Raw genomic sequence first — 60,948 nt, 5'->3', positions numbered from 1 at the left:
CTAGCTACATAGAAACTTTGAGACTAGACTGAGATACATGAGACCCTATTTCAAATAAAATGATATGAAGCCAATTCATTGGTTGCATATTATGATTCTTTAATTAAAGCAAAATACTTGAATGTTTGAGGAATGAGGCATTATTACCACTTGATAGCAGTATTACCAAAATTCTACTTTGAGGATGAGTGTAATACTTGTAAGTAAATGTAACAAAATCCTTAATGGAGTAAGCTCAAATTCTTTTTAAAATTCTTTTTGGGGAAGGAGGGTTACAAGACAGTGTATCTGGGTATCCTCTGTCCTGGAACTCATCTGTAGACTATGCTGGCGTATAACTCAGAGATGTGCCTGCCTCTGCCTCCTGAGCACTGGGATCAAAGGTGTGCGCCACCACTGCCTGACCAAAATTTATCTTTTTGTTTCACTTTTTTGGAAGGGGTAGGGGTGGTTGAGGCAGAATTTCTCTGTGAAGCACTGGCTGTCCTGTAACTCCCTCCGTTAGACCAGGTTGGCCTGGAACTCACAGAGATTGCCTGCCACTGCCTCCTAAGTGCTGAGATTATTAGAGGCCTGCACCACCACCACCACCTTGCTTCACAGTTTGAAGGCACAATTAGACATACTTTTTCATCTTGCAGGTTGCATTTTCATACCAAATGAAATGATGCTATTGATCAGTGGCAGGAACAGGGCTCCTGAAGCAGCTCTACTGAGATGTCCCTTTTTTAAGTTTCTGAAGAGGCTGTCTAGAAGACAGAATCTGTTGTTAGCAGTTAAAGGGAGTTGAAGAATATTATCAATAAAGACTTTAGACTCATTGTACTGTTAGAATTTGTTTCCAGGCATTATGTAGTCTAGGCTGGCCTTTACCTTCATATCACATGTGCTAGGTGGGATGACAGACACATCCCACCACACCTATTAATAGATTCTATTGTAGGATACTAAATTTTACTTTTATTCTTGATGGTTACTGAATTAAAATCTAACTCATTAGAAAAAAAATTACTTAGCTACATTAGGAAAAGCAAATGAAAACAGTGAACATTCATTAAAAATAAAAATTCAAGTAGTCATTTATTTTATACTTCAATTTAAAGGATATTTTATAAGGAATAAATATAATGTCTTTTGATCTTTTTCTTTAAGGATCACTAAACCTATAAGAGCGTGTTTTTGAAATTGAGGAAATATATAACAACCCATTATTTAATACTGAATTGAATCAGAAGAGTACTTGCCTATAAGAAATGTTATTTTCCTGAATTTAGTTGTCACCCTTAAGATCAGAACTAGTCCAAGAAAAACCAAAGGCAGTTTTAAAAAATGACCTTTAACTAAAAATACAAAAATACAGTTTTATCTTTTAAAACACGATCTTCATATTCATCAAGTATTAAATTTCCAAATGTGAAACAGTCTCGTGTTACGTCCCTTTTATTTGACAGTGATATTGATGATGCTGACATCCTCATAAGGCTTATCTGTTTTTGGATTGACTTTAACATTGGAAATCCTCTGCACAACCTCCATTCCTTTAGTCACTCGTCCAAACACAGTGTGCTTATTATCAAGCCAGGGCTGTATTGGAAAAACAAAACCAGAAAAATTTGGTAAATTTAACAAATTTATTAAATCAAATTTATGATAATTAAGCAAAATTTAAATTTTACTTAATTTTATTATATATTTAAAATGAAGTTTAATGCTTTCTTAATAATGAGTATTCAGCTTTTAAAAGTTATCCTTAGTTTACATGGAAGTAATAAAAATTCAAAGGATGAGGAAATTGGCCAAGAAAGGTGAAACAATTTGCTTTAGGGTACATAAAATTAGTGGTGGCAGAACAGAGACTGAAACTCTAGTATCCTTAACATAGAAATTGTATTTCCTACTAGACAAAAATAGTGTTTTCTAAACTCATTATTATATTGTTTAAATTTTCATGTCTAAATAATTTTCTATTTTCTAACTGGAAAGATTTAATAGTACAGAGAACAGAATAATGCAGATTCCCTACTATATTCATATTCTCAGATTATTAACCATGAACTTATCATTTATAGATAAAATACTCACCGTCGGTACTACTGTTATAAAAAACTGGGATCCATTAGTATTTGATCCAGCATTGGCCATGCTTAGTGTGTACGGTCTGTCATGTCGTAATGTTGAGTGAAATTCATCTTCAAACTCTCCTCCCCATATGCTTTCTCCTCCCATACCAGTACCTGTTGGATCTCCTGTCTGAATCATGAAGCCCTGTTAACAGAAAATATAAAATTAATACCTTGACTTTTTTATATGTAATCTGTGTGTGTGTGTGTGTGTGCAGTTTTGTATCTCTCTGTTAAGAGTGCTTTGTATTCAGTAAAACTGTCAACTTCCTCGAATTATATCATGGTTACATTAACCCCATACTAAGTTTGGATGTTAGATTTCATTGCTGAGTCACTTATTCAATGACTGAAATAAAAATGCAAATGTCTTATATTGCATTATTTTTCTTGATAGTCCACAGAATGTTTTAGGATTTACATAGTGTCTTGTGTCTTATATAATCGTCATCTGTTCCTCTTTCCTTAAGCTCACTGGCTTTCCTAGAATGCTGCACAAAATTAATTAATTAATTACTTACTTAATTAATTAATTAATTCTGGGACCAAGCTCACTCCTCTTCAGAGTCTTAGAGATGCATCTCATTACAGCTCTTGTAATTCCCAGACCTCTGCCTTATCTAGCCACCAGACTAATATACATCCCTTGGTGCATTCTTTTACCCTTTCTTTAGCTGCTGACAAAGTACTGGAGTATTGTTTCTAAAAAGGGAGTCATGCCTTTTCCTTGACTAAACATTCATGACCACCCAGTGCTGTCTTACCTTGTAGTAAAGTGTATGTGTTCAAGAGGATTTGAGAGACTTAAACTCTTGTTATACAGGAGCATACTTTTCTTTAAATCACACCAAATTTGTATAACTTACCTTAATGATACGGTGAAATGTGTGCCCATTGTAATAACCATTTCTGCTGTGAACACAAAAGTTTTCCACTGTCTTGGGACACCTATTGTATAAAAAATATAAAATTATTCAGAGTATTTTAAGATAATGTTTGAATAGCCATTTTCTAATGTTCTCAAGTTCTAAACATGCCAGAAGGGCAGTCTTTGTCATAATGTGATCTCATTGAGAAATGACAGTGGGAAGGGCAGGTAAGCAGTAGTGTTCTTCTTTCATTACATGCTTACTAATTAGTATTTGAAGATAGTGGTACTTTAGAGCTATTTAGCAGTTTAAAAACCCAAAGACAGCAGCACCTTAAATTACATACATAAAGTTGGGGGGGGGGTGGTGGCACATGCTTTTAATTCCAATACTCAGAAGGCAGAAACAGGTGGATCTTAGTGAGTTTGAGGCCAGCCTGGTCTACAAAGTGACCAGTAGAGCCAGGACTATTCATTCTCTCTCTCTCTCTCTCTCTCTCTCTCTCTCTCTCTCTCTCTCTCTCTCTCTCTCTCTCTCACACACACACACACACACACACACACACACACACACACGATACATGCACGCATGCATGGTTATGTTTATTTTGGGGGAAAGTAATTTTCTTCTAAAAACAGTATTATAGTTCAGTGATTTCTAGACTTATTCAAAGAAATAGCATCTTCTGAATTTATTCAACTTTAAGTGACAATCAATAAGAATATGAAATTTTTAGCTAGGCAGTAGTGATGCACGCCTTTAATCACAGCACTCAGGAGGCAGAGGCAGGTGGATCTCTGTGAGCTTGAGATCAATCTGGCCTACAAAGCTAGTTCCCGGACAGCCAGGGCTACACAAATAAAGAAGCACTGCTTCGAAAAACAATACAAAAAAAGGAGTATGATTTTTTTTAGTTGTTTCTAATCTCATAAAATTATTTTTCAAAATACCTCTGAGAGCTGAGAATAGAAGCAGGAATCAGGAGAATCTTGGCCTCAAGTACTCATGCAGCAGATTCAAAGAGGCACATGCACCAAGTGGTTGAAAAAGGACTGTGTAAGAATCTGTAACTGTCTAGTTCTTTGCTTGGTAGCAAGTTGTTATATCCAAAATAAATACTTTTGAATGAAAACATTATAAAATATATCTCTTTTAGATCAAGGTATTAACAATCTATTTTATAAGTATTTTAAGTATTCAGGATATTTTTCAACTGTAAAAAGAATTTAAAGTCCTTATGATTTTCATTAGAATTCACTTTTAAAATTGTAATAGGTGACTAACAAATTCCAGAAGACAAAAATTACTACCTTTACCTAAAGGATTTGCTTTGGGAGGAGAGTTGTCTATACAAAAGCCCCTAGGACCTATTTGGATGTGCAATCACTGGTAACATTTGTGCATCTTTACAGTTTACCTCCAGCTTACTTTTTGTATGGTACTGGAGACTGAACAAGAAGTTTATGCGTGTTAGGGTACTGTCCTATCACTGGCAGCACTTTCATAGTCAGTGTATTTTGTTCTCATAATAGGACTACATTAAAATCGATAGAAGAACTTATATCAGAAAACTAAGGAGTAGATGTTTTATCCAAACTTACTCAAAATCAAAGTAACAATTTTAAGTTGCAGTCCAAATACACACATTGACATTGGCATTTGTGTACGTACTCAAGAGGAAAAAGTTTGATGTGAATGTCTCCCATGCTTGTGTGGACAATGGCACTATCTGAAACTCGTTTTGGTCCTTCAGCTTGAGTAGCTGCCATGACTTCTTCTTTAGAAGGCTTCTCATTAAAAACATCTCGGTCAGAATCTGCACTTTTTGTATCTTCTGGTTCTCTTTTGGTAAACTCAATAAAGAAAATGTGAATGGTTGAATTAAAAACATATCTGGTAAAAATTTATAAATAAAATTTACTTTTAAAGGAAAGTAAGAATTTACAATAGACCTGGATTAACCTCAGAAACTAGGACCGTCAAACTATGTCTAGCTATGGGCTAGAGAGAATGGTAGGATATTGGTTATATAAAGGAGGAAAGGTGAAAAACAGGGAAGGGAGCTTTATCCTGGGGAGAGGAAAAGAGGTCAATACCAAAGGTGAGGGAGAAAATAACAATTAGGATGTGTGAGGAGGCAATAAGGGACAATTTTTTTATTCACCTAAAAATTATATATAATACATACATGTATATGTATATACATAGAGAGGTTAAAAGAAGTTACGCCATTTGGGTAGACAATGCTACCCTTAATAAACATAAAACTAACAAAAAAAAATCCAGTATCAGATGTGAGGAACTCCCTTTTGAGTTCTTGGTCATTTGAGTTCAAGAAACCATCAAAACAATATATGCTACTGCCATAGCTGATGGTTGCCTCCCAAAGGTTGAAGATAGGTTCCTACTGGTGAAGGCTTCATGCATGTTGGACACAGGACTGAGGATCTGAGCTGGGTCTGACCTGAAAGCCTCTACCCTAAGGATGAGCTTTCATAGAATCTGAAGCAGGGAAGTAACAATAGTCCTACCCAGCTATGACACTTAGGATCTACAATACCCCAGGGGTATAATAGTGGCACTCATATCTTGGAGGTAACCAACAACTGTCTAATTCTGGTACTAGAAACACAACTTTTGGGATAGGAGGTCATGGATCTTACAGGAGAACCATATACCACCTCTTCACTAAATCAGCGTAATTTCTAATTGCACTCTAAATACCTATCCTTATATCTACAAATAAGTGTAGCTGTCATTCTTTATCAAAGAATCTTCTCTTTGCAACAGATGGAAACCATTACAGAACACACAACTAGTCAAAATGCAGATAGCAACTGATTATGTAGTGTCCAGTTCCAACCACATCCTCCATGGCTGCTTTCAATGTGTAACTTCCAGTACAGGGGAGCCTACAGAAACCAAAGATTTGAACGGTTGCCAAGGTTGAAGATAGGCAGGCTTTTAGGGTAATGAATAAGGGGATTTTCTAATTTTAGAGTAACAAAATTTTCTAGTATTAGATTTGAGCAATTATTCATAACACCTTGCATACATCTATAACACAACTCCTGTAAGGCTCCGGGAACATCATGGAAGAGGGGGGGCAGAGAGCACAAAGATTTTAAGACCCAGAGGACTAAGAAATCTATAAGACTGTGTTTCCCAGAAATGATAGGGAAATGTCACTCATGATCCCTTGAGAGTATGGGTACCTAAACAAGACCTAAATAAGTTAGACATGCTAACATAGAATGGTAAAGTCTATGGTCCCCACCTTAAAGAACTGCAGGCATCTAAGGAATATTGAGAGCAAGAGAAATAGTTTCCCCCAGGGATGAATCCTTTAATTGCTTATCCAATATCAATTAGCTCTGAAATCATATATGTGCAAGTAACACTAAAAGGACTGAGCAACCTATATATTTATGCATTTACATACAAACATCCACCTGCCTCTGTCTCCTGAGTTCTGGGATTAAATACATGAACTGCCACAGCAAATGATTGGAGTTTATTATATGTCAAGAATTTGTCTCTGATAATTTTAACTTTATAGATAAAAACACGATCAGCTATTTTTATTTAGTATAAATTAATGAGTTTTTAGCTATGAGTCAGAGGGTGTAAGAAAAAATTCTCACACTAAAGAATTTACGTATGTTAGGTTAAAAGCTTGGTTGGGGTAGGTAGGGAAATTGCTATTTCTTACATTTATCAACTGTGTTAACTTGAACCCATCACAAATGTTTACAATTTGTATAGACATCAGTGGATGAATGTGAAGCTACAGCACTCCATATTTATATTTTAAGTCATCTGGAGGAAGAGAGCAGTGTCAAAGATACACCTCTTCCCTGAGATTACAGATTATTAATTTATACACCCAAAGCACATTGCATATGACGAGAGAAGCACAGGCAGACCATTAGCAGGTGCATATAACTCAGTACTGATGTGAACAGATTTCAAGCTCAGCCCTGAAGTAGAAGTTGGAAGAAAATATGTGAGTGGAAGAAATAATAAATAAAAAGTTAAAAAATAATAGAATAAATTTGATCTTGTCAGTGTAGTAAATAAAAAGGAAGAAGGCTAAAGCCACAAAAGAGATAAAAGTCAGTTATAGACAATGAAGGAATCTTACTTAGACCTTAGGAAGCTGTTTGCAGTTGTAAAGGATACAATGTGTCAGAGTAGAGGTCTTTGTCAGGGTAATATTACTATTCATAAATAGCTTCAAAGATTGATTTTAGCCCATTCTCAGTATTCCTCTTCCAGTGCTAGGTAAGAAATAATCATTGAGGAACAACCCCAACAAGAGGCACTTTAGTTCTCCATGGGAGGAGAAGATTCTTCAGAATATATCGCTTCAATATAGCACTGTTACAGTGAACAAAAAGTCAAGGAAATACATTTAGAGAAAGAAATTGTGTGCGTTCTGGGAAATATATTATGTTCAAGTGAAAAGTTGAAAAACAAAAAAATATTAAAAACCCACAGTAAAAACTGTCGTAAACACAATTATGAACATAATTATTAGTTTCCTATTGCCTTAGCACAAAGAGTGATAGAAGCAAGATGGGAAAAATTTTAAACATAATGGGAAAGAATACAGAAATACTTAAATATCAATTCTTAGTTTAAAATTCTACAGTATTGTTGTAGGTTGATGTTTTAGGTGTTTGGAAAATTTGCCAACATGTTTCAAGAAAAACTCCCAGCAAGGCTGAAAAAACACGAATGTAATTGCCATCACTTAGACTATCACATACCATATAAAATCGATTCTTTTTGAAAGATGTACAGACTATTGTTGGGTCAGCTTGAACATTCTGAAGAACGGGGTTTTCAGAAGCTTTCATTTCTATAGTTGTTGCAGCTCGGTGCTTTTTTGCTATTCCCTGAAACAAAGCCAGTTGCATCACTCTAATATTTTCTTGCTTGCCTAAGATCCGCACACACCTGGAAAAATAAAATATTTAATATAATACAATTGTCAGAATTAGGCTGAGAAGACAGCTTAGTGTATAAATTGATTTGCATGCCTGAGGACTGGAATTGGAACTTCAGTACCTATATAAAAACCAGGTAGAGCCGGGCGATGGTGGCGCACGCCTTTAATCCCAGCACTCGGGAGGCAGAGGCAGGCAGATCTCTGTGAGTTCGAGACCAGCCTGGTCTACAGAGCTAGTTCCAGGACAGGCTCCAAAGCCACAGGGAAACCCTGTCTAGAAAAAAACCCAAAAAAAAAAAAACCCAAAAAACAAAGCCAGGTAGACCAACCATAGTCCCAGTGCTTTTGATAGGATCCACAGGACAAAATGACTAGCTAAACTAGGCAAATTGGTAAGCTCTGGCTTCCTTCAGTGATTTACTTGACATTAACCTCTGACTTCCACCTGTATACATGTGCAGACACACCTGTACAAATACATATACACTATGCAAACATGCAGAAAAAAACAGAATTTCAGTCATAACAGCTTGACATATGAAAATTAGAAATCAACTATCCTGGATCAGAGATTAGGTTCACTGTTATAATGGCACTTGATATGGAGCTTGACAACTTGAGTTCCATCCCCAAGATCCGCATGGAGGAATGAGGAAACTGGGTTCTTGAGTTTCGAATATGAACAATGGTATGTGCCCTCTCCCCAACAATAAATAAATACATGTAAAAAAATAAACTTAGATCAACTATCCATGTATCACCATGTGGCTGTGGCTTCTTGGTAGGCTTAAAGTTCTGATGTCCCTTTCTGCTGGGGATACATGGCTCCTCTCTGACCCCGCCTCCTTTCTCCCAGCATTCAGTTTAGTCTTCCCTGCCTAGCTCTTTCTACCCTATCAGGCCAAGCCACTTTCTTTATTCATTAACCAATAAAAGCAACACATAGACAGAAGGACCTCCCACACCACAAGGCCATCTCTGGCTATTCAATTCCCATACAGAGCAACAGTTTAAGACCCTGTCTTGAAAAAAGAAAGGTTACTTGTAGTAGTTAGTAGTCATTCCAGAAGTTAGAGTAATGGATAGGTGAAACAGGATTTTAAGGAAGTGAAAACATGCTGACTGATAATATAGTGATGGGCACTTGGTCCTTTACATTTGTCCAAACAGAATGTACAGTACTAACAGCAACATTAATGTAAACAATGGGTAAGTATTAGGTGATAATGATGTATCAACATATGTTTATCACCTGACAAATGTACTGCTTTGACAGGAGCTGTACGAGGGTAGAGAATACATGGGAAAACAATACCTTCTTAATTTTGTTGTGAGCCAACAACTGCTTTAAACATTTTAATAAAGAGAAAACACACCTGAGGGCTGGGAAACTGGCTTAGTGGGTACAAGGACCTGAGTTTAGATCCCTAGTAGCCACAGCCATGAAGCAAAAATCCATAACCCTGCTTGGGGGAGGGAAAAGGCAGAGGCAGAAGCAGAAAGATCTTAGGAGCTCACTGGCTAGCCAGTCTAGCCCAATAGGTAAATTTCAGGTACAGCAAGAGACACTGTCTCAAAATAAAGTGGAAAGTAATAAAAACAGTTAACATTGACCTCTGGTGTGCATAAACACACACACACACACACACACACACACACACACACACACACACACACACTCTTTCTCTCTCACACAAATAAAGCAAAGACAAACCACTCATTAATTCCCCTGTACTCATAGGCTCTGTATCTTAGATCCAAACTTAAGACTAAAAATATTTTAAATTGTTTATATTGAACATGTATACTGTTTTTCCCTTGTCATTATTCTATAACAATATAGTACAATATGTATTTACATAACATTTATACCAGGAATTATGAGTTATCTATATATAGTTAAAATATAAGAGCATATGGATATTAAATGAGGGACTGGCTACTTGACTGAGTATCCTTAGAGTTTGGAATCCACAGGGTATCCTGGTCCAACCCCAGATACCAATGGGGTTTTAACTTATTCCTGTTATTAAAACCTTTTACAAGTTTTTAATGATTTTATATTACCAAGATCTACAAGATAAATCTATTTATACATAGGAATGTATAGCACAAGAATTTTATCAAAATATTTTCAAAGTTCTTTTCTTTATATTCAGTCATAGTATCTGATTGTAGATATTCTTTACTAACACCAAATGTGCTATTTGCACAAAAGAGTTACTGTGGTTTTATGCATTTTAGCTCTGTCTTTATGTCTAGCATGTGATGCTGAATTCTGTGGTTAAAGTATTTGGTAACATTTAATACAAGTCTGGTTGATTTAAATCAATAAGCAAAACACAGACTGAAACTTGTTAAAAAGAGAAAAAAATAAAAGCCCAAAAAAATCATCCCCCAAAACGCCCAAAAAACAAAAAACCCAAAACCCTGAAACTATGCATATCTTTTTTCTATTTCTTTTACAAATATGAGTGGAAACTTTTTACATAAGATTATAAACAACTGAGAGACCATAGAAAAATCCAGTCAAAACATTTGGTTAAGTTTAGGCATTTGGGACCTTTCCACTTTCTCTGGAACAAACAAAACTCTCATTGTTTCCCTGTTGGAGGAAATGGTTCCCTATAACTGCATTAAAATATATATATAAATCATGTTAAAGCTTACCGATTTGTTTCTACATTTATAACTTTAATGCCCAGCATTGTTCCATATAGCACGAAGTGTCCGGTTTCATCAAAAACAATATTAATTAATCTTACAGCATCCACCTTTTCCAACTCACGTTCTACAGCCATTCGTCGGCCAAATTCCATGTCTGGTAGCTGTTGCCTCATCTGCTGCAGTTCAGTAAACATCTAGGAAATAAGCTATGCATTAACAAAATAACTACATACATATATACTGGACATACATACATAAATTAAAACAGTGAGCACTGAATAAAAAACACATTGAGAATCATTGAGATTTTGTATATTCATGTAATTTAAGAAGCATTCTAAACCCTCTAAGCAGGAAATTAAAGAAGACATTGGCAAGTTTAGTCACAAATAGTAGTTCAAGGCCAATATGGTTGTTCTCAGCTGGAATCCCAGCAGTCTGAAGGCTGAGGCAGGAACACTGTGAACTCTAGGCCAGCCAAGCCCACAGTATGGGATCAAGTCTCAAACAAAACAACATAGAAATAACAAATATGTATTTCAAAGGTATGAAGCTTACTTGTAGACTAAGTGCTTAAGGTCCTGGGTTTGATCCCAATACTATAATAGTATTTGATTTTCTAACTTAAGAAACAAATACACTAAACCAGTTGATTTATATAACTAATGCTTTCTTCACAGAAATAAACCTGCCTTTAAGAAGCCTCAGAGTAGCATTTTCAATGGCATATAATGCAAGTCGTGTAAGTCACTTAAAATTTTAGTAGGTACATTATACAAAATAAAAAGCAGGTGGAAGTTATTTTATTCAACTAATAAAACAAAATATTGACATTTCTATAACAGTTTGTAAAACTGAGAAAAATTTTATATTAGTGCTTTGGAATCTAATTTGTATTGAAGTTTGGTGTATCTATTTGGTCTAGATACATTAAGGAGTCAAGTCACATGGTAGCTGGACCTGTTAGTCTAAACTTGTTGTCCCAGCATTTGGGAAGATGAGGCAGAATTGCCAGGGCTACATAAGAAGTTCCAGGCAAGCATAGATGACATGTGAATCCCAATCCCCTCAGTCCCCTGTAACAAAGTCAGTGAGTCACATGAAAAGTAGCTATTTATGTCAAGCAATGCAGCTGCACATAGCCAGTGAATCCTGTATAAGAATTATGAAGAGAACATATGGCAAATACTAAGTTTTGTTGAATATCTTTTAAAAAAAAGTCTTTTATTTCTGTGAATGTGGTCTTTGTGAATGTACATGTGCATGTGGGCGCCTGCAGGGGCCAGAAGACAATGTAAGATCTGGAGCTAGAGCTCACAGGTAGTTGTGAGCTGTCTGACATGGGTCTTGTGCAAGAACAGCAAAGCACTCTTGACCACCAAGCAATCTCTCCAGTCCCTGTTGAGTGACTCTTACTGTCTTGCTATATCGATTATGACATCAGAAACTGTTTAAGTTATTGTGATAAGAGCAGTTAAGATTAGTATTCGATAAATGTTTTGGAAAAAATGGTATTTATAGGTACCTTTTATGGTTTGGAAATTTGGTTTCTTTTGATATTTAATCCACAATTTTCAAGATACTGGTTTTAACATGAATACTGAGTATTAATACTCCATAAGCCTTATAGAAGGTAAGATTTTGTTATTTATCATTTCAGACATATAGGACATAAAACAGCAGAATTCAAAGCTAACTTTTTAGTATGGATGATAATAAACTAAACTCACATTTATTTATATATTTGTTTCATGTTTATTTTAACTAAAATCTTCTCAACTTTTTTTTAATTAATTAATTTATTTATTATGTATACAATGTTCTGTCTGTGTGTATGCCTGAAGGCCAGAAGAGGGCACTAGACCTCATTACAGATGGTTGTGAGCCACCATGTGGTTGCTAGGAATTGAACTCAGGACCTTTGGAAGAGCAGGCAATGCTCTTAACCTCTGAGCCATCTCTCCAGCCCTCAATTTTTTCTTGACAAAGGAAGAAAAATATACAAAACTATGAAAACAAGAGGTATGTTAACGTTTGAGGCATGAATGCAAGATCTTACACAACAGCTTTCTTGTCTTTGGTTACCGCTTATTTGTGTGTTCTAAAGTGCCTAGAATGCTGGATTAAGTTTTAGTACTGGGAGATTCATGATTATTTTTGCTGAAGATTCATCTTTCAAGAAATAAGTTCTACAGCTAGCCATCTATCCATATACATGCATTTTATAAATACTTATCCAATTTGGTAAACAGCTCTGCGGAATCTTTTTATACTCTCCTGGTATTCAAAGCATGGCCTCTGAGACACACTACTGTACTGACACATGCAGTGACCCTATATTTCTCAGTTAACAAACACTAAGATAAAACTATGCCTTCAATTCTGCTAACCTAGGACAAGCTCAATAGGTTTTTTTTGTTTTTTTTGGTTTTTCGAGACAGGGTTTCTCTGTGGTTTCGGAGCCTGTCCTGGAACTAGCTCTGTAGACCAGGCTGGTCTCGAACTCACAGAGCTCCACCTGTCTCTGCCTCCCCAGTGCTGGGATTAAAGGCGTGCGCCACCATCGCAAGCTCAATAGCTCTAAGTCACTAAAGTTTTCACTCACTCCAGGCAGCTCTTTCTCCAACTACAGAAAAAACCCAAAAACCCCTGTGGAATGTGGGATTTCAGCTATTACTACTACTTTCTATTCATATACTTATACTTGTTTTGTGTTTGGCATCTTTCTTCTGTCAACTTCTCATCCTGAATCTCAACTTTCGTCACAGCCTTACTCATCTTGTCACTCCCTTTGGCCATATCAGTGCTGTCACCTCAACAAATGTTAAGGACAGCAACGAAGAAATACCACATAATGTAGGAAGAGCATCAACCCAAGAGTACAAACAAAAGAGAAAATAATCATCACATGTCTAGACAGAAAAATATCTTTATGAAATAGCAAACACATAAAATTTATTAGAAAAGTAAAATCTGATTCAATGGCACTTACACTTAATGATTCATCAAAGACTCTCATGAGTTTTCCGGTTAAAAACCTAAAAATTCTAACTTTTCTATCTGATCCAATGGTTGCTATTTTCTTTCCATCAGGTGAAAAGCATATGCTGGTTGGATAAGCCTTACACTTGGCAAATTCATATAAATCTGTGTCAGTTTTATACTCCCAGTTCACATTTTTAGGGAATTTGTATTCATGAGGAGGTCCAGTCCAGTACTCGATCATTCCAGATTTGTCTGAAGATACTACTGCTTTATAAACTGGGTTTAGTCTTATTTGAGTAAGAGGCGATACATGAAGTTTGTCAAAAATATGAAGTGGCTGATTATCTCCTCGACCATCATAAATGAAAATTTTTCCTGTACTCTTCTCAGAAGCAGCAACTGAAGATATGGCATCTCCTGGGCAATATATCCATTCACATTGTCCAGGAAAATAGCTAAAGCAGTTAAAAATTGAGGAGGAGAGAAAGAAAGGTCAATACAATAAGCACTCCTCCCTAGCCCGTTACTAAAATCAAAATGTCCTTGCCAACCACTTAGGCAGTTTGGGATTCTTTGCGTAAGTGTAGAACATAAGCAGGAACTACTCAGAATAGCTACTCAGTTTCTTTTTTACTGTTTTTCTTTTCTTTTTTTTTGGTTTTTCCTGTTTTTCTTACAGTGCTAGGAATCTAATCCAGGGCCTTCTGCATGTTAAGTGCCCTACCTTTAACTATACCTGTCCTTAATTTTCTCTTTAATGTCATCAGTGTAACGTTAATAATGTATGATGATACCATCCACAAGAAGAGAATTACGTATTTATTTCTGTTGGGAACTTAGGGAAAACAGTCATATCTGAGCCTTAAGGTGTTCTCGGGCACTGGATATCTGTAAAACAGTTTATGTGTAACTTTTTTTCCCAATGGGCTTATATTATGCATTCTTGAAACATTTACAAATGCATTCTTGAAACATTTACAATAAAAATATTTTGGTTCTGATATTCTTCAAAAGAAACTAATGTCCTATCGTGATATTAAAACTGTATGTAAGCATTGGACATGTTATATAATGAACAATGTACAAAAGAATTTGATGCATTTAATCTACATCCCAAATTTTAACATGTGCTGCAAAGTAGTCACTTTAAAAGTTACACTGTTACATCAACCATCATGGTGTTGAGGGTAAAAACCTTTTTTGAATTCTTTATTTAGAGTTTTTATCAGTTCTTGAAATAGACTCTTTGAGTATTCTCAAAGAGCTAATGTTCAAATATTTGTTATTTTTTAAAATAGCAAATGTCTGGGGAAGCAAACTGGGGAATAAAAGAGAAGATCAAATTAGGTAATGGCATTTGTAACAAAAAGAAAAAAAAGAAATCTAACCAAATAAAGTAACACTGGTTTTCTTTTGTGGTTCATAAAATCTGATTTCAAAAGAAACTCCAAAATTTAGATTTGAATTATAGACGTAATACAATCCATGGTAGAACTTTTTGGATGGTCTTTGGAGTCAATTACATTTAAATGAGATCATAAGGGTGGGATCTTCATCTGAAAGGTCCATGGCCTTCTCGGAGGAAACTGAAGTATCCTGCCCCACCTCCTATCTTCTTTAACTGAGTGAGGAAACAGTAAGAAGCCAGGAAGAGAGCCCTCAAAGTTCACTACATCAAATACCTTCATTGCTTTATGGCAATGAACCTTGGGTTTCCAACACTCTAGAGCTGTGTGGGGTTGGGGGGTGGGAGGTGGAGGGTGGGAGGTAGGGAGCTTGTTTTTTAAGTTACTTTACTTAAGGTCTTTTGTTATGTCGTTCAAACAAAGCAAGTTACCAAACACTGTGATAATGGTATGATTTTTAAGCTGACATTTAGGTGTATGTTTTTTCAGCATGTTATCTTTTTAAAAAGTCATGCTAAACATGAAGCACCAGTCTCAATACAGTGCTATCCAATCACATAGTTTACACATCAGTATTGGTACACTCTGAAGTTTAAACCACCAGCAAATTATAACCATCTATGAACCATATAAAAACACAAGTTTATATCTTCAAAGTAAGTATAATATAGCAAGGAAGTTATTCTAACCATCTAGTTAGACACGATGAGTCTTCATCAATTTACTAAGTGGTACTTGCTGGATATGGTGACCCTTTGTGACATTGTTTGAAAATCCGTGTTAATAAGAAGTACCAGAGTAGAAGTCTCCAAAAATCCCAAATAGTGAGATAATATATTCTGTTCAAGAATAATCTATGATATAGTGCTTTGTTTACAATTATTTTTAACTAAGTTAAATATATATACACACACATATATAAAATATATACTTTATAGAAAACTTACCCAAGCTTCAGCATATTGATCATGTCAAAGTTCACTACATCAAATACCTTCATTGCTTTATCATCACCCACAGAACAGAACAATGCTCCCTCAGAGCTAACTGCAATACTCTCAATTATTCCTATTTTAAAAAATAAAATTAAAACATTGTAATAAATATAAACAAAATAAATGTACATGACCCAAATAAAAATATCATAATATTTTAAAGGAAATTTTAATTAGTACAGTTTAAACAGGAGCTACAAAAAAAAGAGAAACTCTTACCAAGATGACTGCGAAAATGTTTAACAAATTCTATTCCTTCTTCTATTTTTTTCCAAAACTTAACATGTCCATCATGACTGGCAGTGATAATAAAATCTGTCCTGTATATATAAAAGTTTTAAAGTTAATTTCTAAAACAGATCTCTGAGAAATTTCAAAGCAAACATTCACAAGCAGTAATTAACTACTTCAATAATAGACTTTTTTTGCTTTTTTTTTTTTTTTTAAAAAAAAGACAAGTTCTTACTACGTGGAACAAACTAACTTCATACTATGTGTAGTTCATACTAATCTTGAATTTGTGATCCTTCTGCCTGCCTCTGCCTCTTAGTGTTGGGTTTATAGCTGCATCCCACCATGTCAGTTTAGGGTTTGCTGCTCTGTTTTTAAACTCTCCTTTACACAGACCACTTCAGGAATAATAGCAACTAATAGTCATCCTAAGAAGTGAGTTCATAGTTAACTGAGGATTTAACATAAATTAATAAATGGAAGGAAGAAAGGAGAGGAGGGAAGGCTGGAGGGAGGGAGGGAGGGAGAGAGGGAGGCAGGGAGGGAGGGAGGGAGGGAGGGAGGGAGGGAGGGAGGGAGGGAGGGAGAAAGGGAGGGTGGGTCGGATTTAGAGTTAGTCCTGGTGCACAACTGAATGAGGATTTAACATAATAGCTTGGCTTGGTGGTGTGAACCTGTAACCCTAGCCACTCAGGAGGCTGAGGCAGAAAGGCTGCCTAGGCCATGGTGGTGGTGGTGCAAAGCCAGCTTGCACAACGTACAAGGGAGACCCTGTCTCAAAACAAAATCATACAAACAAATTTCTCTTGGAATCACTAGACTTTTTTACTATTATATTACCCTAAAGGCAGTCTTTTAAAGAGAAGAGTTTATAGTTTTCAGAAGATTATAAAGACCCAAACTACTTTCACATATAGAAAAATTCCAACATAATTTTTTCATCTTATTCAAGGCATTTTGGTTAAGAATCAAAAATATTTTGAACAGACATTTTTTCCCCACCATACAGATATAAAAATGGAATCCATTTGAGGAGCACAGTGTATATACATTTAGTATTTTACACATACTACTTAGACAGCTAATTTATTCACATTACACTGCATCCATGGTGAATGACTTCAGATTCTCTCTCTCTCTCTCTCTCTGTCACACAAAAACACACACACACTTGGCAAAAACAAAAAAAAAACCCTTTTTGTTAAACTCTACAGCTTTGGGATAAAAATCGAATTTGGTCAGAATTATCCTAGTCTTATAATATGAAGGAATGCAATCTGTTTTAAGAAATCAACAGTGGACTGTTCTCGTTTTTTTTTTTTTGGACTGTTCATCTAGTTTTGACCACTGCCAATATCATCCAAGTCCCAATCACAGCTGATCCAAATTTCTACACAAGACTCTACCTACTTTTGACCTATTTGAAAGCATTCATCTGAGTATAGTCAAGATGTTCCTTTTAAAACTATGAACTTAGTATTACTCTTGCATATAGGTTCAAAATCCAAATAAGGAATAGAAATTTGGAATTTGTTTTATTTTCTCTTTAGCTGCTTCTGCCATTTAACCTTTGCACTCCACAGTTCTCTCACTTATAAAATGAAGATTTTATGACTTTTAAAACTGTTCTTAAATCAGGTAATTAATGAAATACATCCCAACAGTATGTAGACATAGAATGAGTTAAACACAAGAGGGACATTATTTCTACTATTATTACTCGTTGAGTCTCCCTATTCATCCATTTTGAAGGTCCTATGAAAATTTTAGGAGGTCTGATTTACCATCAGCTTCTCTATAAACACCAAAGAAGCCAAATTATTAATATTATATTATTACTCTTATCTGAATATACTATCTTCTTTAGAAAAGCTCTACTAATACTGGTTTATTCATTTTATATAAGAAAACATGCAGGGCTTTGTTAAATTACTACAGAACTTGCAGAATTAAATCTATAAAATTCCCAAATTACTTCTGTAAATCCACTCATAATTAAGCTTTAGATTTTTTTTTTCTGAGAATGTATAATATGAGCTACGGAGAGATAGCTCAGTAAGACAGAGTACTGGCTGCTGGATTCACCTCCCAGCACCCACATGGCAGTTTACAAAGTTTACTGTAACTCCAGTTCATAGAGGTCAGACACACTCTTTTAGCTTCTGTAGGTACCAGGCACACAAGTGACGCAGACATACGCAAACACTCATACACATAACATAAAAGGATGATACACTTACTTGGTGCATACCACATGCGTGATAACATCTCTGTGCATGTAACTGCGCTCATACATGGATGCACTGGGGAGATTATCAAGATAGACTCTTTCAAACTCTAGAACTGGGGGAGGGGGAAATTATATTTAATTAATGAAATTAACACAACTACTTAGAATTTTCTAAATTTTGTATTCTCTTCTAAATTTTCTTTCAATCAACAAATGGGATAAAAAATACATACAATATTTGTTATGTCAGCTGCACTAGTGTCTACGACAGGTTCTCAGGGATTATATGCTGTTCCAAAGATTCTGTCTGTACCGGTTGCATGCCCTGTGTGTACATGTGCCCAATGAGACCATACGAGGGGACCGGATCCATCTGAACTAAAATTACAAGTGGTTTATAAGCTGTTTGATGTGGGTGCTGGGAATCAAACTCAGTCTGGAAGAGCAGCAAGTGCATCTAATGACTGAGCTATACCTCCACCTCCTGTTTCAATGGTTTTAACGGGTCTGGCTTAATAGGAATGTTTAAAGACCTAAAGCTTTAGGAAAATATCCGTAACCATATAGATCTCAGTTATTGTTATTTTAACTAATAAGCAAATGGCTAGTTTTAAGATGTATATTTATTTTTAAGGCAAAAATTCTCTACTACATCATTGAAAATGAACTGAAAAATGAAAACAAAATGAAATGCTTAGATGTTTAGAGCTGAGGAAATCCTAACACATCTAGTTGAGTGCTTCTCAGGCATTTTTCTAGAAGTACAACACCTGAAAAAATGGAAAATTGAGAAACACCAAAAAAAATCAATTTTATTATGAGCCAGGACCAATTTTACTAGTACAATCTATTTTTAAAAAGGTATTGTTTCTAAAGAAGATGATCAACCATGCCTATATAAAGTTGGTAAATTAAACATGAAAAACTGTTAGCTTCTTGTACTGTTATATAGCACACTCAAAATTATGTCTATCAATTTATTTTCCATTAATTTTGTGAGTAACGGAATCCTCATTTTTATGGGTGCCTACTAACATTTGATTAAATGGCCTTTCTCACAGTCTTCTGTAGTGACCGTATGAACTACATAATGGGAAAAGGAGCAAGTGTTTTGTGATGATGAGAAAATATTCTTAAAAAGTTTCCTTTTCTTCCCTAGCTTGGAGCTAGATTATTAATGCTGTAATTCTAAGGACTGAGGACGATGAAAATGAAGGCCATACACTTGTTATGTTCGGGCAAAGGGTGCCTACGATCTTGTGGAGCTTCCACACCAATCCTGGCTTGCTTATTTTGGCACTTTTTTAAAATATAAAAGTAGTCTTCCACTTTTAGTTGGAGTTTTCTGTAATAAATTTTATCCTATCTGTTCTAGATATCTTTTATTATTCATTAATGCATGTTCAAGGGAACTTGGACATAAAGAAAACAAAGAAATTATTTTCCTTAAGAAATAGTTTAAGATGGGCAAGACGGTCCCGAGAGTAAAAGTCCTTGCTCAAGTCTGGTGACCTGAGTACAGTCCTTGGAACCCACACAGAGGTAAAAGCAAAGAACCAACTCCACAAAGTTGTCCTCTGCTCTCCACTCTTGTGCTGTGGTATTTGTGTTCCCACCTCTCTGACCCCACCAACACATAATAAATAATAATAATAATAAATAAAAATTTAAATATAGCTTAATTTGGGGTCAGACAGAAGGCTCAGCAGTTAAGAGTACTGGCTGCTCTTCTATCTGTAACTCCAGTTTCAGGATATCTGATGCCCTCTTCTGGACTCCTTGGGCACCAGATATCCACATGGTGTGTACATCCATGCAGGCAAACATTCATACACATGAAATAATAAAAAGGAATAGATTTTAGAAATAGCTTAATCTAATTAAGTATCATACAACTGTATATTACTGTGAAAACATACATGCAAAGTACAATCTTAGCTCCATTTCTACAAGTTAAAAATTGTTAAACATTTTAGATAATGTTTCACATTATTTTTGTAACAAATCTTTTGTTTGTAGTTTCAGAGGGTTTTTTTTTGTTTTTTCAAAAAAGCATTGGCTAAGGGTTATAGTAATAGGGAGCTGCGGGGTAGCGTCCCCAGCACCCCTGCAGCCTGCTTAGCTTATGCCCCGAAATAACAACACACAAATTATATTCATTTAAACACTGCTTGGCCCTTTAGCTCTAGCCCTTACTGGCTAATTCTGATATCCCGATCAACTCATCTCTAATAATCTCTGAGCACCGGTCTTAGTGAGCACCGGTCTTACCAGGAAGATTCTAGCCTACGTCCATCCTGGGTCGGAGCTTCATCTTGTGTGCCCGCCTGGGAGCCGAGAGCATGGCGTCTGAGCTCACTTCCTCTTCCTCCCAGCATTCTGTTCTGTTTACTCCTCCCAACTATGTTATAGCCTATTAGGGCCAAGCAGTTTCTTTATTGCTTAACCAATGAAATCAACAGATTGATATATGACACTCCCACATCAAAGGGTAAAGATTTTTTCCTGTCAAACCTGTATTGTTTATAAAACACTTGCTTCCTCTGGCAATATTTCAGTTCTTAATTTCTTTCTTCCTTCCTGGTCATCCCTATTTCCTCCATTTAAGTAGTACATGTAGTAATATTTAAGTGAAAGAACAGCATAAATGTTATAAAATATTTATCAAATTTTTATACAAAGCACTGTACCAAGGGTTGGCGGAAAAAGTGCACGATCCATGTCCTTACATGCTTAGTCTAGTAGTGTTCAGAAAGTCCCAGGAATAAATACATAACTACATAAAGTAGTACGTGCCACGAAGGCAAAGGCTGCTGTGGAAAACACTTAACAGGAAGACAGATGACAATATTCAGCAACCACTACACCTAAAACCTAGAAGGCTTCCGGTTAAAAAGCTAGCATGGTGAAAGGAGTTATACCCCCAACCCCCACACACCTAAAGCCTAGAAGGCTATCTGTTAAAAAGTATGATTAAAGAAGCTCTTACCACACACACACCCCGCCACCGAGCGACACATTCCTAAAAGTTCTTAGAAAAGGGTTTAAAACAGTAAAATTTAATTTATCCCCTTTCCAGCCTTAAAAAAAACCTTGTTATGCTGAAACACTTCTGTTTTGTCTCGAATATGACTTCAAATCCAGCAAAGTTAAGCAACTTCCGCTAGGTTTGAAACCTCATTCGTAGACGGGTCAGGGTGGAGAATTTAAAATTTATGATTCTAAGAACCAGTGCTCCTTCCACAGGTGCTAATCCAAATTAGGAGTTCCAACTTTACGTGACAGCTACGAGGTCCATCAAAGCACCCAACACAAACAAACAGACCAGCATCAGTCGTAGCATCTATGCCAACGAGTCAGGGTTTTCAGAGTTTGAAAATTACGCTGTACCAAGACCAAATCCCCATTTGGGGAGGAAACGAGGTAAAGCCCGTCCGTTCAAAGCCACGGACCCACTGTCCCACTCCCGTGCGTGCTGAAAAGCGACCCTCCCACACCGCCAGGCAGCCTTCCAGCTCCTTCTCGGGCGGGCTCTCCGCAGCTACCTTTCCTCTTCTTGGCCAGGGTCGCCTCCACCGGTAAAGGCCCAACCCAACGCTCTTCACTCTCGTCCTCATTTTCTTCGCTCGCCGCCACCGCCAAGGCCAGTTCTCGGTCGCCGAGTTCCGTCTTTTCCCGATCGTCTGGGTCCCGGCGCCGCCTTCTTCTCAGCTGAGCATCGCTGCCACTCTCGGCCGCCATTGTTGTGTGCTGCGTCAGAAGAGACGCGACGGCCGAGCTCGGCCGCAGTAGCGGCGGCGCAGCCTGTACGTCAGCGGCCAAGGACGTTCCTGATTGGCTGGTGTGGACCAGCGCTGACCCAATCAGCAAGCAGCGCGCGCAAACCGCCGCGACCTGGCCGGTGACGGGAGCGGTGTGGCGGCCTGAGTGCTGAGTGGAGTTGAGATTGGTTCTGGCTGGGTAAGCAAGGGGGAAAGCGCTGTGACAGCCCTAGTTTCCTGTCGAGGATGGTAGCTCGCAAGTTTGGGGGACCCGCCCCCCCAAACAATCGAATACTTACAGCCCGGGAACTGGATGCCCCCCTCTCTCAGCCTCCAGGGCCTTGGCGTTCCAGAACCTAGCTGGTGATCCCAGAAAAAGATAGAGGGGCAGGCGGGAGGGGTTGGGGAGAACTTTTTGTTAAAAGAATGAAGTACATCTCTATCAGCCAGACTATATTTTGGATTTACTATAAGATAGGCTCCCACTATTAGAATATTCTCTTTGACTTGCGTGTGTCTGTGAGCAGTTGTGTTCGGTGTTCATGAGCCGACTTTACATTTTAGTTTTATGCAATGGATCTTTGGTATTTTGGGATCTCTATATTTCTATATAGATTTTAGAATTTACTCTTCCAGTGCGACTTTTTTTTGTCACTTTTTAGACTTAAGATAAAATAATTAAATTTGGGGAGAATTGACATCCTTACATTACTGACTTAAAGGGCATAGAAACATGGTATAGTGTTGTATCTATTTAGATGTTTTACAACTCTGTTGGTAACTTATGGTTAAGCAATATAAACTTAAGTCCATATGAGTAAAAAATACTTTGGGGTGGTGTTTATTGTGATTTACATTTGACATTGTAGCCTAGAAGCCCTCTGGTTATTTCTCCATCTATTTTCGTAAATTTACTTACCTTTAAATCTCATGATAAATTATCAACTCCTATTCTTTGCAGCAGCCTTTTTTTTATCATTTAAAAAAAAGAAACAAGTTTTTTTTTAAGGATTTATTTATTATGCCTACAGTGTTCCGCCTGCATATTTGCCTGGCGGCCAGAAGAGGGCACCAGATCTCATTAGATAGTTGCAAACCACCATGTGGTTGCTGGGACTTGAACTCAGGCCCTCAGGAAGAGCAGCCACTGCTCTTAACCTCTGAGCCATCTCTCCAGCCCATCACTTTTCTTTATTTGAAAAATTTTAGCTTCTGGATGACTGTCATCCTTTTTAATATGCTGCTATTTTTATTACTATTACTATTTTTATTAGTTATGGCTTTTCAAGCCAGGGTCTCTTTCTGTAGGAGCTCTGGCTATCCTGGAATTCCCAGACTGGTCTTGAACTCACAGAGATACACCTGCCTCTGTCTACTAAGTGCTGGGATTAAAGGCGTGTAGCACCTTGCCCAGCTCATTATTGTTTTAATTGGCCACTATCCAAAACTGCTTTATATTTTTTGAGTTCTCTTATATAGCCATTTTACACCCTTTCCACCTCTACTCTTAAATTTTTGGTTGTAACAACTTTAAGGGATAATCTATCTCTCCAGCCCACCTCTCTTGCTTGAAACAGGGTTTTTCTTTTATATAGTCCTGGCTGCCCTGAAATCCCTTACTATACCAGGCTGTCCTTGAACTCACAGAATTCCATCTGCCTTTACCTGCTGAGATTAATGGCATGGTTCACCACACCTGGCTGTATCTGCTCTTAAATTTTGAATCCTTCTATCTATCCTTACTCACAACTGATTAACATAATAACATAGTTAACATAATTAACATAATAACATTTCACTTACTAGGAAGAAGTAATCCAAACACAGCTTCCACATGCTCTTGCCAACACATCTACTCTATCTGTATCTATTTGTATCTTGCTCCTTTACTGCCCCTCCTATTACAAGAGAAGGACCTTACAGTTGATCATATCTGGGTTATTGTGAATAGTGCTGTGGTAAACAAGAGATTGTAGACAGGTATCTTTTCAACATAGTAGTTTCATATGTTTGGATATATGTCTACTAGTGGAATTTCTGGGTCCTATGGTAGTTGTGTTGCTGGTTTTTGCTGTTACATCGATATTCTTTTCTACAGTGGCTAATACTTAGATACTCCCTGCAACAGTATTGTGCTCATGTTTCTCAAAGGACTTTTGTCTGTTAGTCACTGCTACATTCAGCAAATGGTTGCCAAATGCATGTATCTTTTTTGCTTAATTTTTCCACTAAGGTGAAGAAAACTGTAAAGGATATGTCAGAGAATCAACCAGAACTACATCCAGATATTACTACAGATATGGAAGTTGTTATAGATACTGAGGAAGAACTTATTAAACAGTGTGAAAAAATGTGGAAAGACATGGAAGATGTAAGTATGAATAGGTAAAAGTGATATGTTAGTTAATATAAAATTACATAATAAACTTAGGAAATGGTGTTAGTTTCCCCATAGTTCTTATTTTATAAATTATATATATTTTATATGTAAAACTTATAAAGTGTTCTCTTAAGAAACTTTATACTAGGTAAACTGTAGAAAGAAAAAAAATGATTGTAGTTCTGGCTCTCAAGGAGATTTTATTTCAGTACCTGTTTTTGGTCAGTAGAATATAGAAATAGAAATAATATATAACAATAAATAATATATAACAATAATTAATAATATATTAATATAATAATATTAATTAATATAATATATAACACATTATTATATAATATATAATTATAAGAATTATGAGTGTAACATTAATACAAATGTTGAACTTTAAATTATGTATATATATATATTTATTTTAATGAACTAGAGACACTTGGTACACTATGTTATTTTGGTAAGATTTCTTTTTAGCATACCACAATATATGACATAAGTTACAGATACACGTAGTACTTCAGGAACGTGTCAGAGCAGAAGTGATGAATGATTTTTTTATGTATATAGATAGCATCCTGTTCTGTCACTAAACCGTCAGAGCAGGAAAGATGAATGGAGTATTTTTTAAAAAAATCGTTTAGCAAAATCTTTGGTACTGTATATCATTAATGTACTTATTAGATAATTTTTATAATTCTTTTTTGTTATTTTCTCTATCAAAACTTGGATTTAACAATAACTTAAATATTAAAATTATTACAACCATGGGGGCTGGAGAGATGGCTCAGTGGTTAAGAGCATTGCCTGCTCTTCCAAAGGTCCTGAGTTCAATTCCCAGCAACCACATGGTGGCTCACAACCATCTGTAATGAGGTCTGGTACCCTCTTCTGGCCTGGAGACATACACGCAAACAGAATATTGTATACATAATAAATAAATAAATATTTTAAAAAAATTATTACAACCAGAAATGAGGACAGATAAGACTTAAGTTACTCATATTTTCAACTATCAAATCCAATCATTAACATTGTTAGATGTTTTTAATGTCAGGTAAACAATGTCTCTTGGATGTTTATTTTCTTACGTTTTTAGTTACTTATTTTGTTATTGTTCTATAGTACTTTCTTGTTCTCTTAACTCCCATGGTTTTTTAGAAGGATGTTTGTTGTATGGGGCTAATATAAAAAGGGAGGAGAAGGTAATTGTCTATGGATTATGCCACTTGTTTTTTTTTTACTTTTTAAATCAAGTGCCAGAATAAATTGTCACTCATTGGAACGGAGACACTCACTAGCTCAAATGCTCAGGTATGAACTTATACTCTGTTCTAGAAAATAGGTAAGCAGAATTCATGCTTTTTGGAAAAAATTTATCTGCTTATATTTATTCCAATATAACAACTTTGTTAATACCTATATTCTTTTATAATTAAAGATTATTTTGTGTATGTGTGTGTGTGTATGCATATGATGGGGATAAGGGGCAATGCATGCCACAGTGTGTGTTTATGTGGTGGGGTCGGAGAACAACTTTGTGAAGTCATTTCTCTCCTTCCACCTTTGCATAGGCTTCAGGGATTGAATTCAGGTGGCCAGGTAGTTTGTGCAACAAGCACTTTACCTGCGGAACCATCTCACTGACTCTAATACCTATATCCTGAAACAGAAAACCCTTCTATTTAAAGTAAAAAATCAGCCCACAACCAACTAGATATTATCTCCAAAAAACACATTTTTACAGCAAAAATTCTCCAAAACTTAGTATCAAAGGATGGAAAAAATACCAAGGAAACAGAAAATGTAAGCAGACAATCATAGCTATCCTTATGACTGGCAAAATAAACTTCAAACCAGAAATACTTAGAAGAGATATTTAAAAAGGGATACTACATGTTAATAAAAGGAGCAATTCATCAAGAAAATACTATTGTAAACTTTTATACACCAAATATTGGAGATCCCAATATATTTTTTGTATCCATAAAATGTTTTAGAGTCTGCACATATGCAATGTACTGTAAATGTCTAACTGAATATACCATTTTTAAGTGCATTATCGTGTGTTAACTAGCCTATCATTTTCCTTGGGAAAATATGGTTCCTTAACTGTAGAAATTAAGACCTTACAAAATATGAATCCCTGGACACTAAACCTACAAAGAAATGTGAGTGGTTTTCATCCCATATACCAAGCACTGACTTTGCGAGGAGTTTTATATACATAAAAGCATGTACTGTCCTAAGTTACAAACAGGCAAAGAATATAGTTTTGTAATTTCTGTTGTGTTGCGGGTCCTTGTGGTCATTTGTAAGTTTGATGATTGTCACAGAGGACTCATAGGACTTAGTCTTCTTGTGGCTAAGGTTTATTATGGTGAATGGATGTAGAATCAAATCAGCTCAGGGAAGAGGTGTATGGCTAAGGTTGAGAGGAAGTGAGTTCCAAGTTCAGAAATCCAAGTCAAGGGCTGATGGCTATTAGCAGGGCTTTTAAGAGGTAGGAGTTTCTGGTTTGCTTTGATACCTCATTTCTGCATGTGTAGTACCACCATGCCTTTAGCACTCAAACTCGGTTTTCTGTGTTTTGTTTGTTTTTAAAGAAATGGTCCCATGCAGCCCGCTCTAGCTTGAACTTGTCATGTTGCTGAAGCTGTTCTTGACCTGTGTCTCTGAGTCCTGATTTGCAAGCTTATTTCACTATACCTGGCTTAATCTCTTTTCTGAAGCAAAAAGTTAGACATTTTTTATAGAAAATTTATTACTTTCAAAATATTATTCTTGCTTTATTATTAGAAAGAGTTGTTTCTTTTATAGCATAATTAAATTTGTCTTTATCATACCAAAAACATACCATAATTTGTCTCAGGATAATATATATTTTGCAAAGTACTAATGTATTTTTAAAAAATGCTTTTTATATGTAGCTCTGAAACTAGTCTGACCATTATCTTCACATACATATTTACATTTCTTTTTCAGTACAATTAAAAGCAGTTACAATATTTTTAAAAATCATGGGGGGGGGTGAACATATTTAAAAAAAAAATTGGCTGAAAATCCTGGTAAGACATAACATTCTATTTTTTTTTGTGTGTGGGGAGAATGTCTTGCTATGTTAGCTTTTTTTTGTCTTTTTTAAAGGTATATTTAGGAAGTAAATGTAATGTATGTAGGTTCCTTTAGTTTTGGTCGTAAAGCAGAATTCTTTATTTTCAATAACGTTGCTGTAAAAGCCATTTATGAGCTATAGTTAGTATGGTATTAGAACCTGTTTAGTGATACTGTTTTGATAACACTTATTTTTGAACTAGCATTACAGTGTTGATTATATTTTCATCAATATTCTACTAGAAATACCTTGAAATCTTTTTTTTTTAACAGGTCTCATTACTTTCTATGCAAATCAAATGTCTGACTGCTGAACTTGATCACTGGAACAAAAGAACACCTGAAAGTAAGATTCTTATTTTTAGGTTCAGATATTATTGACAAGGGCATATCCAATTAATCACTTTGTTGGGCGGTGGTGGTACATACCTTTCATCTCAGCACTAGGAGGTAGAGGGTGAGTTCAAGGCCAGCCTGGTCTACAAAGTGAGTTTCAGGATAACCAGAACTGTTATATAGAGAATCTGTGTCTTAGAAAACAAAACAAAACGAAACAAACACACAAACAAATTAATGATCTCAAAAATGGCAAGATGCATTTGTACTTGAAATTGTCCGTGGTCAATTGCTACTAGGAACCACTCAATTTTTCTTTCCTTTGTACATTAAATTCTTATGTTAGAGTATAATATCCTTTATAATGAGGACCTTATTATAGTTATTATTTGACCCTCAAAAACAGTACCTTGATTTCAGTAGAAACCGTGAACTGAAACTTGCACAGTGGAAAAATTACTTTATATGCTTTTTAGAATAGGGAACGTGTAGTTTTTATGCTACTTCTTGTCTTGTCCTATGGGAGCCAAATATATTTTTTGCCTATTTTTAAAGAATAGAAGATGGGTTAAAATGTTATAGTTGTAATATCCAACTAGTAGATTTGATTATTATTATATTATTATGAAAGTCTTAAGCTTCCTGTGCCATGTATTTATTTATTTAGCCATGTTTTTTTGTGCCATGTGTTTTTGTATCTGGTTTTCTCTTTACATTTTGCATTTTATTCTATATAATTCCATTTCTGGGAGTATGCTCCTTGACATTAAAAGCACTAGTACATAAAGACATAAAAAGATGCCTAGTACAGTATTAGTATTCCATTTTAGAAATTACACTACATTATGATATATACATATGTATACATAATTAATATACAGTTATTAAATGATGAACTATTTCTATATTATGGGAGTTCTGCTGAGTGAAAAACCATGCTAATATATCTGATGTGCTATTCTTATAATACCAACAATGACAAGAAATACACCTTTTGATATATATGTACATATATGTAGATTATATAGATATAGAGAAAAAGGTCTTAGGAGTTCATTCATTATTAAGCATGCTTCTAAGGTCTTAGGAAGAAAAAGACATTTTAAAAATGCATTAATATCAGCTTTATCTCTTGTTATTTACTTGGGTTTTTTTGTTCAAAGATGTTAATCTAGAAATCACAAAAATGAATATATTTTACAAAAGTTTGGTAATATAAGTGGGATGGAAAAAGAGATATCTCAAAAAAGCCACAAAATCAAATTTTTGAGAATTAACGAAGTGTGTATATGACTTTGTTTTATTTTTGTAGTAACTCCCCTGACTGAAGATGTTTTGATAACATTAGGAAAAGAAGAGGTGAGCCATTTAGGATTTGTAGTATTTCCAAATAATTTATAATTAGAACTGTTTTAGTTCAGCTTATGACATAAGAGTTAGACTGAACCACTCCAAAAATATTAACATTTACTTGTTTACTCATTAGTAAAGAGACCTAATCTACTAAAAACAATTCTAATTTAATTTCAGTTTAGAATTAAAATATGTAGCTTGAAACTTCTTATATGTTATATTTATTATTGATGTGTCACCAAAAACCATCTGGGTGCTATGTATTTACCATTTCAAATTGTTTCTGCTAGCCATTTTTACTATTGGCTTCTATTTTGAGATATTCTATACCAATTTCAGTATCATTTGGGCACTAAACTATGTATAAGCCAAAAGACTAAGTATTAACTTACATCTTTTATTTTAGTTCCAAGAATTGAAATGTAATCTTGAAATGGTAGTATCTACTATTCAATCAAAGAATGAAAAGTTAAAGGAAGACTTAGAAAGGTAAACTTGTAATTTCTATTAATCATTGGTATATACTGAGTTGACACTTAAATATTTATTTGACTGGATTGTTTTCCATGTTTAAAGGGAGCAACAGTGGTTGGATGAACAACAACAGATTCTGGAATCTCTTAATGTATTGCACAGTGATTTGAAAAACCGCGATGTGACATTTTCTGTATCAAGGTACTTAATATTGTATTCTAGATTTTTTCAAGCACATTTTTTTTTTTTGAGAAGGTATTTTTTTATATTAAAGTAGATCAAAGGGTGGCCCAGTTTGAGCATGGGATAAATGTCCCTGCCTCTCATCTGCCATGTGGTGTGAACAAAGGGGAGATATCTTCTCCTTACTTCCTCCTCACCACTTATAGGTGGGAGAGGTGGCCCTGAAGTCAAGTGAGCTGGCCCAGCGTCTCACCTGCTGTAACACTTGGGAAAACAGGTCCTGCATCTCACCTGGGCACCCCAGTAGAGCTATCCCTACTGGTGATGATGCAGCTGAGCACACACTGAGGGCATAAATGCAGGCCCATTCTCATTTGTCATGTAGTGTGGGTGGGGAGAGATGCCCTCCCCTTATCTCTCACCCCTCGCTATATACAGCACTCAGGAGAGTAAGCCCTGCACCTCACTGGGGTACCATAGTAGTGCTGATCCTGCTGATGGGGGCACAGATGAGCCTGTCCTGAGATCATGAGAGGGGGAGAATTGGCCCTGCACCCCTTGTCTACCATGTGGTGGTTAGGGGAAAGGAAAGACGTCCTACCCTCCTTGCCCCTTGCCACCAGTGGCAGAGGAGAGGTAACCCTGCCCCTTACCATATGCAGAACTAGGGAGAATGGCCCTGTACCCTGCCAGGGACAGCAGAGCTGACCTTGAGAATGTCATCATGAGAGATTGTGCCCGACCCCTCATCTACCATGTGGTATGGGCAAGGGAGAGATACTTCCGTCCCCATGCCCACTGAAGCCTGTGATCAGTGGGAGAGCAGTCCCTGAGGTCACTAGAGGGAGAGGATTAGCTCTGCCTCTTACCAGCTACAGCACTTGGCAGAGTGGCCCCTACACCTTGACTTGACAGGTTAGTAGAGCTGGCCCAGGGGTTGTAGGTGTTGGCAAGACAACCCAGAGGTTATGAGGTAGGAGAATCAGTACCTCCCCTTGATTACTACTTAGGGTGAACTAACTGGGGCAGTTCTAGAGAGCTCATCCTGGTATTGAGGATGAAGGAGAGTTGGACCATAATCAACCCAGCAGCCACCCAGACCGAGAACTAGAGCTATGAGTTGGCCCATCCCAACATCTTTCCTGTCTATGATCTGCTAGAGCACATGAAGGGCTTGGTCCTACATACCCAAAGTTATGGGATCTCCATGACACAGGACAACAGGATACCTAAGAGGAGCCTTAGTGAGGGCCTAATGTTGATGATATAGTAAAAACCAGAGATCTCAAACCAGACTAACAACTCAACATAATAAACACTTGCAAGTAACAACATATGCACTAAAGGACTGTTTGGTTCCCTGTGTCACACTACAGCTTCCATGAGATTTTTCTTTTCTTTTTTTCTCTTTTAAATTTTATCTTGTTTTATCCTGTGGGCAAGATGTTACAAGGGTAGAAAGACAGATGGGAAGAGATGGGGAAATGTGGAATTGAGATGCATGATGTGAAATGTAACTGGAGACTGTTTATTCGTTTCCTGGCCGCCCAGACCTAAATAATCACACAAACTATATTACTTACAAAACTGTTTGGCCAATGACTTAGGTGTATTTCTTGCTAGCTCTTACATTTTAAATTAACCCATTTTTATTAATCTGTGTATAACCATGAGACTGTGACCTACCCGTAAGGTTCCAGTGGCATCCTTCTTCGGCAGCTACCTGGCGTTACCTTGACTCTGCCTACTCTCTCTCTCTATCTTTTCCAGCCTGGCTATATTCTGCCCTGCCATAGGCCAAAGCAGCTTTATTCATTAGCCAGTAAAAGCAACACCTACAGAAGGCCATCCCATATCAGTAAAATCCACAAAAAATCAATATAAAGTGAAATTTGAAAAAAAAGATGTCTCATTTTATTAGGAATCTAACACTTGCCCAAATTTTTGCCAACTATTAGTTGTTTCTTCTTTTTTGAATGGTTTACTAGTGTCATTACATGTTATAAAGAATATTCTCTAATTATGTGGATCAAATGAAGTTTCAGCAACTTTGATCAGCTTCATGTATAACCAGAAGCATGCACAAATGTATTTTATCAGTTAAATATTTGCCTTATTATTTTTTATTGTTAGAATCTTTAAAGAGCTGAAAGCTAAGATGCTTAGTATAAAAGATTTTAAGGAGAAACTTCTGTTTACCTTGGGTGAGTTTTTAGAAGATCATTTTCCTCTGCCTGATGGGACTAGTAAAAAGAAAAAGGTAAGTTTCAGAGAAGATATTCTTTTAGATTGTTATAATTGTAGCTTGAATATGTGTTGAATATGAATTGTAGTTGAATATGTGTGTGTGTGTAAACAAAAGCAAAGGAATGAAGGCATAAGGAGACATACACAAATACGCCTTCATCCTGTTATAGTCATTGAAGAATTAGAGCTACTTTATTATTTAGTAAAAGGGAATTTGTTGGAGACATTTTTACAGATTTTATATTTTATTTGTGTGCATATGATATGTGCAGATAGTGTGCACATGCATGTGTTGCACATCCTGTGTTTGGAGATCAGAGAACAACATAAAGGAAATCTCTTTACTTCCACTGCATCTGTTTACCTCTGTCCCTTTCTGCTTCTATTTATCTTGCCAGCATTGATACTTTATTAGTGGGCTGCCATAACCAAACACCTTGGCATAAAAATGGAATTTATTTTTCATTAAAAAGTACAAGATCAAAGTCCTGTCAGGGTTAGTTTCTGATTAGCTCTATTCCTGGCTGGGAGCTGGCACCTTCTCATTCTGTTCACATGATTTCTGGCCTGCATTCAGGGAGAAAAGAATTTTTTAAGTTTTCTTATTGTCTTGCCGGTACAGAGCACACCAGACACACACACACACCTCTCATTTTGGTTTTGGCCCCAACCCTGCTGACCTCATTTAACACTTGATTACTTATTATGGTCTTGTTTCCATATACAATTGCATTTGAGTGTCAACACATACTTTTGAGATACAAAATTCCACTTTTGACAATGAACATTACAACTTAATTGTGAATTAAAAAAAAGGCTAAAAACCCAAGTCTCTTCTTTTTTTTTTTAATTTTTTTTTTAGATTTATTTATTTATTATGTATACAACATTCCTTCCATGTATGTTTGTATGCCAGAAGAGGGCACCAGATCTCATTATAGATGGTTGTAAGCCACCATGTGGTTGCTGGGAACTGAACTCAGGACCTCTGGAAGAGCAATCAGTGCTCTTAAAACCTCTGAGCCATCTCTCCAGCCCCCCAAGTCTCTTCTTATCATTAACATGTTACTGAGTCACTAACATGGTTCTTACTAAAATGAAGTCATTGTTCTAAACACAATTTGTATAGAAATAGATTGATGGCTGATAGGAGCAGTGGGATTTTATACTTGTTACTATATCATGAATGATAAATGTGATTTTAATTAACTTTCATAGAAGAAAAATGAAGGTAAAATGTTGAGCTCAGATAAATATTTCTTTGCTTTAAATGATTTGAGCACTAGAGACCTCTAGTAGAAAAAACAAATTATGAAAAATATGAAATGTTCTAAGTTTGTATGACTTCATGTTTCAATTTTAAGTAGTATGAATTTACTGATATGGAAATGAGAAAATTAGCAATTTTCTATCTATACCCCCATTCTAATTTTTTGCTTTCAGTATTTATATTGTATTAAAAAATCTATGGTTTTGCCAGGCAGTGGTGGCGCACCTTTAATTCCAGTACTCAGGAGGCAGAGGCAAGAGGATCTTTGTGTGTTCAAGGTCAGCCTGGTCTACAAAGTGAGGTCCAGGAAAGGCTCTAAAGTTACAGAGGAATCCTGTCTTGGAAAACTAAAACAAAAACAAAACAAATACCCCCCCAAAACCAAAACTTTAGATTAGTATGTGTATTTACCTTTTATTTTTTTTTAATATTTATTTATTTATTATGTATACAATATTCTGTCTGTGTGCATGTCTGCAGGCCAGAAGAGGGCACCAGACCTCTTTACAGATGGTTGTGAGCCACCATGTGGTTGCCGGGAATTTAACTCAGGACCTTTGGAAGAACAGGCAATGCTCTTAACCACTGAGCCATCTCTCCAGCCCTACCTTTTATTCTTTTATATTTGATTCATTACTTATTTTTTTTCTACCAGCTCTTAAATTTCAGCCAATAATATTTTTAAATCTTTTTGGTTTTCTTTTTTATTTATTGTTTTATGCATCTAGGTGTTCTGACTCATATATATTTGTATTCCACATGTGTGAGTTATAAACGGTTGTGAGCCACCATGTCAGTGCTAGGAATTGAACCTAAGTTTTTTGGAAGAACAGACAGTGCTCTTAACCACTAAGCTATCTTTCCAGCTTCTTAACCCAATAATTTTTTAACCAAATGATTTGTTAAGAATAATTTCTATGACTTCAGCAAAACTATTTAAATTTAATCTCTTTTACTTTTAGCTAGTTAGTTCTGTAACTATGCTTTCTCCACCAATAACAGTATTTTTTTACTTAGGTATTAGATTTTGAGATCCAGCTTTATTCAGTTATCTTTCTTCAAGAATAATTGTGTTTTGCTCTCTCTCTCTCTCTCTCTCTCTCTCTCTCTCTCTCTCTCTCTCTCTCTCTCTCTCACACACACACACACACACACATTTTTTTTTCTCTCTCTCTCTTTCTCTCTTGACAGAGTTTTACTATGTAGCCTAACCTAAACTCACAATTTAGCCCAGGCTCACCTCAAACTCATAAAGTTCTGACTGCCTCTTCCTCCTATATTGGGATTAGAGGCATGTGCCACCACCATGCCTGGCCCAGTACTTTGCATTTTAGGTTATATAATGCTCAGAAGTTAACAATATTAAATAGATGTCCAGAAATTTAATGAATAACATTCTAGCATCTTCAGTTATCAAAGCAAGTTTTTTTTTTTTTTTAATTCTTGATGGTTAAATCACACCTGTATCATTTGGGAGACTGGAATCTGTCTGTCTGTCTGTCTGTCTGTCTGTCTGTCTGTCTATTTTTCCAAGACAGGATTTCTCTGTTGCTTTGGAGCCCATTCTAGAACTTGTCCTGTACATCAGGCTGACCCTGAAGTCACAGAGATCTGCCTGCCTCTACCTCCTGAGTGCTAGGGTTAAAGGCGTGTGCTACCACCACCAGGCAACACTGGAATTTTTAACCTTAATTATAGTAATGAGGGCTCTCAAATCTATGTCATGAAACAGAGTTGAAGGGACTAATGAGGATTAATAGGAGAAACACTTGAGTATTATAGTGACTGTCTTCCAATTTTTTGATGAGTTATTTCATGTTATTCGAAGAGAAAAAATTTGGTGAATTGAGTTAATATTAATATTAGGAAATGTCAGTCTATGGGGAGGTTACAAGGAAGGTTCCCTTAGAAGCCTCCCTGAAATGCAATAGAATACAATCTGCTTGGAGAATTTTTGTCTGGTTCAAACATACTACTTTGTATTTTCATATACAATATGTATAATATAATATATTGTCTGTTTATAGGTTGTTTGAATTGTATTTTATAATAATTTAAGGATTTTTTTACTATCATAGAAGATTTTTCCCTCACATTTTAAAGATTCTAACTTGTATTATAATGTTGTTTACTTTCAGAATTTGACTTTAGTTACCTTCTATAATTACAAGTAAGAAATTGTTTTTAAGTTTTGTAACATATAGTTTGATTTCTGCCAATGTTAATTATTATTTACATTTCTCAAAGAAATGCATGCAAACATCAAATGCACAACTGATAACACTGCATGAAATAATAGAGGTAAGTGTAGTTTTAAATTTTTTAATTTGAGCTATCTTTTTTGTGAACAATTATACTTAAGACAAAAAAAATGCTACTTTGATTTTCTATTAAGAATATTTGATTCTCTAATAAGGTCTCTTATTTAGTTATTTACTATTTGCACCTTAACATCTTGTGCTGTTATGCTGATAAAATTTAGTTTACAACTGAGTCTTGTACCTAAAGCATATAAATGAATATAAAATTTTTCCTGATATAAAAGCTTCATTTATTACAGTAGAAAGACTAATTCTAACCTTTTTAGTTTGACCTTTATTTTGGTTTAAGATATCTTTGGCATTATAAAATGTGTTTGAATTTTGGATAGGTTATTAAATATATGAATTATTTTAGAAAACTCTAGGCAGAGAAGTTTATGAAAAGCAAGTAGTAGTGTACTTTGTAATTTTTAAATGTTTTTTGCTTTATTTAGAACATTTTTTATACACTGTATTCTGATTAGATTTCCACTCCCACCAGTCCTCCCAGCTCCTCCCCACCTTCCCTCCCGTCTGAATCTAAACCCATTTTGTGAGAAAACAAACAGGCATCTAAGGAGTAATAATAAAATAAAATAAGATAAAACAAAACCAAACATTGGATAGGACAATATAAACAGAAGAAAAAAAGCTAGAGAAAAAGCACAAGAAACACATACAGATACAGAGACATGGACGTTCATACACTAAGTAATTCTGTAAAATAAACAAAAACCCAGAAGCCTACACACACACACACACACACACACACACACACACACACACACACACACACATATACACACACACACGGGCGCGCGTATATGTATATATATATGCATATACACACTCATATATGCTTAAGACTTATAAGGTTTTTCAAAAGCCCTCCCACAATATTAGGAGACAACCTCCAACGATGCCATTGAATTTGTTTTTTGGTTTTCGTTTTTGTTTTTTTTTTGGCTATCTACTTCCGTGTATGATTAAGAGTGGTTTGTTTCCCCAGTACGATTCTCTTGGAGAAAACTAATTTTTTGTTTGCAAGTGGTTATCAGTTGGAGATAGCTTCTGGATTAGTGATGGGGGCATATGTTCCCTTCTCCTCTCAGCTATAGGACTAGTAAATTGAGAAGAGTGTTTTCAGAAAGCATGTTTCATTCTGACTCAATGTGTTGGGTACAGAATCTCAGGTTTGCTGCCTAAGAATATTTCCTATTAAATATTTTTGCTATGAAACACGAGATAGAAATATTTCTTTGATTTATAATCAGAATCTGTTTAGACATTCCTGATTTTACTAGTTTAAGCTGAAACTGTAACTTTTCTTGGTTGTATTATCTTTTTTAAAATAAAAAATGTCACGTTAGGCCAATGAGATCATTTAGTGGTTAAATGTGCTTGCTGCAAAGCCCAGTGGGGTGAATTAATCCCTCGGACCTACGTAGTGTATGGAGAGAGCCAATTCCTGCAAGGTGTCCTCCAACTTGTCAGTGCACACACATACACAAAGATGAATATACAAACGTGTGCACATAGACAGAGGAGATATGCATGTGCACACAAAGAAGCAAATGCAATAAAAAATTTAAATTATACTTTATGAAAAATATTGAAAACTTTATCTGAAACACATGGTTATAAATTTTAATGGTATGCCATGGGATAAAACTTAGAAAACCAAATATCTCTCTGAAGTTCATATTATGAGTGACAAAAATAAGTAATATGTAAGCTATAATTTAGTGAAAAATTAACATACTCATTTTAAATGTGTTTTCAGCATATTTCTGCTGTCTTTTATTAGAATTTTAATTAATGTAATCTAATCAATCTAGAAATGTGAAATAAGATCACTTTGTTTGGTTTCTGTGGTATTGGGATGGAATGCAAGTTCTTGCCATAGACAAGTGTTTTGCCACTCAGTTATATATCTAGCTCATAAACTTTTCAATTGAAGTAAAATAAACAGCTACTCTAAAATATGAAAGTATTTCTTTATCATGATACTTAAAAGAAAGGGGATTCTGACCTTTTCATTTCCCAGGCTGAAGGCCTTAAAATAAGAAAACTAGTGGTAGTCGATATTTTTATTTGATAAATTTAAATTTTAATATTATGAGCATAATTGAGATTAGGGCTTGGAAGACCAATTTTAATCACTTTTGTAAAACCTTATGTTTGTATGCATTATGCTTTTTCATGTTCTTTAAAATAATGCCTTTAATTAAAATTTACCTGGCAGTTAATGATTTGTCATGAATTATGTGTGCCTAAGGAATCCAAAATTCCTCTTAGTTCTAAATTCTAGTTTCATAAATTGTTAAAACACTGGGAGGTATATGAAGAGGCAGAATAATAAAGGACATTTGTAATTTCTCCCTGCTCTGCTTTCACACCATTCATATTTACACACATATGCACACATATACTCCAGTTTAAGTCCTGATTCAGTATAAGGGAAACAGGATTTTTGCGTGTCTTAAGTTTCACTTATTTCACTTAACATGATATTCTCTAGTTCCACCTCCCGAAAAATAACAATTTTATTTATTATAGATGAATAAAATTACATGATATATATATATATATATATATATATTTTTTTCTTTATTGAATCATCTCTTAATATTCACCTAGGGTGAGAATCCTGTTTTTCAACGCCTTAGAATCTAATAAGGGACACCACTTCATGTCAATATGGTTTGGGAAGAGCTGTCCTGTAAAAATGTTTGTCAGATTTGGTTGTAAGCCTTTGATATCCTTGATAAAGTGATCAAACGTTCCTGGAGAGAGTGAAGGAACTGATGATGGCCAACTTAACTGTTTTGAAGATTTATCAAAAGAATAGGGTTGAACTGGTTATTTCTTTCCCCTTCAGATATTCAGAGAGTATTGCTAGCTTTCTTTTGAAATTTGTGTAGTTTGTCTAATTTTAATTTTTGTCCCTTCAGTGATGGAGATAAAATCCAGGGCCTATGTAGCCAGCTAAATTTTCTATACGTTATCTATCTAACTTTTAATTCTTGTGATCCTTGCCATGTCCTAAATGAATTCTACTAAGAACAATAGGAAAGTTGTAAATATTTTTAGGCAGGTTTTAGGAAATGTTTTCATTTGAATATATATTCCATCCAATAATGTAGTCTTTAAAACTGGATATTGCTTAATTGTAATGTTTATGAGCAGCCTTCAAGGAGAGGAGTAGTCAATGAGCTTTGGATTGTTTTATGAAAGTATGTAGACTTTTTCCCACAAAAAGTTCATTTTTAATAATTTTTTTCTTTAGATGCTTATAAATAGAATGTTTGATGCTCCACATGATCCATATGTTAAAATTAGTGATTCATTTTGGCCACCATATATTGAGCTGCTTCTGCGTAATGGAATTGCTTTGAGACATCCAGAAGATCCAACACAAATAAGATTGGAAGCCTTCCATCAGTAAAATGATGGTCTGTTTTCACAGAGTATGGATTTTTGTCATCCACGGATAAAGCAAACACAGGACGATTTAAATAAAGAATATTATTTGCAAATCAAAGCCACAGTCCATCTTCCTTTTATATTTAGAAATAGGGACTCGTGTATATCACAACTGACATTGGGCTTGTTGAGGACTGACTGCGATTATAAGCCTTCACTACCTCTTTGTTTTGTGAAATCACTTATACTGCTTTTGTACATGCCTTTTCAGTTCACTCAATATGTTGAAATTTTAAACTGTGTGTTAGAATATAAGTAAAAACATTCTAGACTTTTGAAGCATTTAATGTTCCATATCTCCTTCAATATTCTTTGGGAAATTCTTATGGATGTGTGATTTTTGAAATAACAACATAAATATCTGAAGAAAAATCCCAACAAAATAAAACAATAAAATTTGTGGTTTTGCTAATGTAACATTTTTATTTTTAAACTTGTTTTACTATTGTTCACGTTTTTTTAGTTCCTTCTGTTATTAAATCGTATTTATTTAATTATTTATTATTTAACAATTATTTAGTTATTTAATTTTTTTTCTTGTGCTGGGGATTAAATTCAGGACATTATGCATATTAAGTAAGCAATCTAATATAGTAAATGATATATTTGCATATCAAGTTTATGGATAGGCTTTTATTTCTAGATGTGTTATAAGTTGAAATAATAAAAAGCTAATGTTTAGGTGGACATGGTTGTCCATGTCTTTAATCCTAGCTCCTGAGAGCTAGAGGCAGAAGGATTGCTGTGAGTTTCAGGCCAGCCTGGTCTACAAAGTGAGTTTCAGGACAGTCAGGGCTATATAGAGAGACTTGTCTCAAAATAACAGAATAAACAAACAACTAATATTTAAAACTAGCTTGAGGTTTTTGTTTGTTTTCTTCCTTGAGGTGGGTCTCCTGTAGCTCTCACTGTCCTCACGTTTGCTAACTTTCTGGCTTCCTAATTACCTGGACTGCAGGTGTGTTGTGCTTTGTTCTGAGCTCAGGGTCTCATTCATGCTAAGCAAGCATTCTATCAACAGAGCTACATCTTCAGCCCTGAAAATTACTTTAATAAGTGTTATGTGCTAGATAACTTATTTTCATTTGCTCTTGATTCTCATTAAAACTGAAGATTCTATAATTTTTTCTAAAAAGTAACTATTGATGGTGTGATATATTTTTATAAACATATAAAAGTTTTCTCAGATAAAATATTCTAAAGACTCGGGATTATATAGATGCTAAACTAGAGAATTCTAAACTTGCTTAGTATCATATTTTCTCAGAGCGTATGTGTGCTTTTGTCTGCTTTCTACTTATTGTAAGTCACACTTTCCTTGTTTATTTTATTTTCTCCTCCTTAAAATAAGTAAAATACCCCAGCATTCGGGATGAATAGGCAGTCAGATCTCTGTGAGTTTGAGGTCACCTGGTCTAGAGAGCAACTTCCAGGTCAGGTAAAGCTATAAACTGTTTCCAAAACCCAAAAACTAGCAAAAAGTGTGTATATATAGAATTTGTTATTTCATTGACTCAGATATGATACAGATTGGGTATTCTGTATTTGAAACATTGAGACCAGGTGTGTTTCAGATTTGAAAATTGTTGGTTTTGTAGTGCTGGGATTGAGGAAAATTATTTTTTCTAATGAATATTTGCATAGAATTTACTGGATGATTCTTTTTTTTATTATACAATTACATTTTTATTGACAAAGATAGGCTAACATATTATTTGGAAAAGAAGAAAAAGAGGTTTGAATGCCAAAGGCATGATTTAATCCCATTGATTAGATTGCAGAATACTGGATGATTCTTAATCTATAATCTGAATCCTTATTATTTCAGGTTAGGAATACCAATATTTTTGGGTTAGGAATATTTTTCCTATAAATGATAATTACAAACAAATTTGTTTTAGCGTGCCACAATCTATCTTGTTAGAAATTAAGCCCCAGGAAATAAGAAATAATGTTGACTATTATATTTTATTTGATATGCTCCTATATTAAGATTTCTCACTCCATAACTCCAATCAAACAAATGAAAGACTTGATGACAACACCTTTAAGTCTTTGAAGAAAGAAATTGAAGAAGACACCAAAAAGTGGAAAGATCTCCCATGCTCTTGGGTAGGTAGAATTGCCATAATAAAAATGGCAGATTTAGCAAAACTAATCTGAAACATGGTTAAATGAAGGCTCAAGGTCAGAAATTAGAGTTCATTCTGAAGATTTGAAAAGCAAAACAGGGGGCTGGAGAGATGGCTCAGAGGGTAAGAACGTTGCCTGCTCTTCCAAAGGTCCTGAGTTCAATTCCCAGCAACCACATGGTGGCTCACAACCATCTGTAATGAGGTCTGGTGCCCTCTTCTGGCCTGCAGGCATACACACAGACAGAATACTGAAAAGCAAAACAGTCAGCCACTGACTCTTACCTTGAGCTCAGTATTAAATGGTGATCCTGCCTCCTAGAATCTCAGAATGAAACTGCATCTAAGAACTGTCTTGCCCCGTTTTTTATTCTATAGGGCTGGGATTAAAGGCATGCACCACCCGATTTCTATGGTAACTAGTGTGACTACTGAGATTAAAGGCGCATGTCATTGTGGCAACTGGGATTAAAGATGTGTGTTACTATATTTGGTCTATAAGGCTGACTAGTAGGACTGTTTTATTCTCAGATCTTGAGGCAGTCTTTATTTATTAAAATAAGATTGAAATGCCATTACATTTAATACATAGTGAATGCAATGCCCATCAAAATCCCAGCAAAATTCTTCACAGACCTCGAAAAAACAGTACTCAACTTCATATAGAAAAGCAAAACACTCAGGATAGCCAAAACAATCCTGTATAATAAAGGTATTTCTAGATGCATCCCAAGCTCTGACTTCAAACTACTACAGAGCTACTGTAGTAGAACGAAAACAGCATGGTATTTGCATAAAAACAGACAGGAGGTCCAATAGGACCAAATTGAAGACCCGGATATCAATTTATACACCTATAAACACCTGAGTTTTGAGAAAGAAGCAAAAAATATAAAATGGGATCTCGGCGCCAGGAGACCCAACATTGGGGTGAGTTTCTGACCCCGCAGCACCAGCCCGGGACAGGGAACTCAGAAGTTCCTCAACCCCCTATCCTTCTTGGGCTCTCTGCAGGGCCTCTACTCCCTGCATACTGCCTCTTTCTTCCTATCCCACCCAGCTTGCATCCAGAACCCTCCCCACCTCGGCCCCCCTGCCGACTTTGGGCACATAAGATCACCCAGCTCAGCCTGTCTGGGCACTGGGTCCCTCCGAATCCTCAGGGCAACCTAGCGGGCGGGAGTTCCTTTGTTTCACTAACCTGCCTGCACCAAGCAAGGTAGGCGCTTTGTTTACGAGATACCCAACAAGCACAGAGACCTGATCTCGGAGCCAGGAGACCCAACATTGGGCACAGAGACCTGATCTCTGTGCCAGGAGAGCCAGCATTGGGGAGAGCCATCATTGGGCACGGTGATCTGATCTTGGCTCCAGGAGAGCCATCACTGGCGAGAGCCATCACTGGGAAGGTACATGAATAGGCAAGGAGACCCGATCCTGTAAAAGAAGATCCATAGGGGAGCATCCGGAGGAAAAGATGGGCAGGCGCCAATGCAAGATCCTAACAATCTGAAAAGCAACATGAAGCCACCAGAAACCAGTGACCTCACAACAGGGGGCCATGAACACCTTAATCAAGAAGAAGTAGAAAAGATTGACTTCATGAAAGTGATTGACGCCATTAAACAGCATGTAAAGAACGCCTTTATAGAAATGGATGAGAAATATAACAGGAAATTTGAAGAATTGAATAAGTCAGTAAATGATACCCTACAAAACCAAGGAAAAACAATCAAACAGATAATGGAAATAGTTCAAGACTTGAAAACTAAAATGGAGGCAAAGAAGAAAACACAAATAGAGGGCCGGCTGGACATGGAAAATTTAAGTAAACAAACAGAGACTACAGAAACAAGCATAACCAACAGAATCCAAGAGATAGAAGAAAGAATCTCAGATTGTGAAGGCACCATAGAGAAAATAAACACACTGATCAAAGAAAACAGCAAGTCCAACAAACTTTCATCACAAAACGTTCAGGAAATCTGGGACACAATAAAAAGATCAAATCTAAGAATAATAGGAGTAGAAGAAGGAGAAATGCAGCTCAATGGTCCAGAAAATATATTTAATAAAATTATAGAAGAAAACTTTCCCAACCTAAAGAAAGATACACCTATGAAGGTTCAAGAAGCATACCGAACACCGAATAGGCTGGATCAAAAAAAAAAAAAAGTCCCCTAGCCATATAATAATCAAAACACAAAGCATACAGAATAAGGAAAGAATATTAAGAGCTGCAAAGGAAAAAGGCCAAGTTACTTATAAAGGTAAACCTATCAGACTTACACCTGACTTCTCCATGGAAACCATGAAAGCCAGAAGGTCCTGGATAGATGTACTGCAGAAACTGAGAGACCATGGATGCAAGCCCAGACTACTATACCCAGCCAAGCTTTCGTTCATTATAAATGGAGAAAATAAAACTTTTCAGGATAAAAACAAATTTAAAGAATACGTAGCCACAAATCCAGCATTACAGAAAGTAATAGAAGGAAAATCACTAACCAAGGAGTCCAACAATGACCAAAATATCTCAGACATCTAGAGACCCCTCACCAACACAACTCAAAGAAGGGAAACACACAAACTCTACGTCTAAAAAAGTGACCGGAGTTAACCACTGGTCATTAATATCACTTAATGTCAATGGATTCAACTCACCTATAAAAAGGCACAAGCTAAGAGATTGGATAAGAAAACAGGATCCAACATTCTGCTGCTTACAAGAAACACACCTCAACCACAAAGGCACCTACTCAGAGTAAAGGGCTGGGAAAAGGCTTATCAAGCAAATGGACCTACGAAACAAGCAGGCGTGGCCATACTAATCTCTAACAAAGTTGACTTCAAACTTAAATCAATCAGAAGAGATGGAGAGGGACATTTTATACTCATAACAGGAACAGTTCATCAGGATGAAGTCTCATTCCTGAATATCTATGCCCCTAATATAAAAGCACCCACGTACATAAAAAAAACATTGCTAAAACTCAAGGCAGCCATCAAACCACACACACTAATAGTAGGAGACTTCAATACTCCTCTCTCACCAATGGACAGGTCAATCAGACAGAAACCTACCAGAGAAATAAGAGAATTAATGGAGGTAATGAAGCGAATGGACTTAACAGACATCTATAGAACATTCCACCCAAATAGGAAAGAATATACCTTCTTCTCTGCTGCTCATGGAATCTTCTCGAAAATCGACCACATAGTCGGTAACAAAGCAAGCATCCACAGTTACAAAAAAATATTAGTAACCACCTGTGTCTTATCAGATCACCATGGATTAAAGTTAGAATTCAACAACAATGCTACCCCCAGAAAGCCTACAAATTCATGGAAACTGAATAGTCAACTACTGAACCATACCTGGATTAAGGAAGAAATAAAGAAATTAAAGTCTTCCTGGAATTCAATGAAAATAATGAAACAACATACTCAAATTTATGGGACACTATGAAAGCAGTCCTAAGAGGAAAGTTCATAGCACTAAGTGCCCACTTAAAGAAAACAGAGAAAGCACACATTGGAGACTTAACAGCCCACCTGAAAGCTCTAGAAAAAAAAGAAGCAGACTCACCTAGGAGGAGTAGAAGACTGGAAATAACCAAACTGAGAGCTGAAATCAACAAAATAGAAACACAGAAAACAATCCAAAGAATCAATGAAACAAAATGCTAGTTCTTGGAGAAAATCAACAAGATTGACAAACCCCAATCCAAACTAATCAAACGGCAGAGAGAGAATTAATTAATAAGATCAGAAATGAAAAGGGGGACATAACAACAGACACAGGAAATTCAGAGAATCATTAGATCTTACTACAAAAGCCTGTATAACACAAAACTGGAAAATGTAAAAGAAATGGACACTTTTTTAGATAAATACCATATACCAAAGTTAAACCAGGACCAGGTGAACAATCTAAACAGACCTGTTGGTCGCGAAGAATTAGAAGCTGTTATCAAAAACCTCCCTACCAAAAAAAGCCCAGGACCAGATGGTTTCAATGCGGAATTCTACCAGAACTTCCAAGAAGAGCTAATACCTATACTCCTTAATGTATTCCACAATATAGAAACAGAAGGGTCATTACCAAATTCCTTTTATGAAGCTACAGTTACTCTGATACCAGAACCACACAAGGACTCAACCAGGAAAGAGAATTACAGGCCAATCTCACTCATGAACATCGACGCAAAAATCCTCAACAAAATACTGGCAAACCGAATTCAAGAACACATTAGAAAAATTATCCATTATGATCAAGTAGGCTTCATCCCAGAGATGCAGGGCTGGTTCAACATACGAAAATCTATCAATGTAATCCATCATATAAATAAACTGAAAGAAAAAAACCATATGATCATTTCATTAGATGCTGAAAAAGCATTCGATAAAATTCAACATCCCTTTATGATAAAGGTCTTGAAGAGAATAGGGATACAAGGATCCTACCTAAATATAATAAAAGCTATTTACAGCAAGCCAACAGCTAACATTAAATTGAACGGAGAAAAACTCAAAGCCATCCCACTAAAATCAGGAAAACGACAAGGATGTCCATTCTCTCCATACCTCTTCAATATAGTGCTTGAAGTTCTAGCAATAGCAATAAGACAACATAAGGAGATCAAGGGGATTCGTATTGGAAAGGAAGAAGTTAAACTTTCGTTATTTGCAGATGATATGATAGTGTACATAAGCGACCCCCAAAACTCCACCAAAGAACTTTTACAGCTGATAAACACCTTTAGTAATGTGGCAGGATACAAGATCAACTCCAAAAAATCAGTCGCCCTCTTATACACAAAGGATATGAAAGCAGAGAGGGAAATCAGAGAAGCTTCTCCATTCACGATAGCCACAAACAGCATAAAATATCTTGGGGTAACTCTAACCAAGGAAGTGAAAGATATATTTGACAAGAACTTTAAGGCATTGAAGAAAGAAATTGAGGAGGATACCAGAAAATGGAAGGACCTCCCTTGCTCGTGGATTGGGAGGATCAACATAGTAAAAATGGCAATTCTACCAAAGGCAATTTATAGACTCAATGCAATCCCCATCAAGGTCCCATCAAAATTCTTCACAGATCTTGAGAGGACAATAATCAACTTTATATGGAAAAACAAAAAACCCAGGATAGCCAAAACAATCCTGTACAACAAAGGATCTTCTGGAGGCATTACCATCCCTGACTTCAAACTCTATTACAGAGCTACAGGGATGAAAACAGTGTGGTACTGGCATAAAAACAGAGAAGTCGACCAATGGAATCGTATAGAAGACCCGAATTTTAACCCACAAACCTATGATCACCTCATTTTCGATAAAGGAGCTAAAAGTATACAATGGAAGAAAGAAAGCATCTTCAACAAATGGTGCTGGCATAACTGGATGTCAACCTGTAGAAGAATGAAAATAGATCCATATCTATGACCATGCACAAAAATCAAGTCCAAATGGATTAAAGACCTCAATATCAGTCTGAACACACTGAACCTGATAGAAGAGAAAGTGGGAAGTACCCTACAACACATGGGCAGGGGAGATTGCTTCCTGTGTATAACCCCTGCAGCACAGACATTAAGGACAACATTGAATAAATGGGATCTACTAAAACTGAGAAGCTTCTGTAAAGCAAAGGACACTATCACTAAGACAAAAAAGCAACCTACTGACTGGGAGATCTTCACCAACCTCGCAACAGACAAAGGTCTGATCTCCAAAATATATAGAGAACTCAAGAAATTAGACATTAAAAGGCTAATTAACCCAATTAAAAAATGGGACACTGAACTGAACAGAGAATTCTCAACAGAAGAAGTTCAAATGGCCAAAAGATACTTAAGGTCATGCTCAACCTCCTTAGTGATCAGGGAAATGCAAATCAAAACAACTTTGAGATATCATCTTACACCTGTCTGAATGGCTAAAATCAAAAACTCCAATGATAGCCTTTGCTGGAGAGGCTGTGGAGGAAGGGGTACCCTCATCCATTGCTGGTGGGAATGCAATCTTGTGCAGCCACTTTGGAAATCAGTGTTTCGGTTTTCTTAGGAAATTCGGGATCACCCTACCCCTGGACCCAGCAATACCACTCTTGGGAATATACCCAAGAGATGCCCTATCACATGACAAGAGCATTTGTTCAACTATGTTCATAGCAGTATTATTTGTAATAGCCAGAACCTGGAAACAACCTAGATGCCCTTCAATGGAAGAATGGATGAAGAAAGTATGAAATATATATGCATTAGAGTACTACTCTGCGGTAAAAAACAATGACTTCTCGAATTTTGCATGCAAATGGATGGAAATAGAAAACACTATCCTGAGTGAGGTAACCCAGACCCAAAAAGATGAACATGGGATGTACTCACTCATAATTGGTTTCTAACCATAAATAAGGGTCACGGAGTCTACAATTGGTGAACCTAAAGAAGCTAAGTAAGAAGATGAACCCAAGGAAAAACATATCGTTATCCTCTTGGATAAGGGAAGTAGACAAAGTTGCCGGGGAGAAAATTGAGATCTTGGGGGTGGGGTGGGATGGGGGTAAGGGGAGATGGGGAGAGAAAAGGGAGAAGGGGAGGACAGGGGGAACTTGGGGAAAAAGGATGACTGGGATAAAGGAAGGTTGGATAGGGGAGCACGGAAGCACAACTTTTAGTTAAGGGAGCCACCTTAGGGTTGGCAAGAGACGTGAACCTAGAGTGGCTCCCAGGAGCCCAAGGCGATGTCCCCAGTTAGTTACCTGGGCAGCTGAGGATAGGGAACCTGAAATGACCCTATCCTATAATAATACTGACGAATATCTTGCATATCACCATATGCATATTCATCTGGTGATGGATGGAGATAGAGACAGAGACCCACACTGGAGCACTGGACTGAGCTTCCAAGGTCCCAATGAGTAGCAGAAGGAGGGAGAACAAGAGCAAGGAAGTCAGGACCATGAGGGGTGCACCCACCCACTGAGACAGTGGGGCTGATCTATTGGGAGCTCACCAAGGCCAGCTGGACTGTGACTGAAAAAGCATGGGATAAAACCGGACTCTCTGAACATGGCGAACAATGAGGGCTGATGAGAAGCCAAGGACGATGGCAGGGCGTTTTTTTTTTTTTTAAATCTTTTTTTTTTATTGAGAAAATGAGAAAAAAAACAAGTTTCCACCTCCTTCCCAGCCTCCCATTTCCCTCCCCCTCCTCCCACCCTTCTCCCCCTCCCCCCACTCCTTTCCCCCTCCCTCTCCAGTCCAAAGAGCTGTCAGGGTTCCCTGGCAGGGCGTTTTGATCCTACTTAATGTTCTGGCTTTGTGCGAGCCTAGCCAGTTTGGATGCTCACCTTCCTAGACCTGGATGGAGGGGGGAGGACCTTGACTTTCCACAGGGCAGGGAACCCTGACTGCTCTTTGGACTGGAGAGGGAGAGGGAGGGGGAGACGAGTGGGGGGAGGGGGAGAAGGGTGGGAGGAGGGGGAGGGGATTGGGAGGCTAGGAGGAGGCGAAATTTTTTTTCCTTTTTTTCAATAAAATAAAAAATAAATAAAATAAAAAAAATATAAAATGGAAAAAAAGAAACCATATTTAACAAATGGTGCTGGCATAACTGGGTGCCAACATGTAGAAGAATGAAAATAGATTCATGTCTATCACCATGCACCAAGCTCAAATCCAAATAGATCAAAGACCTCAACATAAAACGAACCACACTGAACCTCATAGAAGAGAAAGTGGGAAGTACACTTGAACACATTGGCACAGGAGACCACTTCCTAAATAGAACCCTAGTAGCATAGATACAATTAATAAATGGGACCCCCTGAATCTGAGAAGCCTCTGTAAAGAAAAGGACAAGGTCAACAAAATAAAACGGCAACATACAGGATGGGAACGATGTTCACCCACCCCACACTGGACAGAGGGCTGGTCTATAAATATATAAAGAACTCAAAAAATTGGTCATCAAAAGAACAAATAATCAAATAACAAAAATGGGGTACAGTCCTAAACAGAACTCTCAACAGATGATTCTAAAATGACTGAACGACATTACATTTAGGGAAATGCTCAACATCCTTAGCTATCAGCAAAATGCAAATCAAAACAACTCTGAGATTCCATTTTAGACATGTAAGAATGACCAAGATTGAAAACACTGATGACTACTTGTAATGGAAAAGGTTGTGGGATAGAGGGAACACTCCTCCATTTCTGGTGGGAGTGCACACTTGTATAGCCAGTTTGGAAATCACTATGGCGATTTCTCAGAAAATTAGAAAACAACCTGCTTCAAGACCCAGCAATACCACTCGAGTATATACCCAAAGGATGCTCAATCATACCACAAGGCTATGTGCTCAACTATAGCCCAGCCCAAACCTGGATACATGCTAAATGCCCTTCTACTGAAGAATGGATAAAAAAGATATGTTACAGTTACACAATGTAGTACTATACAGTGGGAAAAAATAATGATATCTTGAAGTTTGTGGGCAAATGAATGGATCTAGAAAACATTGAGTTAGGTAATCCAGACTCAGAAAGACAAACATAATATGTACTCACTCATAAGGGACTTTTGGACATAAAGAGAACCCAGCCTACAAGTCACAATCCCAGAGAATGTAGATAACAAAGAGGACCCTAAAAGAGACATACATGGATCTAATCTACATGGGAAGAAGAAAAAGACAAGATCTGAGTAAATTGGGAGCATGGGTTTCATGGTTGAGGGCAGAAGGATGGGGGGAAGGAAAGGAGGGGAGTGGAGAAAATATATAGCTCAATAAAAAAGGAAAAAAATAAATTGTTCCTATTATACAATAAAAGATCATAAAAAAGGGTTATTAAAAATTTGTTTTCTGTCGTTTGAGAAACAGAAATTACCAGAAAAGGCTAATCAAGTCCTCAAAGACTGCTCTCCACAAAAGAAATGCCATTAAAATAAAAAAAAGAATTCTTATTCCATTGTTTTTCTTGAACTTGACTTAGTTTTCTGATTATGCCTCAGTCATTGGCAAGATATCTGAGAAAAATAACTTAAGGCTTGGCCTAAAAATTTGAGATACATCTATGCATGGTTGGTCAGCTACAAAAGACCTTAGCGTTTGCAGTGTTTAAAGTTCCTGCTTAATAACAATTTTGTGACCTTCTACTGATGACACTCAGTTCATAAGGGAAAATTGACTCCAATTGCATATTAAGTTACAGTGAATAATATACATGTCCCCAAGACATGATTCTCTGCCTTTGTTCATAATTATTAGAAGAGACAGAAGCATATGATCTGCTCTTATCAACAAGTCTGAGCTCATAAAAATAACTCCCCGACTACCATCAAAAGGTGATTGCTGTCATTTCTCCCAATGTACCAAGTTTTGCTTTCTCAGTGACTTTCTCTATGAATAAAACTTTTACTTGCTTTTTGTATGTCTATTTATAACTTAATGAGAACGAAAAACCTGGACCAAACTTCTTCAGTCAATCACCACAAAAGTGAGGCAGACTACTATAAGTAGTCACACAAAAAAATACAGAAAACAACTTTGCCATCAGTGATAAGATTTAATAGCAAATTGTAATTTGGGGGTCTAGAGAGTTGATTTGGTAATTAAGAATGCTTCCTGTTTTTCTAGGGGATTCAAGTTCAGTTCCCAGTCCATGTTGAGTGGCTGACAGCTACCTATAAATCTATATCTTGGCCTCCCAAGAACAGTAAGGTATCTTAGCCTTGAGAGAGAGTATCTTCAAAATCCTATATAGTTAATAGTGGAAATGTAGATGTTTTCTCTAGTTACAGAGCTAGGCAAAGGTGTCCCCTGTTATCCTGATTCAGCCTCATACCTAATGCAATAGGCAAATAACCCAAGAATCAAAGGGAAAAAAATCTCCTTGAACAATAGCTCATTTTTAGTAAAGTTGTTAAGGCACACAATTTCCTAGTGTTCAAAGTTAAATTTCCTGTATACCACCAGCTTCTCATTTCTTGTGGAAACAAAAGCAAAACCTCTTCTCCAAAATAATATAGCTTTTGACTTCAATTTTAAAGACAATTTATTTTCAAAATACCTGTCTTGGATTAATTCCGTAGCATTTATAAGCAATTATCTTTTAGCAGCTGTTGCTCCTTCCTCAATATTCAAATAATTCAAAGAACATAATAACATACAGTATCCAGACTCTCTATGTATTTTTCATCTTTACATGGCTTTATTTTAGCCTCTATTTCTTTCATTTTTATTTTTTAATTTTTGGCTTTTTGAGACAGGGTTTCTCTGTGTATGTTTTTCTGTCCTGGAACTCACTCCGTAAACCAGGCTGTCCTTGAACTCACAGAGATCTGTCTACCTCTGCCTCCCAAGTGCTGGGATTAAAGGTATGTGCAAACACACCCAACTACTTTCTTCCTTTCTTTTTTTATTTTAAGGACTTTAACCTTTTTTTTCAAGCTTACATATTTTTTTAAACACACTGCAAGTTGTTTATAGGCTTTTTTTCCCCCTCTGAAACCATCTTTACTGTATCCTCTTTTTCTGACCACATGAGTCTTTAATTTGCTAAGCTATATGGCTAGGATTAAAGCCATGGCTTTGGCAGCTGGATCCAGCCTATTCCTTAGCTTTCTGAGATTCCATCCTCATGGTGGAGGTATTGGCTGGAGCCATGTTTATTGCCACAACTCTATGACGTTTCAAGGTCCATGCTGCCAAGAACAAGCATGCTGTAGGCTATTCATAAACACCATTTAATTGTTTTTTGGCAGAGCCTCTTAAAAGGGCTGCAAAGTTTTTGCAGCTAAAGCTGGATCAGGAAGCCTCTCTTAAATGAGAGCACTTGCCTCTAGCAAGCAGATTTCACTTGAGAAAGTACTGCTCTTAATAAGCCATGCTTTATTATTATTATTATTTTGTTTACAATTATTTTTTAAGCTCTCTCAGGCTTTATGTGAATGTAGTTGTCCACATGTGGGCACCATTCTGTTAACTGATGGGAGTTCTTGCTGTTAAAAAAAGTTGGGGGATTGCTGTGGGACAATGGTTTTACCGTGTAAACAATTGTTTTTTGTACTTGTTTAATAAAATGCATAATGGGGGCTGGAGAGATGGCTCAGTGGTTAAGAGCACTGACTGCTCTTCTAAAGGTCCTGAGTTCAATTCCCAGCAACCGCATGGTGGCTCACAACCATCTGTAATGAGATCTGGTGCCCTCAGACAAAACACTGTATACATAATAAATAAATCTTTAAAATAAAATAAAATGCTGATTGGTCAGTAGCCAGGCAGGAAGTATTAAGTGAGGTGACCATGCAGGAAGTAGAGGTAGGGCAATGAGAGCAGGAGAATTTGGGAAGAGGATTTTGCAGTCTGCAATTGTGACCCAGACATGGAGGAAGCAAGATGTGACTTTGTTGCCTAATAAGGTACCGAGCCACGTGACTAAAATAGACAAGAATAAAAGGCTAATAATGTAGACTTCTGTGTGATTTCTTCGTGACTTAATGACTGCGGGAACCAGGCAGGATAGAAACCTCACAATACACCTAACATTTTGATTTTTCTTTAAGCCTCTGGAAGTCGCCTTTTCTATCCAAGCATCATCATGGTTATGAGATTCAATATTGACTATCTCAGATCCATTCCTCTATGGGTGGTGATCTTGCCTTTAAATATAGTGATATTTATATCTTAACAAATAAAACTTGCCCTTTTTTTGACAAAAGATTAGAAGGACAAAGGTAAGCCACTAGAGGTCATGCAGTGGTAGTTTACATGTTTTATCCCAGGATTTGGGAAACAAAGTCTGATGGGTCTCTGAGTTAAAGGCCACCCTCACTCTGGGTTGCACAAGATCAATGCAAAAACAAATCCAGGTGGTGATGCCTCACACCTTTAATCCCAGTCCTAGGAAATCATACACCCTTAATGCTAGCACTAGAGGGATTGAAAAAATTGTAGGAGAGAGAGCTTTAGTCTGCTTAGTCTGCAGTTGCCACGTCTTGGTAGAGTTAAGACTTTTCTAGTTGCTAGGTTGCTTTGCCTTTCTGTTTTTTTGGTTGAACCCCAATAACTGCTTCTGGCTTTTTATTATTCGTGTTACATTTAAAGGCCTTATTACCTCTTTGCATTGTGAATTAGCATTTTCAAAAGCCAAAGATTCCATTACTATTTGTCTAGCTTCTGAATTTGATATTTTTCTCTTTATTGCTGATGTCAATCTTTGTTTTAAAAAAATCATTGAAGGTTTCTTTTGGGCCCTGTATAACTTTGGTAAATGACTCATTTCTCTTTCTGACTTCTTCAGTTCTGTCCCAAGCATTCAAAGCTGCAATGTGGCACAGAGCTAGGGTGTCTTTGTACATCAACATAATCGCCAAGAATTTGGTGTTGGGAAATTTCAATACTTCCTTGTTCAGTAGTTCTAGCCTCATCTTTCCACCAGTTCCTCCACTGTAATTGAGGATCAGGCTCCAATATTGCTGTAACCAAACCTTTCCAGTCTTGTGGGATAATTGTATTACTAGTTGACCATGAATTTAACATTTGTTTCGCAAAAGTGGAATGCATAACATATGAGACTATTGCTTCCTAAGTCTCAAACGTTACATTCCCACAAGAATTTTGTCACCTCTTATACATCCTTTGGTATACCTGTCATTTGGCAGTTTCTGTTAGGTGCCTGGATTAATGAAGTTTGGTTGTTTTTAAACCTCGGGTTGTCCCTCTCTATCATTATAATGTAATGCTGAGATTGGTTCTCCTTCAGATTTCTCTGTCTGGATCTGAATATTTCTATTATCTGTTTTAATAAGATTTTCTTAGACTTGTTTCTTGGCACACATATCCATCAATATTTTTTAGGGATAAAATAAGAAATATCAAAATGATAGTTAACATTATGTCAATCCCAGTTAAGTTGATATTCCTTCATTTAATTGTTCCATTTTTAAACCATCCATTGTGTAATCACATAGAGAGCTAACTCCCTCCTCCATAATAGTGTTTCCCATTTTCAATGTGGGAAAAAAATTCTCTTTTTTAATAAACTAATTTTCCCCTTTCAGAATTCCCATTGTCTTACCAAATCTGCCTACAATGATGGTGAAGATGACGGTGAAGTGTGATGTTGACTGCTGCTGCATAGAACAGTAGAAGCTTGAGCGGGTGTCAAGGCAACTACTTACTATGGCCACACCCTGATGATGGGGTCCAGGGAAAACCTACACCCCACTGGGGGAGAGAGCCTGCTTTTTGAAAAACGCACACGGGATTGTAGCAAAAAAGCACACGCAGCATGAGCTGCCTAAAGGCAGAGCTGGCTAGTGACCCCATGTGCAGCTCTAGTGTGTACTGGTGGCTGCAAAGCCACAGGTAAGTGACTTTTGCATGAAGTTGGGCCCCACATTGGGCGCTAGTTGAAGTATGATTCTAATTAGTCTCATCAGTTAAACGCTGAGTCAGATATTTGGGGTAAAAGCTGAAAGACCAGAGAAGCAGAGCAGCAGCCACCAGATACCTCTTACCTCTCTGTATTCTTTAACCAAAAGGCCCAAGATCCTGCCTCTGCCCCCTCCCTATCTCTTCCTCTCTTCATCTAGCCTTCTCACTTCCTGACTCCTGTTTGTACAAACCTCCAGACCTCTATGATTAACTAATGGATACCTCCACCCTCTGATCTCCAGGCAAACTTTATTTATCGGAACACAAAATAACACACAATAGTGGATTTTGATCTGATTATTCCTTGCTATGTCTTGATTATTTTTTTGGTTTGGGGATAGGAATGTTTCCTCTGTTCCCTTGTGTGTTGTTCTTTTGTTTTTTAAAATAGGAACTCAAAGTTAAGAAATTACTTTGAATTTTAGATGAGATATGTACTTTGGACTTTTAGACAGTTGGAATTGTTAATATTTGGGGACTTTCAGAGTTTGAACACAAGATCTGGGAAACCAGAATTGATGCTAGTACTTTCCAAGTACTGGTATTGTATGCTCATGCCGCCACACCTGGTTCATGTATGTTAGGGATTGATCCAGGACTTTGTGCATTATGTTTCATTTTGCAGTTTTTGTTTTAATATTTTTTTTTGAGACAGGGTTTCTCCGTAGTTTTTGGTTCCTGTCCTGGAACTAGCTCTTGTAGACCAGGCTGGCCTCGAACTCACAGAGATCTGCCTGCCTCTGCCTCCTGAGTGCTGGGATTAAAGGCGTGTGCCACCACCACCTGGCTTTTAATATTTCTTTTTAGAGACAATTTTATACCATGTTGCCAAGGTAATTCTCCCACTTATGGCAATTCTCCTCTCCCTAATTTCTATTATTCTGCAGTTGGTTTCCTGAATGTGCTTTGTTTACTTAAGTTTCCTAAGTTTTTAATGACTGCTTGAAAAGCTTTCTTTCTTGAAAGTGTAACTAGCAGAATACTATCGGACTTATTCTGGTCATAGTCTTTATCTTGTAATTAAATGGAGAAAGAAAAAAAAAGTTTGGAGGGAAAAGTTTTGAAAGAGAAAAATACTGGTTGCTATAAGATTTCTGAAGTATTTCTTCTGTAAATGAAATTACAGTTCAGAATTTAATTTAAATTTACTTCAAATATTTCCCTTTCCTGTAGTGTTCAGGATCCAACACAGTGCTTCAGACATGATGCTAGTTTAGTCTTCTACCAGTGAGGTATATCACCAGCCCTTATATATTTTAATCAGAACAGTATGTGGGTTTAGTCCTTAAATATTTCCATGCTAACGCAAGTGCTGAATATAGTACTACTATGTCAAGTGGCTGGAGAGGTGACTCAGTAGTTAAGGGCGTATCCTAGTTTTGTAGAGAACCTGAGTCTGGTTCTCAGCACTCAAACTGAGCAATTCATAACGACTTGTATCTACAGTTCCCAAGGATCCAACATGTCCAACATCTGCAGGGTCCTGCACTCAAGTGTCTATACCCCCACACAGACACATACTTAAAATCAAGCCTTTTTAAAAAAGATGACAAGCCATTAATATAGTAAAGATTAATGAGGTAGACCCATAGATTAAAAATATTTCAGGGAGATGTAGTGGTTCATGTCTTTAATCCCAGCACTTTGGAGGTGGAGGCAGGTGGATCTCAGTGACCTCAAGGCCAGCCTGGTTTGCATAGTGAATTCCAGGACAACTAGAACTACAAAGTAAGACCCTGTTTAAAATAAATAAATAAATAAATAAATAAATATTTCATGGGATGGGGGTTGTAGGAAATTTGGCCAAAAGATACAAAATTTCAGTTAGAATAAAGTTCAAGAGACCTGGTTATAATAATAATGTATTATGTACTTGAAAATTACTAAATGAATAATCTTTAGTGTTCTACCAATAAAGAAATTTAAATATGTACGTTAATACATATGCTAAATATCTTGATTTGTCATTTAAATTTTGTAAGCTTTGCTGTCCTGAGGATCAAACCTAGAGCCACATCCATTAGGCAGATATTCTATCACTGAATCATACCCCCAACTCTAAATAGCTTGTTTTAGCCATTCTACCATGTATATGTATGCCAGTTTACATACCATAAATATATATGATTTTATTACCAAATTAAAATATGAATAATAAAAAAGGAAACATCCATATTGTAAAATGCTTTTAGACAGGACAGAGCACCAAGGTATGGACTTGTCTACTTTTCTGTATAAGTGCTCTAATTTATTGAAGATTCACTAATAGAGCCTAGTGTGGAGGTGTCTAATATATAACAGCCCTTAGGAGACTGAAGAAGGAAGATCATAAGAGAATCAACATCCTTCACAATAGCCACAAATAACATAAAATATCTCAGAGTAACTCTAACCAAACAAGTGGAAGACTTGTATGACAAGAACTTTAAATCTTTGAAGAAAGAAATTGAATAAGGCACCAGAAAGTGGAAAGATATCCCATGCTCTTGGGTAGGCAGAATTAACATAGTAAAAATGGCAATTTTACCAAAAGCAATCTACAGATTCAATGCAATGCCCATCAAAATCCCAGCAAAAATTTTCAAAGACCTTGAAAGAACGATACTCAACTTCATATGAAAAAGCAAAACACTCAGGATAGCCAAAACAATCTTGTACAATAAAGGAACTTCTAGATGCATCCCAAACCCTGACTTCAAACTCTACTACAGAGCTACAGTCCTAAAAAACAGCCTGGTATTGGCATAAAAGACAGGAGGACCAATAGAACCAAATAGAAGACCCAGATATCAATCCACACACCTTCGAACACCTGATTTTTGACAAAGAAGAAAAAAATATCAAATGGAAAAAAAAAGCATATTTAACAAATGGTGCTGGCATAACTGGATATCAACATGTAGAAGAATGAAAATAGACCCATATCTATCACCATGCACAAAACTCAAGTCCAAATGGATCAGAGACCTCAACATAAACCCAGCCACACTGAACCTCATAGAAGAGAAAGTGTAAGTACACTTGAACGCATTGGAACAGGAGACCACTTCCTAAATAGAACCCCAGCAGCACAGACACTGAGAGAAACAATTAATAAATGGGTCTTCCTGAAACTGAAAAACTTTTGTAAAGCAAAGGATATGGTCAACAAGACAAAATGAGAGCCTACAGAGTGGGAAAAGATCTTCACACATCAGACAGAGGTCTGATCTCCAAAATATACAAAGAACTAAAAAAAAAAAAATTGGTCATCAAAATAACATAATCCAATTAAAAAATGGAGTACAGACTTGAACAGAGGAATCTAAAATGACTAAAATCACTTAAGGAAATGTTCAACATCCTTAGTCATCAGAGAATTGCAAATCAAAACAACTCTGAGATTCCATCTTATACCTGTCAGAATGGCCAAGATCAAAAACACTGATGACAACTTATGCTGGAGAGGTTGTGGGGAAAAGGGAACACTTATGCATTGCTGGTGGGAATGCAAGCTGGGACAGCCGCTGTGGATGTCAGTGTGGCAATATCTCAGAAAATTAGGAAACAACCTTCCTCAAGACCCAGTAATACCACATTTGGGTATATATCCAAAGGATGCTCAATTGTGCCACAAGGACATGTGCTCAACGATGTTCATAGCAGCATTGTTTGTCATAGCCAGAACCTGGAAACAACCTAAATGCCCCTCGACTGAAGAATGGATAAGGAAAATATGGTACGTTTACACAATGGAGTACTACACAGCATAAAAAATAACGACATCTTGAATTTTGCAGGAAAATGAATGGAGCTAGAAAACATTATTTTGAATGAGGTAACCCAGACACAGAAAGACAGTTATCACATGTACTCACTCATAGGTGGTTTTTAAACATAAAGCAAAGAAAACCAGCCTACAAACAACAAACCCAGAGAATTTAGACAACAATGAGGACACTAAGAGACATTCATAGATGTTACTACATGGGAAGTAGAAAAAGACAAGATCTCCTGAGTAAATTGGGAGCATGGGGACTTTGGGGAGGGTTGAAGGGGTGAGGGGAGATGAAGGGAGAGGAGGAGAGAAAAATGTAGAGCTCAATAAAAATCAATAAAAAATGATCCATTGGATTAGAATAATAATGAGAATATTGGGTAAATAAGATGACTTGTACTTCAGTCAATGCTCGTTACAACTTGATGAAGGCTATGTTGGGGATTATTGCACTATGTTTTTCTTATGTTTGATATTTCTGTAATAAAGTTAACATGTCCAAAGCACATATATAAACTTTAAAAGACACTCCATTTTTCACACCAATAATTTCACAGTTCTTTTTATTATTGTCTTAGTTCCAGCCTTTGGAGGAGGCAAGGGCAATTAGAAAATTTTCATTACTCTGTTTAGACACAGGATGGCACTCTTTGAATAAGTAATTAGTCCAAGTCCACTTCTCACTGAAAAAGCTGCTTTACACTGCAGTTCCTTCTTAGGGCAGCCTAGCTTAACAGAGCAAATGCTTTTCAGGCAGATGACGTATGTGGTCAGTAGTGACACCGTGACTGCTTTTCTGTGCTGTCTGTATCCATCTTATACAGTGTTTATAACATTAAGGGAAGTTGAATACATATTTGACAGATAATTTTATGTGCTCATTTATTTTTTGGTGTTTGCTAGTATTGCTGTGAGGTCTAGCAATCTCAATGCATTTTACACACATGCAGCTCAATGAATTGTCTTTATTTAAAACTGTCAGTACCAACCACAGAACACATTTCTACACATTTCTGCACTGAATCAGATAGTACAGACTCAGTTCAAAATGTGAGCTATCAACAGAACAAATGCTTTTGCCTTCTACTTGTTGAGGAAGTGTTAAAGTAAATGTATTGCTCCACATACCCAGTCTGACCTATGCCTTTTGTAGGCATAGGTTTTCCAGGACAATTACACCTACCACCTGTGGTGTAGGAAAGAATAAAATCAAACGGACAACAATGTTAGCAGATGCTAGAAGTTTAAGGACTGGTATTTAGAAAGTCCTTATTCTCCTCCCTTAGGTCCAATTCAGTTTTCTGGTTTTCAGTTTTGAGAATTGACTTGATGTTAATTAAAGACTGGAATTTCAAGGCTTAATTTCCCCTCCCCCAACCCTGGCAACCATTAAACAGCTCCCAACTCCACACTCCACCTTCAGACAGATAAATGATGGAGCCGATTACACCGTTGAAAGGCAACGTTTGTCCTCAGCTATTTTCGATTTTTTTCCCCTGCTTCTGATATTTGCTCCAGACATTGTTTACTCTCTTAGGAAGGGGAAGGGTCATTTTTTCTACAGTTTAATGTCAGGGGCTTTTCCCCAGCAAATGAAAGTGAAAGTTCTACGTTCTTGTGGTATTTTACTCTTTAAAGTCTGGACTGGCAGCTGGTGTGGAGGGGGAGGTGGGATTGGAAAGCTAGAAGAACCAGTTCTAAGGTTTTGTTTGTTTATCTTGAGATCTCAGCAGGACTCCTGTGTCTTCGACCCCCTCCCCCTTACCGTTTTAGGGGGCTGATGCCGGAATTATTATTATTATTTTGAACAGTCATTGAAGTTTCATTCAATGTACTGCTAAAAACCACAGCCCACTCGTTGCTTCCCCGGTTGTAGTTTAAAACACCATCCAGTCTCTCATCTGGAAATAATGCAAACTCCCCCCCCCTCCCTTCCTTTTAAATCTCCGCATAGCCTGAAGTCGATAATCACATGGAAAATGTGCAGGGCTCAGTTTTGTTTAGCTTTCGTTCTTTTGCTGGAAACCTCACTTGTTGAAGTATGTATTCAGCACACAGGCGTTTTTGTACACATGTTACTTTCAAATCTTGAAATTTGCCTGCTCCGCTGATTCGACTCCTTATAGGAGAAGTTTTATGAGCAACTTTTAAACGCTTTTATTGTACAGATTAAAAAAAGAAGAATGACACCGAAAATTCTAACACTGACATTAGTATATCTCAAGTCCCCTAACTCCTCAACCCCTCTTTC

General features: G+C 36.6%; 2 protein-coding genes across 3 annotated transcripts; one reads left to right on the top strand and one right to left on the bottom strand.

The window, feature by feature from the left end:
* Positions 1 to 1,424: 1,424 nt before the first annotated feature.
* Positions 1,425 to 22,219, bottom strand: Ppwd1 (peptidylprolyl isomerase domain and WD repeat containing 1). Its single transcript, XM_075976136.1, has 11 exons — positions 22,003 to 22,219; positions 18,468 to 18,570; positions 16,216 to 16,316; positions 15,949 to 16,069; positions 13,603 to 14,050; positions 10,614 to 10,804; positions 7,762 to 7,951; positions 4,661 to 4,842; positions 2,987 to 3,068; positions 2,083 to 2,265; positions 1,425 to 1,584 (listed from the first exon to the last, which is right to left on the bottom strand). Exons 1-11 carry the CDS (start codon positions 22,196 to 22,198, stop codon positions 1,441 to 1,443), a joined length of 1,941 nt encoding a protein of 646 aa, XP_075832251.1. The 5' UTR covers positions 22,199 to 22,219; the 3' UTR covers positions 1,425 to 1,440.
* Positions 22,220 to 22,336: 117 nt separating this feature from the next.
* On the top strand, positions 22,337 to 39,747 carry Cenpk (centromere protein K). 2 transcript variants are annotated; one of them, XM_075977842.1, is made up of 10 exons: positions 22,337 to 22,417; positions 24,452 to 24,589; positions 25,850 to 25,906; positions 27,980 to 28,052; positions 29,355 to 29,401; positions 29,802 to 29,884; positions 29,972 to 30,070; positions 32,186 to 32,312; positions 35,817 to 35,870; positions 39,159 to 39,747. In XM_075977842.1, the coding sequence occupies exons 2-10, from the start codon at positions 24,473 to 24,475 to the stop codon at positions 39,315 to 39,317; spliced, it is 816 nt and encodes a 271-aa protein (XP_075833957.1). In that variant the 5' UTR covers positions 22,337 to 22,417; positions 24,452 to 24,472; the 3' UTR covers positions 39,318 to 39,747. The 2 variants fall into 2 exon arrangements, with proteins under 2 accessions (XP_075833957.1, XP_075833958.1); XM_075977843.1 differs by lacking the exon at positions 25,850 to 25,906.
* Positions 39,748 to 60,948: the final 21,201 nt, after the last annotated feature.

Source organism: Microtus pennsylvanicus, chromosome 6 (genome assembly GCF_037038515.1).
Source record: "Microtus pennsylvanicus isolate mMicPen1 chromosome 6, mMicPen1.hap1, whole genome shotgun sequence".
In the NCBI taxonomy this organism is placed as follows: Eukaryota; Metazoa; Chordata; class Mammalia; order Rodentia; family Cricetidae; genus Microtus; species Microtus pennsylvanicus.
Note: the sequence above shows the minus strand (reverse complement) of the source record. Positions and strands in the feature narration are given on the sequence as shown.

Bases quoted from the DNA above. Each gene is read 5' to 3' on its own strand.
- Ppwd1 (XM_075976136.1), bottom strand. From the start codon at position 22,198: ATGGCGGCCGAGAGTGGCAGCGATGCTCAGCTGAGAAGAAGGCGGCGC. The intron at 14,051-15,948 runs GTAAGTTTTCTA...TAACTGCTTTAG, and splicing joins ATCAATATGCTGAAGCTTGG to CTATTTTCCTGGACAATGTG. The intron at 1,585-2,082 runs GTGAGTATTTTA...TTTCCAATACAG, and splicing joins TTATAACAGTAGTACCGACG to CCCTGGCTTGATAATAAGCA.
- Cenpk (XM_075977842.1), top strand. From the start codon at position 24,473: ATGTCAGAGAATCAACCAGAACTACATCCAGATATTACTACAGATATG. The intron at 25,907-27,979 runs GTATGAACTTAT...TTTTTTTAACAG, and splicing joins TCACTAGCTCAAATGCTCAG to GTCTCATTACTTTCTATGCA. The intron at 30,071-32,185 runs GTACTTAATATT...TTTTATTGTTAG, and splicing joins GTGACATTTTCTGTATCAAG to AATCTTTAAAGAGCTGAAAG.